This window comes from Equus quagga, chromosome 7 (genome assembly GCF_021613505.1).
Source record: "Equus quagga isolate Etosha38 chromosome 7, UCLA_HA_Equagga_1.0, whole genome shotgun sequence".
Lineage (NCBI taxonomy): Eukaryota > Metazoa > Chordata > Mammalia > Perissodactyla > Equidae > Equus > Equus quagga.
In genome coordinates, this window is record NC_060273.1 from 81,944,212 (window position 1) to 82,016,300 (window position 72,089).

At 39.4% G+C, this 72,089-nt stretch overlaps 2 protein-coding genes across 2 annotated transcripts; one reads left to right on the forward strand and one right to left on the reverse strand.

The window, feature by feature from the left end:
• The first annotated feature begins 28,127 nt into the window (after positions 1-28,127).
• Positions 28,128-36,111, forward strand: LECT2 (leukocyte cell derived chemotaxin 2). The gene is made up of 4 exons (XM_046667677.1): positions 28,128-28,376; positions 29,879-29,975; positions 31,425-31,567; positions 35,654-36,111. The coding sequence occupies exons 1-4, from the start codon at positions 28,331-28,333 to the stop codon at positions 35,818-35,820; spliced, it is 453 nt and encodes a 150-aa protein (XP_046523633.1). The 5' UTR covers positions 28,128-28,330; the 3' UTR covers positions 35,821-36,111.
• A 5,090-nt stretch (positions 36,112-41,201) lies between these two features.
• LOC124242930 (putative F-box/LRR-repeat protein 21) lies at positions 41,202-53,436 on the reverse strand. Its single transcript, XM_046668370.1, has 5 exons — positions 53,298-53,436; positions 46,933-47,299; positions 46,354-46,476; positions 42,469-42,640; positions 41,202-41,867 (listed from the first exon to the last, which is right to left on the reverse strand). Exons 2-5 carry the CDS (start codon positions 47,296-47,298, stop codon positions 41,224-41,226), a joined length of 1,305 nt encoding a protein of 434 aa, XP_046524326.1. The 5' UTR covers position 47,299; positions 53,298-53,436; the 3' UTR covers positions 41,202-41,223.
• Positions 53,437-72,089: the final 18,653 nt, after the last annotated feature.

A 72,089-nucleotide genomic window follows, 5' to 3' on the forward strand; every position in this document is an offset into this window, starting at 1 on the left:
TCAACTCATCTCCCTGATTAAAATCCCCAGTGACTCCCTATCGCTTGCAGCAGTGTTTTTCAATATTTTTTGTAGTCATAGACTATTTTCTCTAAAAACTGTTTACCTGACCTATCACACAGATAACAGCAGGGCTGACTCTGTGCGAGCGGCGAGGGAGCGCCAGCACTCGGCCTGCTTTTCTAGATGACATCTCCACTTGAAGTCTTGACATCACATCAGTTTGCTTAAGACTGACCTCTCAGTCTGACCCCTGCCTTTTCCTGAATTTTCTATTTTAATGAACGGTTGGACCATCCACTCAGGAACATGAGAGCCGTCCTTCTTACCTGCATCTCCTTCATCTTCCATAAGCAATACATCAGTGAGTCCATTTGATTTGCCTTTTTCATCTCTTTTGAACTAGCCTCCTGCTCTTTGTTTGCGTCGCCAACAGCCAAGCACCCAAGTCCCAGCTATTACAGTCTCTTACCTGGACAGCGGCACAGCCTCCTCACTCTCACCCTTGCACCCCGACAGCCCATTCCCCACCTGCAGCCAGAGCGAGCCGACACAAAATTCCCAGCCAAAGAAGACAGCCACTGGGACAGGGGAACTTCCTGACATTTGAGTGGCATCATCGCTCCCCTTTGCCCTCAATCAAATATGGCTATATATTTCCTTCTTTTTATTTTATTAAATTTTTTTTTATAACCTTGAGATGAGACTGTCAACCAAAAAGTAAGCTGAGAGTCAAAAGAATGGGGTGCTGGTTACCTCACGTGTTGTGTGACCGCTGAGTTTCCCCAGCCATAGGGCAGAGTGGATAGAATCTGCTCCTTCTTTCTGCCCGCAGTTGTGATGGAAATAACTTAGGAAAAATATTCAGAACTAATTACAAGGAACATATACATCTAAAGCGCTCATGTTTTGCTGACATGAAACAATACATGTGGCTATATCGACATCTGGTTGACAATATGATATTCTAAGATCAAATACAAATTTGATGATGTAACTAAATACCTATCTTCCCGCTTTTATTTGTACTTAGAACAAGATCCCTTTCAGAATCTATCTATATTTGTACATGGAGTTGGCCACATGGTCATATAAATCATGTGAAAATTTGGAGCAGATGTTATCGGGTAGCTGGAATTCTGTTAGGACTACATTTTAATGGAAAAACAACACAGAGCAGACTTCCTACATGCTTCACAGATAGGGTAATATAGCTGCTTGAAAGGAATATTTATATTCCAGATAGGCTGATTTTTAATCAACAAATGTGATTGCTAATTGTCTAGTCTGGGATGAGTCAGACAGTGGCGTGTGCAGGCATCTCCGAGCTGGAGGGGAGTGGGCCCCAGGAGGAGCCTTGACAGTACCCTCTCTGTCAGGGGCGTCTTGTGCTCTCTCCTCTTACCGGGTGATAGAGATCTCTCCCAGGGCCTGCTCACAGCAGCCTCCGTGGGCTTGCAGCCTCAGAAATTTTCCTTCGAGAGGGAAGTGGTGAATGTGAGCTAAACCTCAAACCCCACCAATTATAGAAAACGGCTCTGTGGTACGTACATGTCAAAGATTTTTGAAATCCTCTGTTTTGCTGTGTTTACTCGTTTGAGTCTGTTTCATCTGAAGTCTTTGTTTTGAACCTTGTTTGGAATAATTTTGCAGGCGTGACTTTCTAGGGAGGCAGAATGTCCTTCTGGAGACAAACGCCTGTGCTTCCTCACAGATAAAGTAGGTGATGTTCTGCTTTGCGCGGCCTCTGATCCCCTGCTTTTATTCCTCCCTTTCATATTATTGAGTGGAGCATCACAGATTTGAAGTCTAGATTTTCTTCTCCCTCCTTTTTTGTAACTTGGAAAATGACGAGGTAAAGCTACAATGTTCAACGTGGGAGGTCTGGCGGATAACTGGATTGGAAAACGACTTAACCCAAACAATGAGTCAATTAGATTTTCCGACACAGAATAAGGTTGTTGAACTCTGCTCATTTCCAATTAGGTTAGGGGTCCTGAATAACTGAAAACACCATCTGCAGTTGGGCATCTACCTGTGATTTCAGGGGAGAGCTGGAGTGGCTGAGCACAGGACTTTACCAAGCGCCCCGAGCTCATGCTGGGGTTTGAGGATGGGGCATGCTGAGCATGTGTCTTCCCCGGCACTAAGCACCCCAGACGCAGAAGGCCCCACCATTAGCGTGTTTCTACAGGAAATCCCTGGGATTAGAAAGGCAGCCACACACCCAGCACCTGGCCTGCACCACCTCAGAGTAGCCCGGGTTCAGTCTGGCGGTGTAAACGATAGACAAAGGAGAATGACAAGAATGCCATAAATCTGAAAATGACTTTTGTGGTTGAGGTAATTACAAAGATCAGCAAAAACAGAGTAGATGTAAGAATCTGTTTCGAGAGACTGGTGCCTGCCTATTAAGATCCAGTGCCAAAGCTATACACACTGCCCTTGTCATTTTATTGTTTCAAATATTTGTTGAGTGCTGACTATGTTCTAAGCACTATGTACTTGCTGTGTACCAAGCTCAGTGGTTGCACAACAACCCCACTAAGCAGAGTTCGTGTTGTTTTCATCAGCACAGTGTATTATTCATAAGATATCGCTAGATAAAAAAAGGAGTTTGAACCATAAAAAGACACACAGACTATAAGAACAAACAACAAACTATTAGCCATGGCTCTCTGGGGAACTGGATAATGGGCAATTTTATGTTTATACAGCATTTTAAAAATATATATACCACTACCCAGCATATGTCTAACTCAGGCCACCAGGAAAAAGTCCTCCCAAGAATGAATCATCTACAATTAGCAAGGGCAGCATGTTATTTGTTACCGTAACTACACAAAGCTTTACCGACTGGTCACTTACCACATTTGCCATTGGCAGCTGGCAGATCTAAATTTCTACTTAGGAAGCCCCCATACTTAGATCCTCCTAGATTTCTTCATAGCTTTTTAGTACATAGTTCCTAGGTGGACAAGTTTGGTTCAAGTCCCAGAGAACCCAGATGTCAACACCTAATTTGTTTTGACATGTTTTATGTGTAAGAAAATGGAATTTACGTCAATTTCAAAGCTAACACGAAAACCAGGCCTTCTATTTTCCACCAGAAAACAGCATCACACTATTTAATCTTTTTTTCCTAGGTCAAGTGTAGACAGGAGACATAAACACTAGGTAATTCTGGATGCACCGAGGGGAGCAGAGAGACCAGCTGCTAGAACACTGAGGACTCGGATGAGTAGCGCTGGGGATGTACCACCAGTGAGTAACGGCCAAGGAATTAACTCCTTATAAATACTGATTGCATTGAGTGAGCATTTTTGGATTTCATGTAAATGTTTCTATCTTAACATGTTTGCAGAATTTTCAAGAAAAATAACAACGATGAAATATCTGGCGAATTAAGGATGACTGAAGGTCATCGTACTGCAGGGAAAAAGTGTATAGACTTGATCTAAATGAAATTTGATGTCAGTGTGAGTCATGAGTACACCCCAACGTCACATGACACTTTGATAATTATCCGTGATCTGAGAGAGCCTGCCTCACTATTGCTATAAAGTTCAAGGCACGAAGTGTATGAATATTATTTTTGCTTTGCAGTCAACCAGTGGAAAATCCCAGTTTTGAATTTGGACCTGCCAAAGTGTACCTCCAGGTTGTGCTTTGATTATCTCAGCACAAATGTTCTTAATATGTTTCCTAAACAGGGTAACATTGCCATGGATACTTTCCACTGCCCTATAACTTCCCTTACACATTCTGGCACTTTCTCTCAAAGCTACCACATATGAGACCAATTGAACACATTAGCATGTCATTTGTTCTCAGCATGGATGGGACATTTGGAGAAAAAGCTGCATAAAAAATTTGATGAAGAGGGAGGAAACATAAAATAGAGGAGAATCAGAGGGGTGGAGACCCACAACTTAACTCAGACAATGTAGTGGGGTGACTTAACCCTCTCCTAGCTCACGCAGCCCCCATGGTTGGCTAACCAAAACCACTCTCTGTGTGAAGGGACAGAATAGGGGAAGCGACACGTTTAACTGAGATAGCTGACCACAGTGGGCAGGGAGGGAGGAGAGCTGTGGCTCACAGAGAAGATGGGAGAGAGCTTTCTCTCCACACGTGGATGTGGGAGCTGAGAGCCAGCGGCCCCTTGTTAGCCCAAGGTGCCACATGCAGAGGGCCTGTGCTCAGCTTTCGGCTTCCTCACACACCTGATCTGTGTCGAATGGAAATATCTTTCCTGCAGGCATGTTGGGGCGCCTGGCTGGGATTACACGTTGGGCTAATCAGAGAGGCCATCAGGACTATTGACATCCATCCAAATACTTTCTGCTGGGCTGTGACAAAGAGATTGCAAATGAGCACAGCACAATAAAGATAAGTGTGACTGTCACTTTGCTGCCTGTGCTCCCTCCTAAATGTCTCTGAAACCTGCCCACTTCTGTCCACCTCCTCTGCCAGCGCAGGCCCAGCCACTAACCCTGCGACGTCCTCCTCGCTGCCCTTCTCGGTCCTTCTTCACCATTCTTCCATCTATTCTCCTCACTGCAGCCAGAGCCGTCTTCTCAAAACACACATATGGTCACAGCTTTACTTGGCTTAAACACCTGCAGTGGTTTCCGGTTGTATCCTAAGACAGCATCCGACGTCTCTCACGTGGTCTGTGAAGTCTACGCACTGGGCTTCTCCACTCCTCACCGCCACTGACCCGTGGCCTCCCCTCACACCACATTTCCCCCTCCCTTCCTCCTTCAGGACACACTGGTCAGTCTTCATGCAGGGCCATGGCACGTGCTCCACCCTGCCCCTGAGTGCCCTCCTCTCTTCTCTCCCTTGGCATCGCCCCAGCACCAGCCACCTCCTGTCCCCGCTCTTCTTTCAGATCTTGGCTCAGGCATTATGTCCTCAGAGGAGCCTGCCCTGACCCTCAGTCTAGGCCAGCCCCTCTGTTATTCACTGTAATAGAATTGTGCTCTTTTCTTTCATGGCATTTCCTAAAGTTTGGAATGAGACATGAAGCAAACAACCACACTGCTGAGGCTCTGGCTCCTCCTCTGGAATATAAGCTCCATAAAGGCAGGAACTGCTTTCGATTCACCACCTCACCCTTGGCTCCCAGGTCAGGGCCTGGCACTCAGCAGGTGCTTGATAAACATTTGTATTATCTCAACTCATGCCCACTAGCCAAGCCATACACCAACTTCCCTCCCCAAAACCAGCAGTGATGAGCAGATGACTTCTACCTTTGCCAGCCTTTTCTTTCTCCTTTCACATTTCACCCCTGAAGAGCTGACTTAGTAAAAAACTAAGATAAATGCTCTCTTTTAGAGATGACTTTCTTTAATGATAAATCACGCTTAGAACATAGAATAGGAAGAAGTAACATGGTTTTCTTTCTTTATCCCTATTTGCCATCCTGAATTGACAATTTATGGCCAGCTCCTAACTGTTCTGTTGGCAGGCTGAGACCCCTTGACAGGACCAGATCATAGGAAATTCAAAATGGGCCCAGGTCAGAAACCAGAACCTAGTCAGCTAAGCTCCTTCTTCCAGTAAAACCACCCAGAGCTGACTGTCCTCACTGCCTGGACAGCCAGAGGTGTTCACACAACTCAAACCAAGTTCAAGCCAACGGGTCCTGAGAGCTGCTCCTCTGGAAGCCACTTCTCAGGAGCTGTGGTGCTGGGACAACACAGATCCTCCTAATAATGGTAAGTGACCTTAAGGCTTAAAGTCATACTTGGCCACGAAGAATATTACTGTAAACGGCCCTAATTGATATTAATGCAGGAGGAGGAATCCCAGAGGATCTTAGCTTAGAACCTGCCTAGCAGGTAAGCACATTAAAAGAACAAGTATTTCTGTGCTAGAATTGGTTACAGTGAATGTTAGTGATTTCATAGATTCATTCACAGAACATCTGGAGAAGTGGGGATGAGTCAGGAACCCATCTTTTGATTAATTAATTTGGAAACTCAGAGACATGCAGTGAATTGTCCAAGTTCTCAGAGCAAGTCAGCGGCAGAATGAAGCCAGAGCACTCACTCTGATCACCGACAACAGCCAGTTCAGGGTCCTTTTGTTCAGTCCACGATTACAAAAGGGTTTTACAAGGGGGATACCTGCATCAAAACCACTCCAGAAAGTTTGTGGGAAACACTCTGACTCAGAAACCCCTGGCGATGGGACCCAGACACAATCGTGTTCAACAGCCTTGCCAAGGATTCTGATGTGCGCTGACATTTGAGAACCACATAGCCAGACTTAAATTTTTGCCTTGAAAGCTCATGTCTTTTCCAATTTTATTCTTCACACTGAATTTGTACCTTTTTAGGATAGGGAGAAAGACAGATGAAGAATAAAGTCCATGGTCTTCTTGAATCTCCCCTTTGAAGTCACTGGTACTTGGGGTAAGTGAGAGGACTTCTACATTAGGACTTGGGATAGAAGGAGGGTATTGCTAAAATTAGAGGAATCATTTTGAATGAGGGAAGGGCATTTCTCTCAGTGGCTTCTGGGGGAACTGATCTAACCCACTGCTTAGAGCTGGAACAGACTTTTTACAGCCTAGGGGATCAAGCAGTGGAACCCAGGGCCTGTCACCTGAAGGAAGAAAGAGGTGATTTCCCTGGCTTTGGATCCGAGACACTGAAGAGCTGCACCCCAGGAGCAGGGAAAATAGAAGTAGACAGGTCTTTGCAAGGACTATAGCTCATCTCAATCTTGGAAGTTCTTCTGAGCTCATTCTGGCTCATTGGGATGCTTAGGGATCTGGCAAAAGTAAACATAATTCCTCTCTGGAATTATAAGCTCATCTTAGTCCTCTAGTTATTTCTACAAAAAATTTTGTAAATACACTGTCCAACACAAGATTAAAAATAACCAGAGCCACTCAAAGATAAGACAATATGAGAGAAAAACAAGAAAAGCAATAGAGAAAAGAAACAGACCCACAAGAGCTTCAGATGTTCGAGTTACCATACAGACTTTAAAATAACTGCTATTTATATGCAAAGAGCTAAAGGATAAGCTTGAGAATTTTTGTCAGAGAACTAAGAGTTATAAAAAAGAATCAAATGAAAGATTTGGAAATTAAAATTACAATAACTGAAATTAAGAACTCAATGGATGGGTTTAATAGTAGATTAGATACAACTGAAGAGAAAAGTGGTAAAATAGGTTAAAATATTGTACTTGAACTGTGATTTGTAGACCAGACGCACTGACATAATCTGGGAGTGTTTTTTTTTTAATAGATTTTTTCTTTTAGAATAGTTTTAGATTTACAGAAAAGTTGCAAAGATAGTACTCATATAACCCATACCCATTTCCATATTATTGACATCTTACATTAATACATTATATTTGTCACAATTAATAAACCAATATTGATACATTATTATTAACTAAGCCCATGCTTTATTCATACTTCCTTAGTTTTACTTAATATCCTTTTTATGTCTGGGAACTTTTTAGAAATGTAGGATCTTTGGCCCTACTACAGACCTAGTGAATCAGAATCTATATTTTAATAAGCCCTTCAGGTGATGTTAAAGATACTAAAATTTGCAAAGTGTTGGAAAATGGAAAAAGGAAATTTTTCAGAATGAAGCATGGGGAGAAAAAAATAAGGAAAAATGTAGAAGAGAAAGGAAGAGGGAGAGGGAAGACAAAGAGATGCTGGTCTTATGTAAGTATAATTGCAGTCTCCAAAGCACGTGACAGAGAATGGTTCAGAAGCAGTATTTTAAGAGAGTGGCTGAGAGCCTTCCAAATGGATAAAAGGGATCAAGCCACAGAGTCCAGAAGCTCTAGGAACCTTAAACAGGAATAAAAGGAAATCCACGCTCAGGCACATCATGGTAAGTCTGTTGAAAACTAAAGACAAAAACAAACAAACAAAACCAGGTTTCCTTGAAAGTAGAACTATTGGACTTAGAGCTGACTTCTCCCCAGAAAGAGTGGAGCCAAAAGACACTGCAGTAGATCTCCAGAGTGCTGACAAAGGCAGCTGTCAGCCTGGAATTCTAGATGCACAAAAAATATGCTTTAGAAATGGTGACGTGAGGAATGCAGACAAGTAGAAAATGAGAGAAGTTTTCTCTAATAGGCTGCACCTTTTTTAGATATCAAAAAGTATCTTTCAGGAAGAAGGAAAATGATTCCAGATGGAAGTCTGGAGATGCAGAAAGAAAAAACAATGAAGATGGAAAATATGAGGGTAAATCTAAACTACTTTCAACTACATAAAATAATAACAATGTATTGTGGCTTTAAAAGATAGATAAAAATTAAAATACAAACAATGGCAGAGAGTTAAAATATTAAATAAAATCACTGCATTGTCCAGAAAGAAAGAGAAACACCAATTAATACTGGATGTTGGTAAGTTGAAATGCACGCATGCTATAATCTCTAGAATAAATATGAAAAGAAGGATCAAAGGGCCAGCCCTGGCGGCCTAGTGGTTAAGTTCAGCAAGCTCTGCTTCAGTGGCCCGGGTTCAGTTCCGGGGCACAGATCTTTATTGCTCTGTTAGCAGCCATGCTGTGCTGGTGGCCCACATACTAAAAAATAGCAGAAGATTGGCACAGATGTTATGTCAGGGCAAATCTTCGTAAGGAAAAAAAATTAAAAAATCATAAAACTCTCAAGTTAATAGAGGTATGAATGTAAATATAAATAATTAGTCACAAGCAAGGCAAGAATGGGGAGAAAAGGGAATATAGAACAAGCAAGAAAAATAGAAAGCACTGAGTAAGATGGTGGATTTAAATGAAATCAGTTTTTACATTAAAGGAATAGGTCTAGCTGATAAAGAGTCTGATTCCATTTTGAGATGTTTGACTGCTAATGGTCCTTAAGTCTTGCCCCTCCTTCTTGCCTTCTGCCCCACATCTGGGACAGCTGGTAAGAAACCCTGGGTTCTCCCTCCTTTGGCACCAGTGGGAAAGTCAAACCACACAAGCCCCTTCCTGTGTGAGGAAATCCTCACCCCAACCCAGTCCCCTAACCACAGTCTCCTGTTCTTGCTCTCTCACGCCGTTTCGGGCCTGCTTGAGAAGTCTGGCCTGTTTTCTCAGACGGCCTCAGTTATGTAAGCAACAAACCTTTTCATATCCTCTTGGTGTGCATGTACGGTGTCATCAGCCTCAACATCCAACCAAATTTTAGATGGCGGTCTATCCTGCTTCTTCAGGGTGGCTACAACAGTCTACACCTTCTGTTTTAAGAAACAAGGTTATGAGAGCTGATTTAAAAATATAAAACCCAACTACATACTATACTATTCACAAGAGATGTATCTCCAACATAGGGATACAAAAAAGTGGAAAGTAAAGGATTGAAGATAACGTGGAAATCACTAAATATATTTGGTTTTGCTCTATTAACATCCCAAGATAAAATAGACTTTAAGGTAAGGTGCATTACCAGAGACAAGCACTTTTTAAAAAGAAATAGTTCAATTCAGAGGATGATAGAACTATTCTAAAACTGTATGCGTCTAATAAAAGAGTCTCAAAATATTAATTCACAAATCAAGTTTCAAACGCTAGAGAAATAGAAATGTGCAATCACGACGGGAGGCTGTTGCACACCTATTTCCATAACCGAAAGAACAGACAAAAAGCAAGCAGAAATAGAGAAAAGGTCAACACCACGATTAGCAAACTGACAGAATGGACACATTTTCTACACTTCAAACTGCAAAAGATACATTTTCCCTCAAGTGTACACAGAACATTTACAAAAATTGACCAAGTAGTAGTTACATGAGCCTTCCTTTTTTGATAAGTCATTGAACTGTTCATTTTTATTTTATTCACATTACTGTTTTTCCATACTAACCTGGAGGTTCCCTGTCCAGGATTATCAAGACCCTCCATGGTGTCATACTGAGGCTCTTTCTACCTCCGTGTTTCACCATACATCTCTTCCATTTTGAAGGCCGCCCTGGTACCAGAGGCTGCTGAAACTCCAGTCATTGGAGCCACATTCCAAACACAAGAAGGAGAAGATAAGAAGAGGAATTTTACAACCTCTCTGTAAAAACATTTTCTAGAATTTGCAAGTACTATTTCTGCTTAAATCCCATTCGCCAGAATTTAGTTACTTTCCACAGAAGGCTGAGAATGGAGTCTTTATTTTGGTTGGCCATGTACCCAGCAAAAAAACTGAGGGTTTCATTGCCATACAGGGAAAACTAAAATGAAATCCAGATACTGAAACAAAAAGAGAGGAAGAAAAACATTCATATTTTGATCTTATCTTATTTAATGGACATTTTCTCCACCCCCAGCCTATCACCACCACCAACAACAACAAAAAAGACAAACTTTGCTCCCTAGGGTCCTCTTTGCCTATATTCCTTTAGTGTGGAATGAGGTGGAAATGGATGGGCCAGGGAGGAACAGGCAATTTTTGCAAGCAAGCAATTACTAAGTCAAGTGAGCTTTGCATCCATACCCTAAACATAGTAGGTTTAACGAGTAGGCTGTAGAGGTCTCATTTTTCAATTTAAAACGAGTGAATTGCATGGAAACTGAAGTCATTAATAAACACAGCCTCTTTTTCATGTAGGATGTCCAAGTCTAAATCAAATGCAACTGTGGAAAGGCCAGATGTTATTCCCATTGCTACACTGCAGTGTTTTCCTGGAAGTGATCTCACCCCGACGATAATGCCGTTGTCCAGCTGTGCATACTATTTATATCTAGAACCCCTGCTTTCGGGTTTAAAATGCACCAAACTGCAAACAGCTACTGCTTTGAGTACTGAGCGTGTCACAGAGAATTCAAGCAGAAATCCTTGCGCTGCGACCTGTTAACTTTGATGGCTGTCAAAAACGCAAGAACTTATGTAACTTGTAACTTACGCAACTTGTAAACGTTGGATATGGTTATGGGGCTCTACAGCAGACAACACCTCCACCTTAACCAGCCTGGGGAACTAGTCTTTGCGGTCCTCTTCTGGGAAGAAAAAAGTTAACCACAATTAATTATCTCCTACAGATTAAAAAGTGCATAATCCCAAAGCCAAAGCCATAAACAGAATGCCAATCATTTAAAGAAAAAAAAGAGAGAGAGACTATCAAGAAGTGTGATGATGCCTTTTATCTGAAGTATTTCTTTGTTTTTGTTTTGATCTTTTTAAATGTGAGGCTGAAGAGAGGCATCATGAGAAAATAAGCTGTTTTTGAAGAATGGCATAGATTTCTTTTTAGAATAATTATACCATTTGGGTTTTATGCATTCATTTCACAAAAACATTATTTGTCCAGTGGCACAAAAACAATATAGGTATTAACACATCGATAGCTATATATACTTTTAATATTTGATTCTCATTATAAATGTGAAATAAAACAGTCAGATGGTTCTCACGTTGAATCTCAATATGAAGAAAGCTAACCTTAAAACATACAAACAACAGCTAACATTTCTGGGGTGTTTCCTACGGGCCAGGTCCTGTGCTAAGTAGCTTGTATGCTTTATCTCATGGAATAGAAGGAGGTTGTATTATTATCCGGAGATTTGGCAGAGGAAAGTGAGGTACAGAGAGGCTACGCCACTGGCTCCAGCCCGGGGGCCTCTTGAGAAGTGGAGCTGGGACTTGAGCCCAGGGCGCTGGCTCCAGAGCCTTCCTCTAAGCCTGGATCGCACAGCCTGGGGTTAAATGAGACATAATGTGCTATGGGAGTTTAGCCCAGTGCTTAGCGCATAATGAGCTGCCAAAGAGGCAAATGAAGGATGTTTGCACAAAAACAGACTAATGCAAGCTGCAAGTGGCGTACCTTCCACTTCCCCGGCGTGTTGTGTGGGAGAGGACAGTTAGGTAACCAAAGGTAATGGGAACCACGTGGTTGTGGGTCCCTTTCTGGTTCTACGTGCGCCTCACAATTATCCCTGGGTTCCAGGCCAGGCTCACTCCCGGAGGGGCTCGGACCAGTGGCTTTGGACCAGTCACTTCTCCTCTCTGGACCTGACTTTCTTCTGGAAACAAGAGGATTTGGCTAGAGTCATTCCTAAGCTTTCCCTCTGCTCTGAACTTCTACAACTTAAATCATCTCTAAGATTTTGTCTGTGAAAATTTGCCCAGGAGCCCAGGGAGGTGGATACCTGCCTTCAGCATATAGAAAGAGATCAACTGCCCTATTAAGAAAGACAGCAGTGCACTGTAAGGATCAGCATTTTCCACAAAGGACGAACACCGTTTCGATGGCAACAGGCTGTGGTGGCAAAACTGCAAGCTTCCAGCGCGGGCATGACTCAAAACCAGAGGGCCAGGGAAGACCTCTGGAAGAGCTGATGGAATCGAATTCTGCCAACGACTTTCATAACCCTGCGCCATTTCAGACCCAAATGCGTCAGTCAGGACGGGAAATGCACGCAGGCTGCTCCAGGGGGCAGAGGCTGAGGCTCTGACGTCTGCTCAATGGCGCCCACTAGTGGAAGGCCACCGTGCGGCCTTGCAGACTTGCTGGTCGCAGGGGTTCCAACAGCTCTACACTGCTTAAGTTAACCAAAAGTCCCCTCATGCAGCTCGTGGACGGGGAAACTGGTGAAGAAAGAGCAAGTGCCTCGTCCAAGGCCACCAGCTCGTTAGAGGAGAGTTGCCCTGTTGGCAGCCATTTTGGTCCATACAGAGAAGTTATCTTCTTCTGTACAATACACTAATTTTTCTCCTTCATAGTAACTTATAATTTATTATTTATCTGTTGTTAGGTGCAGGTCATTATATTAATAGGAAGTACAAACTTGCTCTATATTTAAGCCAAGAAAATATAAAGTGTCTGGAGAGAGTCTTAGTTCTTTCCATTCTATCATAATTTAATAACTCTGCAAATAAATGCTTGGGATCCCTTCTCCCATAAAGATTTTATTGGAATCAAATGGTTCATAGAGATAAATAACATTAGAGATAATAATTATTTGACATATATTTTGATCTTCTCATGAGTGACTAGGACAACATATTGCAAATTCTCAAATATCATAAATCTGACAAAAATCCACCAAATAGTCTCAAAATAAGAGTATGGGAGTAATGCCATTTATTGGATAATCAACCAACACTTTTGGCTTTTTTTTATTTTTAAAGATTGGCACCTGAGCTAACTGTTGCCCATCTTATTTTTTTTTTCTGCTTTTTCTCCCCCCAACCCCCCCAGTACATAGTTGTATATGTTTTCTTTTTACTTGTGGGTCCTTCTAGTTGTGGCATGTGGGACGCTGCCTCAATGTGGCCTGATGAGCGATGCCATGTCTGCACCCAGGATCTGAACCAGTGAAACCCCGGCCCCCGAAGTAGAGTGCGCCAACTTAACCACTTGGCCACGGGGTCAGCTCCATCCAACTGTTTTTTTAATTGAGTATATTTGTGTTCAAATGGTGTTTAACCACATTAGGGAAATAAAAGCAGCACATGACTCAGTTCTTATCCCTGGAGAGGTTGCACATCTTCACAAGACAATGAGATATATACAATGGATACAATATATGACTCTAATGCTGAAATAATTTGTGTCCCAGAAAAAAGTTCTGGGGGAGTTTCTAGAAGAGGTGCTGACAAATCTAGAAACAGCTAGGAGAACTTCATGGAGTAAGTAGGACTTGACCTGAACCTGAAGGATGGGAAGGGCATTTGAGTGGAGGGAAATGAAAAGAAATATTCAGAGAAGGCAGACTCAGAAGGATGCATGGTGGAGGCTGACGCAGGAAGAGCTCCATGGAGAGAAAGAGAGTATTCAGAGTGGTCCTGCCACGGCACAGCTCATGATGACTTTAGCTTCTCAAACCTCTCCCACCTACCCATCTGGCTCCTTTCTTGCCTCTCTGTCTAGCCTAGAACTCAAGGTCATCTCTTCCAATCAAGCCTGTCAACCCTGGGCTTTAGCTACCTTGTGACCTCCCTCTGCTTGTCATGTCATCTGCTCCCACTCCTGGGCACTGCATTATGACTGCTGGAGAGTCTCAGAGCCTGGCTTTCCGGGCCCCAGCTGCTTGGCAATCCTTTTCTTCATTTCCCATGTCTCAGCTATAGTAGCCAGTCCAAACTGTGCTTAATCTCAAGCTCTTGGTCATTTCCTCACCACCATCATATTTTCTACTTATCCCATCTCAGAAGGCTGAGACCCTTTTACATGAGCCCTCCAACACACCTTGTCTCCACTTTAAAATGTTTCTTTATTGTCACTTATTCTCCATGCATGTTCTAGACCCCTCACCTTCACACATCACGTCCTCAGGTAAGACTTATGTTTTCAGTCTCTCGCAGAAGAGAGCACTATCTTTGCTTTTGGGCATTCTGTGCTTTAAGCGAATATGAGGCATACAAAGGAAAATCTCTACCAAACATTCAAAGAAGACTTAATACCCCTCCTTGTCAAACTCTTCCAAAAAATTGAAGAGGAGGGGAGGCTTCCTAACTCCTTCTACGAGGCAAACATTATCCTGATACCAAAACCAGACAAGGGCAACACAAAAAAAGAAAATTACAGGCCAATATCACAGATGAACATCGATGCAAAAATCCTCAACAAAATACTAGCAAATCGAATACAACAATACATTAAAAAGATCATACATCATGATCAAGTGGGTTTCATTATGGGGATGCAGGGATGGTTCAACATCCGCAAATCTATCAACGTGATACACCACATTAACAAAATGAAGAATAAAAATCACATGATCATCTCAATAGATGCAGAGAAAGCATTTGACAAGATACAAAATCCATTTATGATAAAGACTCTGAATAAATTGGGTATAGAAGGAAAATACCTCAACATAATAAAGGCCATATATGACAAACCCACAGCAAATATCATTCTCAATGGAGAAAAACTGAAAGCTATCCCTCTAAGAACAGGAACCAGACAAGGATGCCCACTGTCACCACTCTTATTTAACATAGTATTGAAAGTCCTAGCAAGAGCAATCAGGCAAGAAAAAGAAATAAAAGGGATCCACATTGGAAAAGAAGAAGTGAAACTGTCACTCCTTGCAGACAACATGATTTTATATCTAGAAAACCCTAAAGAGTCCACTAAAATCTTTTAGAAATAATAAAGGAATACAGTCAAGTTGCGGGATACAAAATCAATGTACAAAAATCGGTTGCGTTTCTATACACTAACAATGAAGTAGCAGAAAGAGAAATTAAGAATACAATCCCATTTACAATTGCAACAAAAAGAATAAAATACCTAGGAATAAACTTAACGAAAGAGGTGAAAGATCTGTACACCAAAAACTATAAAACATTGTTGAAAGAAATCGAAGAAGACACAAAGAAAGGGAAAGATATTCCGTGCTCTTGGATTGGAAGAATTAACATTGTTAAAATGTCCATACTTCCTAAAGCAATCTATAGATTCAACGCAATCCCTATCAAAGTTCCAACAACATTTTTTACAGAAATAGAGCAAAGAATCCTAAAATTTATATGGAACAACAAAAGACCCCGAATAGCCAAAGGATTCCTGAGAAAAAAGAACAAAGTTGGAGGTATCACACTCCCCGATTTCAAATTATACTACAAAGCCATAGTAACCAAAACAGCATGGTACTGGCACAAAAACAGACACACAGATCAACGGAACAAAATTGAGAGCCCAGAAGTAAACCCACACATTTATGGACAGCTAATATTCAACAAGGGAGCCAAGAGCATACGATGGAGACAGGAGAGTCTCTTCAATAAATGGTGTTGGGAAAACTGGACAGCCACATGCAAAAGAATGAAAGTAGACCATTCCCTTACACCATGCACAAAAATCAACTCAAAATGCATTAAAGACTTGAATGTAAGACCCGAAACCATGAGACTTCTAGAAGAAAACATAGGCAGTACGCTCTATGACATTGGTCTGAGCAGCATATTTTCAAGTCCCATGTCTGACCGGGCAAGGGAAACAAAAGAAAAAATGAACAAATGGGACTACATCAAACTAAAAAGTTTCTGCACAGCAAAGGAAACCATCAACAAAACGAAAACACAACCTAACAATTGGGAGAAGATATTTGCAAACCACATATCAGATAAGGGGTTAATATCCAAAATATACAAAGAACTCATACAGCTCAACAACAAAAAAACCAACAATCCAATTAGAAAATGGGCAAAAGATCTGAACAGAGATTTCTCCAAAGAAGAAATACAGATGGCCAACAGGCATATGAAAAGATGCTCAACATCATTAGCTATCAGGGAAATGCAAATCAAAACTACAATGAGGTCTCACCTCACTCCCGTCAGAATGGCTATAATTAACAAGACAGGAAACAACAAATGTTGGAGAGGGTGTGGAGAGAAGGGAACCCTTGTTCACTGCTGGTGGCAGTGCAAACTGGTGCAGCCACTGTGGAAGGCAGTTTGGAGTATCCTCAGAAAATTAAGGATAGATCTACCATACGATCCAGCTATTCCACTGCTGGGTATTTATCCAAAGAACTTGAAAACACAAAGGCATAAAGATACTTGCACCCCTATGTTCACTGCGGCATTATACACAATAGCCAAGACTTGGAAGCAACCTAGGTGCCCATCAAGGGATGAATGGATAAAGAAGATGTGGTATTTATACACGATGGACTACTACTCAGCCATAAGAAATGACGAAATCCAGCCATTTGTGACAACATGGATGGACCTTGAGGGTATTACGCTGAGTGAAATAAGTCAGAGGGAGAAAGTCAAATACGATATGATCTCACTCATAAGTAGAAGATAAAAACGACAAAAAAAAAAAAACACATAGCATTGGAGATTGGACTGGTGGTTACCATTGGGGAAGGAGGGAGGGGGGAGGGCAAAAGGGGTGATTAGGGTCACATGTGAAAGGATGCACTATAATTAGTGTTCGGGTGGTGAACAGGATGTAATGTATCCAGAATTTCAAATATGATGTACATCCGAAAAAAATAAAAATTAAAAAAATAAATAAAAAAATTTTTAAAAATAAAATAAAATAAAAACCAAAGGAAAATCTCTATCCTCCATATTCAGACCTGGAGCTCCTGTGGTTCTGAAGGCCAGGAGTTAGTAGTTATCTCAGAGAGACCATCCTTGGAGACAGGACAACAGAGGTAGAAGAGAGCTTCCCAGGAGTCACAACCAGACAGTCATCACTTAAACTGTGTGAGCTTCAGTTTGGGTACAAACGAAGAGCAGAAACAAATGAGGTAGCAAACGCAAAACGAAAAAGGTGATTTGTTCTCTTTAAAAGAAACACATCAAGGAACGAAGTCCCCTGAACTGTTAAATGGAGGATTCACGTGTAACCCTTCTAATTTTGGCAAAGCAACATTTTCAATTTTTTCACAAGGTTTTGGGAAGAAAAGGATAAACTGTAACTTTTGATAATGAAAATATGTTTCAAAATATTTAATAATGATCAATAAAAACACTAAGCCACAAAGTAGGTGATTTTTGTTTCAAAAACCATGGGCCAGAAATCCCTCTTCCAACTAACATTGCTTTTAAATGATAAGACGAACAGCCTGTGCCATTTGCTATTGAAAATGTGGGGGCCTTGGGCTAACCTGAACTCATATTCCCTCATGGGGTTCTGTCTGCTCTAGCACACCACCCGCTCCTCGCTCTGCTCTGCTCGCCTTTCTGGTCTATATAGTTTGGCACAGGTAAAATGCAAAGAGATGTGCAGAGTGCTCACAAAGATGCAAAACATGCTAATGAAACGTGAGAATTAAGGATGCCTGCCTGGCTCAATCACTTTCATTATGTCCTACTTGCCGTCTAACTCCTCATCAAAAGTTTTAAATTGGACAGATCATAAGGCAAGTTTTCAGCGAGATGTAATTAGGTATATAAAGCTTCCATAAATTAAACCAACAAAATGAAATTTCCTGAAGTGCAGCGAAGGCTCCCATAACACGCCAAGCTTTGCTTCTGTTCTAGTTCAGCTCTTGAAGTCAAAGCACGCAGTTACATTCTTAGTCCTGGAGCAAAGGTGCTAGGATGGTGTGATGGTTGATTTTGTGTATCAACTTGGCTAGGCCTCGGTACCCAGATAATTTGGTCAAACACTAGTTTAAATGTCTCTGTGAAGGTATTTTTTAGATTAACATTTAAATCAGTAGACTTTGAGTAAAGCAAATTACTCTCCGTAGTGTGAGTGGGCCTCATTCAATCAGCTGAAGGTCTTAAGGGAAAAAAGATGGGGGCCCCTCAAGGAAGAGGGAATTCTTCCTCCGGACTGCCTTTGGACTCCAACATCAACTCTTTTCTGGGTCTTCATCCTGCCCGCATGCCCTGGAGATTTTAGACTTCCCAGCTTCCACAATCTCATGAGCCAATTCCTCAAAATAACTCTCTCTCTTTATTGTATAATATAGAGAGGGTTATTTTGTGCATATATATATTCTGTATATAGAAAAAATACATTGCTATTTTATATACACACACAGCCTTTTGGTTCTGTTTCTCTGGAGAACCCTGACTAATACAGATGGGTATCCTTTTGTTAAATGCAGAGAGAAAACATCTCCAGCAGAAAGAAATTATCAGAATTTGGAAGTACAAAAGATATTTCCAGGCTATGACTGTTGCATTTCCCCTGAAAACCTCTGTTTACCCTGCTGTCGGACTAAGGTTCAGTTTTGCTAGAGTGATCGACTCTGAAGGTCACAGTCTGTCTTTCATGTCCAACAAATCCAACCAAGGTCCTTTTCTTGATAGTTCCTATTTAGCAATAACAGAAAAAATTGTTTTATATCTCTGATATACGTTCTCATAAAACAATTTTTAAGTAAATTTTGAAAACAGATAAAAACACAAATGTATCTAGTCCTTGCACACACGTACTTAAATATCCAATAATTACTTCCCTATCCCCTCTCATAGCATCCAACACAAATATTCCTGGAGCAGTTCCAGATCTCCCTAGAGTCAAATGAAATTCAAAAATTCCATCTTTATTGCTGGAAACAAGCAAACTGGGGGATTAGGCTTGATTTACAAGGCCCTCTGAAGTGCTTCATGGGCTCAGGCAGCTACAGGACAAGCAACACTCCGTCAACCTGTTTCACTCCTCCTGGCCCACACTCACCCTCATTCCCCTGTCCAAGGTTGTCAGTGTTTCCTGGCCTGCTTGCCTCCCTACTCATCTTCATGTTCTCACAGCAATTCAGTGCCTTGCACACACTGCTCACTGAGTGTGTGATGGCTTGAGTTGTTGAACAGCAAAGTAGTACTGTAACTTTAAAAGTCATTTATGTCGACAGTTTCTTTTTTAGGAAGTATCAATAGCTGGAAAGACTTTTTTTTTTTTTTTTGAGGAAGATTGGCCCTGAGCTAACATCTGTGCCCATCTTCCTCTACTTTATATGTGGGATGCCTGCTGCAGCATGGCTTGATAAGCGGTGCGTAGGTCCATATCCAGGATCCAAACCAGTGAACCTCAGGCTGCTGAAGCGGAACGTGTGAACTTAACCACTGCACTACCAGGCCAGCCCCTAGAGAGACATTTTAATCCCTGAATAGGAAAGCATCATTTCTTCCATTGTGATAATTCATTTACCACTCAGTTTAATATGGTCAGCTGGTCTGAGTCAATCAGAACAATGGTGCCAAGAATGTGTGTGTTGTAACCTCTGGCAATGCTCTGACCATGTCTGTGTGTGGTGCAATTTCAGGGTTCAAAGCTCAGTGGGCTAATCACATCTGTTTACCATGGTTTGGGGTGATCTAAGTCTGTGTTTCCCTAGGTGGCCCTGGGCTGTTTGCTTTCTGTTGGTCAAAGTACTAGCAGATGGTGAAACTGGGTGAGGAAATATGCCCACTGTGGACCTGTAAGCATTTGATAGAGTGAGAGTTGTCTATTGACTGAGGCTTAGTACATTCTGAAATCTTATAATCAAATGGTCAGTCCTTAGTCAAAATTCTCAGGCAGGATTTTAAAACTAAAAGACCCTCATTTGAAAAGAATGGATTTAAATAATGAGAAGGTATAGAGTCTTCCTTGGTTGCATATTTGTACCCAATGGGATAAAGAAAACCTTCACTGGGGAAAGTTCATGTCTAATTTAAATCTCACAATCTAGAGTGATCTTATTTTATTTTGTGTAGACAACCACCAATGTCTTTTAGCTACAAAGGTATGCCAGAGACAGAGAGTCAATCAGTTCACAAGAGTTCTTGAAAGCAACCTTAGGTAAAATATTAGTGCTTGTCAGCTGTGAAGGCAGATACTGTAATTTAATGAGATGCAGGGAGGAGCCTCCTCATTTCTGATCCTCTGCCGTTAGCAACAGTGGGTAGAAAAAGGGAGAATATTTATGTTCTGCATAAGTACAAGCACTCTCCATGGGGTCATGGCTCTGGTAGCCAGATACAGCCAGACAACTTCATGTAAGGACTGAGCACAGAGAAGAGCCAACAGATGCTGTCATTAGGAAAACCAGATGTTGAACACACTAGACAAAGACTATAAATCAGCCACTTTAAATATCTTCAGAGAACTAAAGGAAATCAAGTATAAAGAACTAAAGGAAAGTATGAGAACACTATCTCACCAAACAGAGAATTTCAATAAAGAGATAGAAATTATATATAGACACATATTTATATATTTTAAAAAGTAAGAATTCCAGAGTTGGAAAACACAATAACTGACATAAAAAATTCTCTAGAGGGGCTCAACATCAGATTTGAGCAGGCAGAGAAAAGAATCAGCAACCTTGAAGATACGTCAATTGAGATTATCCAGTTTCAGGAACAAAAAGAAAGAAGAAAAACGAACAGAAACAGAGACCTGTGAGGTATCCTCAAGAACACCAATATATGTATGATAGGAGTCTCAGAAGGACAGGAGAGAGAGAGAAAGGGGCAGAAAGAATATTTAAAGAAATAATGACTAAAACCTTCTCAAATTTGATGAAAAAGATTAATCTATACAATCAAGAAGCTCAGCAAAATCCAGGTAAGACACACTAAAACTCACAGACTAGACACATCAGCATCAAATTATCAAAAGACAAGGACAAAAACAGAATCTTGAAAGCAATGAGAGGGAGGGACTTCTTCACATACAAGGAACTCTCATGAGGTTAACAGTTGATTGGCCGCCAGAAATCATGGAGCCCAGAAGGCAGCGGGATGACATAGTACCTAAAGAAAAGTACTGAAAGAAAACAACCTGCTAACTAAGAATTCTGGATATGGCAAAATTATCCTTCAAAAATGAAGGAGAAGTTAAGACAATCCCAGATAATCAAAAACTCAGAGAATTTTTGCTAACAGATCTGCTCTACAGGAAATGCTAACCGAGTCCTTCAGGCTGAAATGAAAGGACGCTACACTTGGAACTTGAATCCATGTGAAAAAATAAGAACACTGGTAAAGTAACTACATAAGTAAATAAAGCAAGAATTAGAAATCTGCATGTCGATGGGCGCACAATGTATAAAGGTGTAGTTTGTATGACAAAGCACAAAAGAGGAGGGAAAGAATGGAGCTATTTAGGGGCAAAGTTTTTGTGTTCTACTGAAATTAAGGTGGTATTAATCTGAACCAGATGGTTATAAGTTAAGTTATAATCAACAAGGTAACCACTAAGGAAATAACTAAAAATATATAGTAAAAGAAATGACAAGGAAATTAAAGGGTACACTAGAAAATATCTATTGACTACAAAAGAAAGCAGTGATAGAGAAATAAAAAAGTGTATTTGCAGACGACACGACCTTGTTATATAAAAAATTCTAAGGAATCCATCAAAAAATAAAAAGCATTGGAGCTAATAAACATTCAGCAAGATTGCAGGATACAAGATATATATATATATATATATATATATATACAAAAAGCAGTTGTGTTTCTTTACACTAGGAATGAACAATCTGAAAATGAAATTAAGAATTAATTAAGAAATTAAGAAAACAATTCCATTTACAATAGCATCAAAAATGATAAAATACTTAGTAAGACATTTAACAAATTGACCTGCAGATTTAACTCAGTCTCTATCAAAACTTCAGCTGCCTTTCAGTTTTTTCCAGAAACTGACATTCTAAAAATCATACGGAAATGCAAGGGAACCAGAATAACCAAAACAATTTTGAAAAAGAAGAAAAAGTTGGAAGAGACTCGAACTTCCTGATTTCACAATTTACTATAAAGCTACAGTAATCAAGTCTGTGTGGTACTGGCATAGGATAGACGTATAGATCAATGAAATAGAATTGAGTCCAAAGTGGACAATTGAATTCCAACAAGGGGGTCAAAAGAACTAAATAGGGGAAATAATAAGTCTTTTTAACAAATGGTACTGGGAGAACTGGATATCTACATACAAAAAAACGCATTTGGACCCTCTACTTCACACCATATGCTAAATTACTCAAAATGGATCAAAGGTCTAAATGCAAGAGAGGAAGTTATAACATTCTTAGAATAAAACATAGGCATAAATCGTCATGACCTTGGATTAGGTGATGTTTTTTTAGATATGACATCTAAAGCACAAGCAGCCAATGGAAAATAGATACTTAAATTTCATTAAAATTAAAAACTTCTGTACTTCAGAGGACACTATCAAGAGAGTGAAAAGACAACTTATATAATGAGACAAAATATCTGCAAACCATATATCTAACAAAGATCTAATATCCAGAATATATTTTAAAAACTCTTACAATTCAACAATAAAAAGATAAACAATCCAATTAAAAACTGGGCAGGGGCCAGCCCAGTGGCACAGCAGTTAAGTGTGCACGTACCACTTCTCGGCGGCCCGGGGTTCGCAGGTTCGGATCCCAGGTGCGGACATGGCACCGCTTGGCACACCATGCTGTGGTAGGCGTCCCACATATAAAGTAGAGGAAGATGGGCACCGATGTTAGCTCAGAGCCAATCTTCCTCAGCAAAAAGAGAAGGATTGGCAGTAGTTAGCTAAGGGGTGATCTTCCTCAAAAAAAAAAAAAAAAAACTGGGCAAAGGACTTAAATAGACTTTTGTCCAAAGAAGATATACAAATGGGCAATAAGCACATGAAAAGATGTTCAACCTCATTGGTTATGAGAGAAATTCAAATCAAAAGTAAAATGAGATATTACTTCACACCCACCAATTATAGGAGAGCTATAATTAAAAAGACAGATAACAGCAAGTGTTGGTGAGGATGAGGATGTAGAGAAACTGGAACTTTCGTACGTTACTGGTGGGAATGTAAATTGATGCACTCAGTTTGGAAATTAGTTAACTAGTTCCTCAAAAAGTTAAACGCAGAGTTACCACATGACCCAACAATTCCACTGCGAGGTGTATACCTAAGAGAACTGAAAACACAGGTCCACACAAAAACTTGTACATGAATGTTCATAGCAGCTTATTCATAACAGCCCCAAGGAGACAATCCAAATGTCCATCGACTAACGAATGGATAAACGAAATATAGCATATTCATTTGATGGACTTTGATCTAGTCAGACAAAGGAATAAAGTACTGATACATGTTATAACTTGGATGAACCTTGAAAACATTATACTTAGTGAAAGAAGCGAGACAGAAAAGGCCACATATTGTATGATTTCATTCATATGAAATGTCCAGAATAGGCAAATCCACAGAGAGAAAAAGTGTATTAATAGCTGCCAGGAGCTGGAGATAGTAGGGAATGGGGAGTGATTGCTAATATGTGTGGTTTTCCATTTTGGGGTGATGAAAGTTTTCTGGAATTAGATAGTAGTAAAGACTGCACGATTCTGTGGACATACTAAAATACACTGAATAGACTACTTTAAAAGGGTGAATTTTATGGTATTTGAATTCAGTCTCAATTAAAAAAAGATTTAATATACTAGCAGATATAAAAAAACACACACATTTACTATATATAGTGATTATTCTTTTTCCTCTTGCCCCATTCCTAATCCTAAAGAAAAACTGACACTCTGTCACCATGTTTATCCTCTGGCTTCTTCTGTTACCTGACCCACCTCTGGGTACTCCCACTTGAAAAACATGGGCCTAGGGAGCCAGAAAGGGATTAAGATGCCAGAAGTTCATGGGCCCATTTGGTGTCACCCAAGGGAGAAATATTTTCTAGTCCATTTATCAGGGGAAAGGAAAGAGATTTCAGATTGGACCACACAGTTGCTTGGAAAAGCCCTTAAAATTCTTCATCTCTTTTAGCTTCCATTCCACATTCATCAAACCACTTTCCCAAGGATTCTAACAGCAAGAAGGGAGCACATCCCACCAGTAGAGAGGAATCATCTCCTTTGATAATCACCTCCATTTATCTATCTATCATCTACCTGTCTCTGTGTTCATTTATTTGGCTTCCGGTAACTTAATGAACTTGAATCACTTTCCCTGAGTCTGAGTCTGAGACACTGAAAAAACTAAGGGCCACACTCTAGATTAAGGTAAATTCACCTCAATCAAGAATGACAAGTAGAGTTTAGTCCATATGTTAACTTCAACACACTAATAGTTGGGAAAGATTTTGTGATAAGCAAGATCATGAGGACATGTCTGAGTGTAGTTTGACAGACTATCATGCTTGATTAGTAATGTCTGCCTTGGTCATAGCCAGGAAAGTAATGGTACAGTAGTCCCCCTTATCCATGGGGGATACATTCTAAGACGCCCCGTGGATGCCTGAAACTGTGGATAGTACCGAACACTGTATACACTGTTTTTTCCTATATATACCTATGATAAAGTTTAATTTATAAATTAGGCACAGTAAGAGATGAATGACAATAACTAATAATAAAATAGAACAATTATAACAATGTAATAAGAGCTACATGAATGTGGTCTCTCTCTCGAAATATCTTACTGTACTGTACTCACTGTACTGTACTCTCCTCCTTGATGTGACGATGTGACATGATACAACGCCTATGTGATGAGATGAAGTAAGGTCAGTGACGTAGGCATTGTAATGTAGCATTAGGCTACTATTGACCTAGTGACGATACCTTAGAAGGTGGATCATTAAGCCATGACAATGTCTATGTTTGGATGTCAGGAACAGATGACGTCGACGGTTGGGGATCCAACAAAGGGATGATTCATGTCCCAGATGGGACGGAGCAGGACAGCAAGAGATTTCATCACACTACTCAGAATAGCATGAAATTTAAAACGTATGAATTATTTCTGGAATTTTCCATTTAATATTTTGGGACAATAGTTGACCACGGGTAACCAAAACCATAGAAAGTGAAACCGCTGCTAAGGGAGAACTACGTATATATACTGCCACTGTGTCTTAGATAATGCTCCCTCAGGGGCCTCTAGCCAGAAAACCTCCTGGCCACATCCCTCTAATCCTGAAGTATTGCATTAGACATGACACAAAGTTGTATTGTGTGTTCACGTTTCATAAAGGGAGCTTTTCACCTTCAATAATTTACAACTTAATTTAAAGCAAATCAAACCTAATACTCCATTGTAAGAATCACAATCTGTCCCCTCCATTATTCCATCAATGAAAAAGGAAATGGCTTATTAGAAAATGCTTCTTTGGGTTCCTGTCTTTTAGGATAAGTCAACCAACCCATAGAATAGAAAACTTAGAAACAATTCTTCACATTAAAATTATTTTTGTAACTAAATCCGGTTCCCTTGCTTATTTCACCTCCCAAAGCCGTGGTGACTAATGTCTCATACTTGTAATTATTTCCCTTCTCTCTATCAGCACAGAGGATTTGTGGGAGGAGGGTCGGGGCGGGTGGAATGAATGATTTAAACGTTTACTTAGCATTTTCAAGTCAGCGATGGAAGAAACCAAGTGGGGGCTCATTATGCTAAGGCTTCCACAAGCCAAATTGTATGTATTTAGTGCCTTCTTCACTCCAGTCACAACTAAGTGGACTTTAGTAGAACGGTTCTGGACATATTTCAGGTTTCTGAATGCATTTGGTTAATAAATCAGTACCTTAACACAGCGTGCTGTTTCTAAGTGGGCTCATTCCAGTGAAGCACGGAGGAGGAGAGAGGGCGGGAGCCAGTGTGTTTAGTCAGGTCACCCAGGCCAACGACCCTTTGCAAAGCACAATGGCCTCATCCCTTTCACAAAGGCCTCCAAACTGTAGATCAAATTGAAGATGAAAGACACTGAAGAAATGATTTCCACACCCTCTCACCCATTATTCCCACAGCTAAGGAAAACCAAAAAGATTTCACATAAATTTTGCCCAGATGGAAGCACTCAGACATATCCAACACTTTAACTCTTCTGTTATTTAGTGTTCTATTACAATCTTTAGTCTTTTCTTGCATTTCACTTTTAGTGCTAGGCTCAGGTGAAGATGGTACCTATTGAATAAAACAAGATTTTCCTGATGAGAGATTAGATAAAAGTAAAAAGAGAAACACTTACACCCAAAACGTTATTGGGGAATATTTTGTACTTTTTTGGAATTGGGGGGTAATTTTTGCAGTAAGAATGTATTACTTATATAATCAGAACAATAAATACGGCTACTTCTTAAAAATCAATAAATAAATTATCCACAAAAGGACACAATTAGCCTTAAGAGAAGAAAACCAATTATTTTCTCTGGCTCAGCAGAGAGAAGTGTACGATTCAGTGGTTTTTATCAGGATCGATTTGTTCATAAACTCCTGGAATATGGCCAGTCCCCTCACTTCGCTATTTCAACATGAGCTCACTACCTACTTCATAGGAAGCGGAAGACGTAGTTACAGAGAAGCAGGGACGAGACAGGATCAACTGAGACTTGCATTGGGTGAACTCTCACACTATTTCATCTCAAGCTTTTCTAGAGATGAGAACACTGTGCTGAAAGAGGCAGGTACTCTTAGTTAGTCTCAATACAGGAAAAATGGTTTTTATCACCACTGCCTTCAAACTTGAATTACAGCCAGTTTGAATTTCTCCTCCTCCTCCTCCTCCTGGCCCTCTCTATCTTTGGCAAAAGTGCTAAGAAAAATAAAATGGTCAAGGCATGAGGCATGGGGAAGAAATGAGAGGTCAACTTATAATGCTGACAGTTGACTACATCTGGCAAAAGTTAAGTGCCCTTCCGTAATTGTAGCCCAACAAGTAACCAGACTTCCACATATATTTCTTTATGAGGACGTACAGCTCAGAGAGGATAAAGATCTCATTCAAAGCTGTCTATTAGCAGATCATTGTTTCTAATCAAAAGATCTCTAACATGTAGCAAACATCTGAACGTTGCTTACAACCACTTCCCTTAAAATTTTCTTAAAAACACTGGAGTGTAATTATCGTGTTCAATAATTCTGAGAGCTGGTGATTTTCTAATGTGAATTAAGGAGTATGCTAGGGCAGCTTCAGCTGGGATGGCTTGGCTAGGGTGACTCTGCTCCATGTGACTGTCATTCTCTTCCTGGGGCCAGTAGGTTAGCCTGGGAATGCCGTCCTCGAGGCAATGGCAGAACACAAGAAAGTGAATGGAAATACACAGGGAACCCATAGGGTTCAGGCTCCTCTGATGCATTGTCACCTCTGTCTCATTTTATTGGTCAGAGCAAGTCATACAGCTGAACCACAAATGAATGGTTGGGGAAGCCCCTCTGCCCCCGATGAGACATGGCAAGGGTGCGGATGCAGGGAGGGGGGAGGAATTGGGCCAAAATCTCAGTCTCCCACAGCCAGTGACAAATTACTTAAATGGAGACGTTTCCATAGAAAATTCATCTCACATGAAGGGCTCATCTACCATTAAGCATAAAAAGAAGGAAGTGCTGGTACATGTTTGAAATATATGGAAAAGTACAGAGAATCATAAAACAAATGCTCATGTATCTACCTCCAATAATTAACAAATGAATATTTTTACATATTTGCTTCTGGAATTTTTCTTTTTTATACACAAAGTATTTTAGAGTTTAAGCATACTGTGTACCCCTCCACAATTCTATTTCCTTCCCTCCTCAGAGGTAATTGTTATCCTATAGTCTGTGCAAATCTTTGTATTTTTACTCTAAATGCAGCTATTCATGAAGCCACGGCCTCAAGGACAGTCACTCTTCACCTAGCCTTATCACTTCCTGTTAATATTTAGTCAGCATTTCCAATAAAATTAGCTGCTTCTTCAGATCAAAAGCTTTTACATAAGTCCTACAGGTGAACCAAATAGCTACCCATGGAATATTAGACTTTGACTTGCTCCAGTCTCAGATTTTTTTCTCTCTCACACCAAATTAAAGAAATGAGAGCTGCAGAGTTGTAAGGCTAAATAGTTAGAAAATACTAATTCAAACTTGAATATTCTTCAAAGAGAGTGTGGGGGCAATTATAAGTACCAGAGGAAGAAACGTCATAAGTGAAATAAAAGCCAAATGTTTTCCACAGGAGTCATCTTTTTGGCTGTTTTGATTTCGACTGGTAAGTCAAAAATACAATTTTAGAATCTTGGCTAATCTTTAAAAACTGATGTAAAGGATAGATTTAAAGTTATTAATAGCATAGTCACAACAGAAACTTATAGATTTGGTTATTAAAAATGGAATAGAGAGCATACATGGGGGGGGGTTCTCAATGATTTCCAGCTGAATATTCTAGGTCTTTAGGGAGGGAACCAAAAACTTTGGAATGGAAGGACTTTAAGATAAGTTTTTCTATCTTGGCCTAAGACTTAATTGGAACAAAATTAGACAAAAAAGTTTGTGTAAGAATTTGATTTAGAAAATTCCTGATACAGAGATTGGTGTGGATTAAGACAAGGGGAACACTCCCTTAATAGTCACAGCAGGAGAGAAAAATGAACAAATTAATAAATCGTGTAGTACATGCCTCAATTGCCAAGGACAAATATTTGTTGCCAAAGTGATGGTATTATATCTTGATCAAGGTGTTGACTTGAAGCTTGGCTCCAAGGTATAAGAATTTTGAAATCCATCTCTTAAAAGTATTTAAAGAATATGCTTAACGGCCATATTCTGTAGCTTGTCTTCATAGCACATATATTAACGAATAGTAAAATATTGTTAAAGAAAATCAACAAATTATCAGTTCCTCGTTTTTGCTTCTATTTTTGTTAGTTTTGCAGTGAAAGGATGAGTTTGCTAATTGTGTCTCTCTGTGAATGTTAACAATGGAAATCTAGGAAATTTAATTCAATTGAATATTTATCAAGTGCTTACTATATTAAAGAGAAGTTGCACTTAAAGCAAAGTTCACACAAAATACACTGAGAGCGCCAGCCCCTCCTGCGTGTTTTACTGCTTCATAACTTTTCATATCACTTCTTTTCATATCGTTTCTCCTCCCTTCCCCCTCCCCTGACTCCATTCTAGGCTAAATTAGTTGGACATGTTCTTGTTTCTAAGACTCTCCCTCTTCCATGTTTGCAAATATGAAAGAGATTTATTTAGTGTTAAATAAACCCTGATAGTTCAGAGTTTGTTTCTCCTTTAATTTAAACATTTTCTTGGTTTTGAGTAACAGGACTAACAATAAAGGAACATTTCAAAGTTACTTTAGAGTTTCTAAAATTATTTCTTTGAGCCACGATATTTAATTATTTTGTTTAACCTATACATGGTGGTCCCCATGCCAAGCTATGAGTAAGGAAAATTTGAAAAGCACAATTTACACCATTTATTAGTGCATAATTGGAAACAAACTATAATGATGGCGTTTACTGCTTCTAAGTAAACACGTTTATGAATACTCTATATGTCATAAAACAGAATTCTGTGGCCAGGGAAAAAGCCACTTTTATATCTGAATCAGGAGTTAGAGGAAGACCTCCCCATAAACTACAGAAAGTTAGGAAAAAACTATAGCGGAAACATAATTTTTGAGCCCACTGGGAGACATAAGGCAAATGGAGATTAGAAATATGTGAGGTCAGGAATTCTGCCTCTCATGTTTTTCCATTTTAGCACTGGCTGGACCATGGGCTAATATATGTGCTGGCAAGTCTTCCAATGAGATCAGGACGTGTGACAGCCATGGCTGTGGCCGGTACACTGCTCAAAGGTATGGGGTTTCACAAATAACCATACACTCCTCTGGCTCTTAACCTCTTTGCTTAGTGTCCTTGCCCTACATGTCCCCAGGTGCTCACAATCATCTCCCTCTGACAGTGGCAAAACTCAGAGATGAAACAAGTTACATTACTGTCTTTGGAGCAACTTCCAAGAACTCTGCTTCAAGTCTGGGCTCTGAGTTGGGAACAGAGCACTGAATAAAGAGAGGGGAGCAAACACAGTGTTTTCCCTCAATGTTTTCACACGTTGACTGATCTCACCTGGTTTTTCCGAGGAGAAAATCAAGCATTACCATCCCATTTTACAGATGAGCAACTTGAACCGAGGTACCAAGGGGTTAAGGGATGTGCTAACCACAGCTGGAGGTAGTGAAGGCTGGCCGAGGCTTCAGGCTTTTGGATGCTCTTCTCCTCAAACCGTGGCGTTACTGACCCAGCTCTGGGAGCTGAGCACCAGAGGCTGGCCCTAAGCAGGCAATTTCTTCTAGACAGTCAGGGGCACACGTCAATTTTCACAACACACAGTACCACCGTGGGAGTGCCACTTTCTGATGAAATAGCCGTGTGTCCAACTGCATCATTATTTCCATCTTAATTATAGTGGAACTCTCACTTACACAGATACTACTTACAAAGCAAACTCAAATACCCAGAACAGGGCTAAGAGATGGGAAATTTGAAAAATGGCCTCCGAATTGCCAAAATTAAGACTAAAGTAGTGCATGCCCTAAAGTTTACGCACTTGACTTATACAGTCACTTACTGGCTCTTCCCCTGCAACCTGCCCAGTGTTGCTTTACACTAATTCTAACAATCCTGGTGAATCTGACTTTTCAGGGAGTAGCCTATTAGAAGGGAGAAGAGGCTGGTAAGAGTGGGCACAGTGACAACAGCCTCAAGAAATCTCATAATCTGGGGTCATTCTGTGTTTGTGCTCCACATACTTTAATAGAGTCAGGATGTATCACTCACTGTATTAAAATACTGTATACAGGAAATGATGTTTATCATGACTTCTGGATCACCGAGAGAAAAATAAGACTAAGGTAACCTATGATTCTTTACGGTAGGTTCCCATAAAGAGACAACTCTTTCTAAGTGGTCTTGAAGGTGTCAAGATTCAGATATCTATAACATTTACTTACATGGATTGCCTCATTTCCCCAAAATGCCATATAATAATAATAGCTATTATTTTTTAAAGGCTTCCTGTGTATCAAATACAATCTTAAATGCTTTAATCTTTACAACATGGTTATTACTACCTGCAGGGAGGGAGGGTTAAACAGAGTGAGGAAACCCAGGATGTCTCAACATGTCCTAGCAGCTTCAATTTTTGATGCCCTAGTCTGGGAACAGTGGGCTGACACCATGTTCTTGGGCAATGGAGTTCCCAGGGCAGTTCCTCAGTCTGTTCATTCTTATTTACACCCTAAAAGTCACAGGCCTCACCAGGGCGTGGATGTCTTGTGCTCTGATGGATCTACCGTGTATGCACCTTTCGCCGGAATGATTGTGGCCCAGGAGAAACCGTATAAAGACAAAAATGCCATCAATAATGGTGTTCGGCTATCTGGAAGAGGTAAGAGGTGGTGTATATACCTGGGGCACAGACTGGACGTGTTTGGTGCTTATTTATTTAATGAATATTCCATACATAGAAGTTTCAGACTTCCTCGAAAATTATAAAACCTAGAACATAAAGGGCCTAGGGTACCAAACTAAGACAGCTAATGCATTTTCAAAGATGTTCCACCCCTTTCCCTGAAATCGTCTTCTTTATGAACACACTCCACCTAACTCTATAGCTGACTGAAGGGCTTTCCTTCTGGGGCCAATGTGGCTTTGCTTCACAATCTATAAATAAAATCACTTTCAGCACTATCAACTATAATGACTAAATACTTTCATTTACCAAAATCCTGCAATTCAAAAGTGTTGGCATTTCTGTGAGAGTTGACTGTGAAATATTTCCAAAGGCCTCCATGTTCTAGGTTGAGCTGAGTCTCCTGGTACTCCTACTGGGCTTGCTGTTTGTTTGCTTTAATTCTACTGAGGTATAACATACACACAGACAAGTGCACAAAGCATAAGTGTACAGCTCCATGAATTTTCACAAAGTGAACATACCTGTGTAACCAGCACCCAGATCAAGAAAAAGAACATGGGCAGCACCCTAGAAACCCCTTGTGCTACCTTTTAGTCATTACTCCCACCAAGGGTAATCACTAACCCACCACATCTTAGTTTTGCCCATTTTTGAAAATGAAATACATAAAATTAAGCAGCATGCAGTATCTTGTGGGGCTTCCTTCACTCCACCTCATGTTTGTGAGATTCATCCATGTTTTTGCATGTACTTTTAGTTCCTTCATTCTTATTGATGCATAGTACTCCATTATATGCATATATCTTCATCTTTTTAATCATTCTTCTCTAGATGGACATTTGGGTAGCATCCAGTTTCAGGTGATTATGAAAATGCGGCTCTGAACTTTCTTGAACATTTCTTTTAACGAACAGAAATATGCATTCCTTTTGGGAGTGGGTCCGGAGGACACTCCCTCACTAAGGCTGTGAGAAACTTTGTGAGAAAGCCCAAACCCTTGAGGAGCTATATGGTAGCTATCCTCTGTAGATCTGAACTGATAAGAGAAACTGCTGCCATTGCATGGGGTCCACTTAGTAGCCAATGCCAGGGTTGGCATGGTTACCTCACAGGCGGGAGAGCTGAAGCAGTAATCAGAGTCATCTGAAGCACAGAGGTCTGTAGCATTGTCTAGTTAATCATGGTGACTCCAGAACTGAATAGACGGGCAGCTTACTAAAGCCTTATTTAATCTGTATAAATGGAAATGCTCTAAGTCTGATGAACAAAATTCTGACTTCAATTATCACAATAATGGGTCACAAAATTTTCCCCCTCTTGCCAACCTACTCTCAGACTTGAGTCAGTTTACAGTCCCACAGCTCCTGAGTGAAAGGGAGGCTGAGTCCTTTTGAGGAAGAGCTCTGTCACACAGCCAAGAATTTATACTGTAAACCTTACTTCTAGCCACCCCCAAAGGGATGACACTAATTCCTTGAGCCCCAAAGGTCGATGTGGTCCACCAGCCAGACTAGGGACTTCCAGGGTCAGGTGATCAACGCAGTTTTTCACTAGGGTCCATCTTACAGTGAGCCCAGCATGTCCACAAATCCACCCTGTAGTAATTTCCCCAGTTCCAGAATGCATAACTGGAATCAACATATTCAGCAATTGGCAGAAAGCTACAGGAGAGGAATTGCTGGGTTAACTGGTCTATGTGTATCTTCAGTTTTAGTAGATACTGCCACACAGTTTCCCAAAGTAGGTGTACTAATTTACACTCCTACCAAGAGTGGATGAAAGTTCCACTTGCTCCATACACAATACTTGGTGTTATCTATCTAGACATTTTCATTTCAGTCATTCTAATGAATAGGTAGTGGTCTCTCATTTGGCTTTAATTTGCATTTCTCTGATGGCTAACGAAATTGAGCACCTTTTCATACTTATCGATAACATGGATATTGTCTTTTGCAAAGTGCCTATTCACGTATTCTGCCCTTTTTCTCCTGTCTTTTTCTTACTGGTATGTAGGTGCTTTTTGTATATTTTGCCTAAGAGCCCTTTGTCAGATACACGTATTGTAAATATCTTCTCCCACTTTATGGGTTGCCTTTTCGCATTCTTAATGTTGTCTTTTAATAAGCAAAAATTCTTTATTTTTAATGGAATCCAATTTAGTAATATTTTCATTTACTGTTAACACTTTTTTTTTTTACCTGTTTAAGACACCTTTGCCTACCCTGAAGTCATAAAGACATTCTCCCTATGTTTTCATCCACAAGCATTATTGCTTCACCTTTCATCTTTAGATTTAGAATCCATCTGGAATTGTTTTTTGTGCAAGGAATGAAATAGAGATTTTTTTCCCTATATTGATATCTAATTGACTCAGTACCACTCACTTGACAAGACCATTTTTTCTCCTACTGCATCACAGTATTGTGTGTCATAAATCAGTCTGAATATATGTAGGTCTGTTTCCAGTCTTTCTACTGTGTTCCATCAGTCAGCTTGTCAATCTTCTACGAGTAATACAGTTTTAATTACTATAAATTTAAAATACATCTTGATATTTGAGAGAGTAAGTCTTGCAACTTTGTTCTTCTTTTAGATTGCCTTGGCAATTCTTGGTCACTTGCATTTCCAAATAAATTACAAAATCAGTTTGTTAATTTCCACCAAAAATCCTGCTGCAACTTTGATCAGGTTTGCATTGATTATACAGATCAAACTGAGAACTGATATCTTAAAAGTAATGAGTCCTCCAATAAATAACCATGTTATATTTTCTATTTATTTAGGTCTTCTTGCTTTCTTATATGTAGTTGTTGTATTAATTTTCAGGATAGAGGTCTTGCACATATTCTGTTTAACATATGTACATAAGACACACCTTATTGATTTTGTTTAGATCTTCTCCAGCAGTGCTGCCCAACAGACATATAATAAAAGCCACATATGTAATTTTAAAGTGTCCAGTAATCACATTAAGGAAGTAAAACGAAACTGGTAAAATTAATCTTAATATTTTAATTAACTCTATCTCAAAATATTTCAAAATGCAATTAATATAAAAATCATTATTTTACCTTTTTTTGGTATTGTCTTCAAAATCCAGTGTGTATCTTATACTTAAAGCGCATCTAATTCAGGTTAGCTACATTTCAAGTGCTGCCTAGCCACACATGGCAGGTGGCTACCACACCGGCCAACACCCTTCTACACCCTTACTTATGTTTCCTGTCCTTTGACCTGCTTTCATTGACATAAATGTGTTAAAGTCTTTAGTACTAGTAGGTTCCTATCTATTTCTCCTTGTATCTCCTGTAGTCTCTGCTTTGTATAGATGCTTTGTATATATGTCTCTGTGTTACTTGTCTTGTTTCAATGCTTTTTGGCCTGAATTCCACCCTCCGGTAACGGGATCATAACTCTTGCTTTCCTTTTTGCTTCCATTTGTTTGGCAAACCTTTGTCCATGCCTTAATTTTTAGCCTTTCAATTACTGTGTTTTATCGTACACAGCATAGAATTGGGTTTTGTTTTTCAAGCCAATATGAAAACCTTTTTAATACATGAGTTAACATATATAAATATAACTCAAATATTTGGTCCCAACATGGTCATGTTGTTTTATGTTATAATTATGGTATTCTGTTAACTCTCTATTTCTCTATTTGGTGGGTCTCTGTTTTTAAAAAGTTTTTCTTTTAGTATTTAGGTAGACTTGTATTCTTCTGCCAGTTATTTCAATTTTTTTTTTCTTTAAAGTCTAACAGTTTCATTAGAATATGTCTTGGAGTTGACATTGTTCTGGGTCAATTTTATCAGCTACTAGTGTTTTTCTGCTATTCTTCAATGGTGTTACTAAATTTTAATTTGAATCCATTCTTCCTCAGGCACCTTGTAATTTTAGTCTTCGTTTCTGATGATTTTTCAGTGTACTTCCATTCGCTCATTGAGTTCAATCAACTCTCCTTTCTTTTTGTCTTTTTTCCCATTTCTGTTCTTATGTTTTTGAATTTCTGATTCAAGGTTACTAAAATCCAGATAATGAATAATTTTACTTTTCTTTTAGGTTTCTGTATTAAAATGTTACACGTTAAGCCAATTAAACATAAAGGTTCCATCAAGAAGGGAGAAAAACTGGGAACTGTACTGCCCTTGCAGAAAGTTTATCCTGGCATACAATCCCATGTGCATATTGAAAACTGTGACTCGAGTGATCCTACAGCGTACCTATAAGTGGAAGACAGGGGACCAGATCTTCTGACTAGAAAGCAGTGTTCTTAAAACCTGGATGCATATCTTGCTTTTCAAGAAATTTGTGTTCAAACAGAAACATGATGAATGCAAGAAAGGAAATAGCATTTTGATTTCAACTCACTGCCGCTTTGATGTTTTTGAGTGTAACTAATTTCTCAGGGCTCCCTAGTCTTTCTGTAACCTATGGGATCTGGTTTTGGGTTTTTTTTTTTTTTAAATATTTCTCAGTCCTGAATACATGGAATAAATAAACATATGAGTTCAAGCTGGTCCACACTGCATTGTTGATAATTTTAAGACTAACTTTCTGCTTGAAAATAAGGAAAAGCCTGAAGCTGCTTTTATGGGACAAGAATAGAGTGTTGTACAATGCTAGACACACACTCACACTTAATAAATATTAACTGAAAAAAAACCCCAGAGGCTTCTTTTGAGTTAAGGTAGTGAAGAACTTCAACAATATCCTTAGGTTTGTCAAACTGGTTGGAGGGCGAGCTGCCTGCATGAATATAACAGGATGTGCTGGTCTTTACATCCACACATTCCCACACTCTATACAAGTGGTAGATCCTTTGGGCAATGAATGACGGTGATCCAAGAAAACATGTAATAGTCTAGATTTCAGTAAGACTGCATGACAGGAGCACTAGAAAGAGAAAGAGGTCCATCCTAACCTGAAGTATCTCATGGAACCCAGTCAGTCAGCCTCACCTAGCCATATGCATGTCACAGCTCCTTGCTTCTGCACATCATTGTGTGTCTCTGCTATTCTTTCCTGGTTATGTTGGCAATAGGGGCTAACGGGAAACAAGGCCATGCAAAGTTCAAAGGACCAGAAACAGTTACGGTTCCCCAGATTTGAGTCACTCATTAAGAAATGAGTAAGTTGAATTCCTCATTCTGCAAACTTTCTTTATGAATTTTTGCTTAAATCCTGTGGAATGTAGAAAACTTCAGCAGAATGATTGCATTCTTAGTGTAGCTATGTTAGAGGAAGATGTAATTAACTTAACTTTATTACTGGAGAGGAGTGGCTGCATTTTTATACTAGGATTTATGTATAAGAATGTTTACGATATCACTCTGTCATAGCAAAACCTGACCAACTGAAATGCCCATCACAGTGACACAAACAAATAAACTGTGGCTTAGTTATAGAATGGAATATTATACAGCAATCGCAATAAATGAACCTCAGCTAAACACAACAAAATGGATGAATCATAGCAATACAATTTTGAGTAAAACAGAAAGAGTCCAAAAGATTGCATATAGCATGATACTCTTTTTATAAACTCAAAACAATTAAAACCAAAACACAATTTTTAGGAACACATATATATGTGATAAAATATATAAAAAGGAAATCAAGCAAATAATGAACACAAGTTACTTCAGGACTGGATAGGGAAGGACCACATGGAAAAATTTAAGTTATTATCACTGCTGAAGGTGATTTCATGAGTACTTATTATTATGAATAATACCTTACAGAGGTAACAGGACCTAAAGGTTGGTGGCTAGGAAGACAAAAGAGTTAATGACAACTCTTACATATTAGAAGACTATACAACACAATTGGTAATTTCTCATATCCAGTTAGATACTACTCTCTACTGTGTCATAACATCTTATACAATGCTAGCGAATTAAGAATTTAACTTTTTGTTAAAAAAAAAGAAAACTGGGGCTGGCCCCATGGCCCAGCAGATAAGTTTGCAGATTCTGCTTCGGCGGCCCAGGGTTCACCAGTTTGGATCCCAGATGCAGATTTGGCACCGCTTGGCCTGCCATGCTGTGGTAGGCATCCCACATATAAAGTAGAGAGAGATGGGTACAGATATCAGCTCAGGGCCAGTCTTCCTCCACAAAAAGAGGAGGATTGGCAGCAGATGTTAGCTCAGGGCTAATCTTCCACAAACAAAAAAAAAAAAAAAAGAAAAGAAAGAAAACTATAACCAGCACAGTCTGGTTTAGCCATCTACCTTATTTATCTCCCTAGTGCCAAATAACTTTAGGTTGTTTCCAGAAATTACATTTGTTTTCAAAGGACAAAGCCTGTGCTCCCATTGAGAACACAAAAAAGGAAATAGCACACAGACCTTAAAGGCAATTTTTAAAGAAGCTCTAAAATGTGTGAACAATGAAATATAGGCTTAGCCATCTAAGTAATCAACTTTCTGAAGTGATTGTTTTAAAAACCAGATTCACTACCTGGATTGGAGAGCTTCCCCACAGTAGAGCCAGAACACTGCCTTCCACCTAGCATTGGCCAAGCACTCTCATCTGTTGAAGGGAAACGCAACCCTTACACTAAAGGACTTCTTTCTTGGAACACAGCGCCCTCTGGTGCCTCATAGCAGAGGGTTTTTTGTTTTGGGTTTGTTTTTTAATTTCCTTTTCTTTTAGGTTTGACTGTCAAAATGTGGAGCTTAGATTAAAGTACTGTAAAGGTTCAAATGACAGAGAAGCAATAGCACTGAGTAACTTATTTTTCCTCAGTGAAAGTGAGTATAATATGTACTGAAAGAACTCTGGCGTCAGCTACTAGGTTCAATGACCAAATATGAACGAATAGGAACAAAAGCAATTTTTATTTAGAAAATATTTTGAGTTTCCTGGAGGAAAGCAATTTAATGGGAGAACAAGATAAGTGGCCAATTTAAGAAGCCAGACCTAGAGAGGGAAGAATTCTTACATCCTCATGACAACATTTATCATATTAACGGCAATACATGCAACTTTAAAATCTACCCATCTCCTCAGTATTTAGTATAATACAAATGAGGTCTGCAAGGCTTAAAAGGGAGGAAAAACAAAAATATGAGAATCTTATTTTTGCATCTCTTCAATACCACCTACAAGAGAACCTTTTCTCCCATTCTTTTTACATTTTGCCCACAAAATTGTCTCAACTTTTCCAGAACTCTCTAACACATACACAGAAATATTTTTAACATGAACAAGTTTTCTTACAGAACTAAAATATTTTTCAAAGCCTAATGCTTGAAATTCATGTAATATCAAACTCATTCATCTAGAATCCTTTAATCTTACAACTTTTCATAGATTTCCAAAGTAAATAGAGACATTTTCATTAGACGAAGCATCAAAAATTCTATTTCCTTGTCTTGGTTTTGGTTGTCCTAAAAATGTTTGCTCTTCAATTTACCAACCCAATAAGCCAGAACAACCAGGGTCATTTAATCGAGCTCAACAATTTTACTCTGAGTTTTGCTCTAAGAGTCATTACAGTACTTAATTCACTACCTTTGACTACCGGGCCCCTAGAGACCACCATTTAGAGCAGCAGCTTCTCATTGGATGTAAAAGAGGCCATTGGTACTCACTTTTTCTCTATGCTAGTGGGCTAAGAGGAGAAACTCCCCCTTGACCTCCCTTCTCTAGGCCCCCTGGGTTTTGCTTCGTTATCCTTCTAGGGCAAACAACACTGGCCTTCGATCACCTTACCATTAAGGTATATATACTTAAAGTAACACCAGGTGAGACGGGAGGTTTATGGCTTCAGTATTTCCACCATCACTCTAATCTCCAACTAGCCCGAGCCCTCCATCTCAGTTATCCCTTTCCTTTCTGTTTGTTTGTCCTGTTACTCTCATCAGACTTTAAGTTCCCTATTACAGGCTGCTTCTGCACTCTCCTGAAATCTTAAGCTATAGCTGATATGATCTGCAATAGTAATAACTGTCTTTAAGAAACTGGTTTTACTTTTTAACCAGCAACATCAGCTCCACTAGCATTTAATGTGCTACAGACTGTTCTGAGAGTTTCAAACATGAAGGTAAATGAGGTGAGATGCCTGCTCTTACAGAGCTCACAGCGACAAAGAATTTGGTAGAGTGGTGACAATGTGTGCACAAGTACAGTCTCTACATGAAGCGATATAAAATGAGCTATTTTTTTAAATCACCACTTACAAATCACAGTGTATTCTAACTTCTTAATAGGTGAGAATATTTAAAAACTTTTTCCTAATTAAAAAATATTTGAAACTGAAAAATAACGAACATATTTCTAATTATTTTTAGTTTAGCTGATTTTGTAGAAAAATTTAAGATGGGAGGAGGACTTAGGGGAGCAAGTTTGAAAAAGAAAGTGCTTAAAATTTACTGAGCGCCTGCTGCACGCTAAATATCATGCCAGACACAATACTGAGTAAAACCTAACAGTGCTCTTCCACTGATGGAGTTCATAGTGCAATGGAATAAGCAGGTAATAATTACACAAGTATTGGCAAATTACAATAGTGATAAGCGCCACAAAGGGAGGTCACAGAGTGCTGAGAGTCCCGGAGGATCCCCTCAGGAAATGACATCTAACGGAAAGATCTGAGGGAGCAAATAGGGTAATCAAAGTAGAAAGAAGAATACGCACAAATGCCCTCTGACTAGAGCATGCATGGCAGTCCTAAGGAACTGAAGGAGAACGGGGGCAGAAGGGCAAGGGGCAGCTGTAGGAAGAAAATGAGGGCAAAGAGGCAGGGAGGAGCCAGACCTTGTAGGGTCTGGTGCATCATTTTAAGGATATACCTTCATTCTAAAGGCAATACACAGCCATTAAAGAGTTTTAGCCGTGTTACTGACTAAATAATAAGATCACTTCTGCAAAGGATCTGGCATAGTTCCAGATACACAGAAGCAGATGAGTAAATACTGATTCCCCCCCAAACACACTCTGCAAGAGTTACTTTTTTACCTCAGTAGTGTATTTCATCAATTCAGAATCACAGTACCTTTATAAAATGAACTAGCGTTATTTAATTTTAATCTAATGCGCATTTTCTCCCAAGTTAATATAATAAAATAGAATTCAAAGTGCATTGGAAATTAGAAGTTGTCTATTGAATCACAATATCATCTTATATAGTCCTAAAAATGAAGTACAATTAAGCCAATCTCTATATCTATATTTTGATTTTACTCTTGTTTTTAATACTAAATATTTTGTAAAATATATTAATACCAAGATGAAACAAAAACAAGTAAAGTAATATAAAGCTGTAAATGCATAATTTAAAGGATCCAAAGCTCAATATTATAAATTTATTTAGCAAGGTAAAATTTATATAGCAAGGTAAAATATGACTTCAAGGAAGGCTGAGGAGCTTACCTAGAAACCATCTGTAGTCTTTAGCCTATGAACTAATCCACAATATAGCGTCTGTACTCTATTTACGGAAATTTCTGGCTTTTCAAATTTCTCCTATTTTTTCAAATGTTTCTGCTGCAATCCATTAAGACAATTTGCAAATAAAATATTTTATCTAAAATATTTCAGCAATACATCTTAAAATTTAAGTCTGCATAGACAGAAAGAAGCTAATCTTACTGACAAAAAAAGTGAAGAATCTCTGGTAGCCAGCTACCAGACAGGCATGACGTCCGGGAACCACGTTCTTCCCAGGTGTTTGGAGACCTCAGTGTGAATTTTATCCAGGCCGTAATCCCCATCGGGGGTCAGAATCTCCTCCATCACAGAAAGCTGCGCGAGCCTCCTCCCACACAGCCTCACAAACTCAACCAAGGCACTGCAGCGAACTTCACATGCACTGAGGCCCAAGGCTGTTAAGTTTTTACAGTGTTGAGCAATACAGATCAGCTCATTATCAAGAGTCTGAAGACCGTTTGCACACACCACTAACTCAAGTAGGCGTGGGCAGTTAGGACCTATCCGTCCTAGGACCACTTTGCTTACTGACCGACCGAAATAAAGGTGAGTGACAGGGGATTCTTCCGTGAAGAATGTCTCAAATTCCTCTTCGTATAAAAAGAAGTACATAACAACATTAACTCCAGGGGAGTGTTTAATAAGTGCATCCCAACTTTGTTTTTTAATGGAATGAAATTTAATTTGTCCAGGATTTTCACTCACAACATCAATTCGAAGATGTTCAAGGTTAACATGAGTCTCACTTGAAAGGGCCAGGAGAAGTTCATCACTTAGAATGGAATAATTCAAGGCCAGTTCTCTAAGGCCTTGACAGTGATCAGCTACACAAAGGATTCCTGCGGGAAATGGGGAAAAATTCTTAAGAACAAAGAATCATACTGACACTAATATAACATTTTGTAAATTTAAATTTGATATTAGTTATTCATCATTTGCTAAAATAGCCATCTAACGATTTCTGAGATGTCAAGATACATAATTATACATATAATAAAATATATATATACTAAGATACTCCTAAGAGAAGCAATTTAAACTATATCTAGCTTGCAGATTAAGACTCTTCTGAAAAAAGATTAATGAATTATGTTTCATAAGCATGTAGTTTTCAATAAGAAATTGCATTGTTACTATTACTATAATAAAAAACATCATGCAGGGCTGGCCCCGTGGCCGAGTGGTTAAGTTCGCGCGCTCCGCTGCGGGCAGCCCAGTGTTTCGTTGGTTCGAACCCTGCGCGCGGACATGGCACTGCTCATCAGACCACGCTGAGGCAGCGTCCCACATGCCACAACTAGAAGAACCCACAACGAAGAATATACAACTATGTACCGGGGGGCTTTGGGGAGAAGAAGGAAATAATAAAATCTTTAAAGAAAAAAAAAAGTTTTAAAAAAAAAAAAAAACATCATGCAAGCTTAAAAAAATACAACCTACCATCAGATGAAACGTAAGGACAGCTGCTCATTTTTAGGAGTGTTAGAGTGTCACTATTATTGGCCACCAAAATCTTCAGTGAAGGGTCATCCACTGGTGTGTCTTCAATTTTGATTGACGATAATGATTTTGAGTTGACAAACACAAGTGTAAGTGCTGACACAAAATGAGACTTGGACGGCAATAAGAAAAAAATTATGAAAACATTATTCACAAACCTACAGCTTCAATCAAATATCTTATTAAAACCAGATCAACATATGCTTACAACAACATAGTAAAAGCAATCAACATATTACTGTTTTTCCAAGTATCATTAGCCAGTAGAAGACATTTTTATAACACAATATAGTTTCATACTTTCACACTTGATAAACGGAATGGTGAGAAAAGAAGAAGTTTCAAAGATTTTGTAAATGTCTTCTAATTATTTTCAATGTTAAGGATTTGGTTTTCAATATTAAAAGGATATAATTACATTTATTTCCTAGAATAGGGGTGGGGCAAATTATGGTCTGCCAGCCAAATCCAGTCCACACTCTGTTATTGTATGGTTCATGAGTTAAAATGTGTTTTACTTTGTTTTTTCTGGTGAGGAAGATTGGCCCTGAGCTAACATCTGTTGCTAATCTTCCTCTTTTTGCTTAAGGAAGACTGTCACTGAGCTAACATCTGTGCCAATCTTTCTCTATCTTGCATGTGGGATGCTGCCACAGCATGGCTTGATGAGTGGTGTGTAGGCCCCTGCCTGGGATCTGAACCCGCGAACCCTGAGCCACCGAAGCAGAGTGCATGAACTTAACCACTACATCAACAGGCCAGTCCCAGTTTTCACATTTTTAAATGGTTGAAAAAAATTTTTAAAGAATAACATTTTGTGCCATGTGAAAATTATATGCAACTCTTTCAGTGTCCATAATTAAAGTCTGTTTGTAACATAGCCATGCTGCTCCATTTATGTATTGTCTATGTCTGCTTTCTCACTACACTGCTAGGGCTGAGTGGCACTGCAACAAAAGAACTGCAGCAGAACTGTATGTCCCACAAAGCCTAAAATATGTACTATCTGGACCTTTTCAACCCCTGCCCTAGAAGGAATAGAATTTTTATCTATTTTATTCACTCATATAATCCAGCATCTACAATAGTATCTGGCACACAGTAGAAGGTCAATAAATATTTGTTGATGAATAAATGAATAAATGATGTCATATTCTTCAGTGACATGCTTTTTGCTAGTAAATTATCTAAACAAAGATATGTTTTGAAAATTTTCTGTTTTGAAGATTGACGGACTAAAGCTTATTTGTAGTTTGACTTAAAAATGAGTAGAATTTCACAAGTTTTCAGATCCAGTTTTTTTGTTTTTGTTTTCTTTTGATGAGGAAGATTGGCCCTGAGCTAACATTTGTTGCCAATCTGCCTCTTTTTGCTTGAGGAAGATTGGCCCCGAGCTAACATCTGTGCCAATCTTCTTCCATTTTATATGTGGGATGCCACCACAGCATGCCTTGGTGAGTGGTATGTAGGTCTAAACCAATGAACCCCAGGCTGCCAAAGTGGAGCACACGAACTTAACCACGACGCCAGCAGGCCAGCCACAAGATCCAGTACTTTTTAATAAAGATACAAAGTCTAGAAACCAATACCATGCATGACCATTTGTCCTCTTTCAAAATCAATTTGGAGTCTCCCAAAGGTTCTATTGTCCCTATTAGAATGACCAAATTGATTATAAATCTTAATTTATTTATAAAACTTATTGGTTTACACTAATTGTAAACTGATTTGCACAAACTTTTAAATGGTAGATGGCTAGAACACTTTACTAAATTTCATAGTACCAAAAATTTTTAGAGAAACATAAATATATCACTCTTTTTCCTTAAGAAATATAAGGTTTATTTTCCTTTTAATCAACTCTCAATGGGCTCTTTTAGTCCTGAAGGACACATTTCAGCATTAGAGTACAAATTTCCTTATAGTAACAATATGTTTGTTTAGCACTTTTCACACCTAGCAAAATGCTGTACTTTTATCTTATTTTTCTTCAGTTTACAAATGAAAAAACTGAGGCTCAGAGGGACCCGCAACTTTGCCAGAAGCCACAGAGCTCCTCTTACTGTGGAGGCAGAGCTTGGAAGGAAGCCTGCTGATTGCTGGAGCCTCACTCCGGTGACTGCATCTGCTAACCTAGAAGTTGGCCCTGGCAGCTGAAGTGCAGCGTTAGAGACAGCCTAGAATCTAAGAATTTCAGGCTCATCTGATTCCACAGTTCATAAACAAGGAGATAACTCTTTAGAGGGAGTAAGTTTTCATCTGATTACTTATATTACTCTAATCCCTAAATGACCTATTTTTTTCAGCATATCTCTTAAAAAGATAAACAGCCTGGCAGAAATGCTTGGCGAAAGACAGCCATGACCCAGTTTATGAGAAAGAAGATGCTACTATTACTCTATCCTCTTCTTTGTTTTTTAGATTTTTTTTTTTTCTGGCTAGGAAAGATTTGCCCTGAGCTAACATGTGTTGTCAATATTCCCTTTTTTTTCCCCTCCCCAATGCCCCAGTGCATAGTTGTATATTCTAGTTGTAGGTCCTTCTAGTCCTTCTACGTGAGCCACTGCCACAGCATGGCTGCTGACAGATGAGTGGTGTGGTTTCCACGCCTGGGGAACCGAACCAGGGCCACTGAAGTGGAGCATGCCAAACTTTAACTACTAGGCCATGAGGGCTGGCTCCCCATCCTCTTCTATAGGAAGATTTCCATTAGCCAATTTTACTGACAACCGTAATTTACTGCTTATTGTATATTGGCCACTATTCTAATTCTGTGTTTAAAATGGTAAATGAACAAGGAGTTTATGTTTTGGTCTGGGGAGAAGAGAATAAACATGCTAAATCAATAAGGTAATTTCAAGTATTGATGAATGAGAGAAAGAAAATAAAATATTGTAATAGTAGAGAGGGAAGTGGAGGAGTGGGTGTGTTTTAGCAAAGGTGGTCACGGAAGCCCTCCCTGAGGAGACGGCATTCAAGTTGAAGCCTGAATGAAGAGAAGACTTATTAGTTTCTGTGGCACAGACTGCTAGTTGCTTCCTAACAACCATTCATCTTTTTTCCTTTGGTAATCTAGTCCCAATTTTTAGCTTGGCACATTGCCACGCAGCTAAAAGACTCTCCTAGCCTCTCAGAAACCTGCTGTGGCTACTGAGCTAAGTTTTGGCCAATGAGACATAAACAGAAACATTATGTGGTACTTAGGGCTAGTCTCCTTGAAATGAGGGCCTGCCCTTCTTCCCCCATTTCTTCCACCCAGCTGTCTAGAACAAGGGACTTGATGGCTGGAGCTCAGAAAGCCATCTTGGACAATAAAAATGAAAAAACACCTTGGTGAGAATGGAGTGGCTGGAGGGGTCTGGGCTCCTAATAATTTCATATCAGTTATAAACTGTCTCACCTATGGATTTGTTTAATGTAAGAGAAATAAACTTTAGTCATGTTTTTTAAGCCATTGTTGTTTTGGAATTTCTAGTATATCGACTCAAATACGATCGTAACTAATAGTTCATTTAATTAAATATTACGTCCCACCTCCAATTGAGAGACTACAGAATTACAGGAAAGACATCCACTATGGGCCCTACACTCTCTATATTCAAAGAAACTAAGTAAACTTGGAAACCGTAAGTATAACATCCAGATTTTATATTAATGACATCTATTGTGGAAATAATTACTAAAATCAGAAAATATATCTAAAGAATGAAACCTTGCATTAGCTATTTTAGCAAATATAAGCACTAGTCAACAGAATCTTTTTTGCCTAGTTTGACAATATTTAAGAATTTTAGTATATCTTACAAAAAAGCCTGGCATCTTTACCTTTGACACATTCATAAAACTTGGGTTGGCCATTGAAATCAAGTCCAAGGTCTGGAGAGAACAATTTACCAGCTGAGAAAGTATATCACAGGCAGCCTCTACTGATTCAGTACTGCTATCAACCTATAAAGACAATTTTAAATCTTAATTTCCTGAAGGTAACTTATCAGAAAGTTACTGGGAACATAACTGTTTAACAGAATTCAGTTGCAAAATTGTATTGATCCCTTTAAGTTAGAAAATAAATTAGTATTTTTTCTTTATTAAAAATGTCTCAGATAAAAAGTGAGGAATAGAGATGATGACAAATCAACTTTCTAAGCACTTCATACTTTCAAATCTTCTACAACCACCTGAACTCTAATGATAACATCCAGATGAAGGAAACTGAAGCTTAGGTTATTCACTGATAATTCAAGGTCTACCTCTTAATCCATGCAAATAACTAAGGGAAAACAGGAAATCGTTTGGGATAAAAATTCTCCAAAATTCATTGTTTCAATATAAGGATCTAGATATACCAAAATGTTGTTAACAAAATGTAAGTTACTGTTTCTATTTAAAGCTTATTTTTCTTACCTTAAAGCTGATATGCCGGAGATGGGCAGCATGCCTTTTAACAATCTGCTGAATGAGATCAGGATGAGAGGATTTAAAAGACGAAGTTGCTGACTGGTTCAGTTCAAATTCAAACTTTCTCCAAAGGTCAGGGATATGAAAAACTTCATTCCATCTCCTACATACAGAAGATGCCTGGGCCCGATCTATTAAAGGAAGATACTGAAAAATGCGTAACACTACATGGTGAGGCAAACTCCTCCAGTCTAGAAGAACAGTGTACGTGTGACTTTGGTTGAGAGAAGAGTAGAACCCAAGTTTTGGCTGTTTCATTGCTGGTGAAGATTGGACAACTTTATTCACAACAGATAAACTCTTCCTCTTCATTCTGTAAACATTAAAAAATGTTAAGTGATAATTTTTTCCAGATTCCCACCATATATTTGTGGTCTAACTATAGAATGACAACATCAGAAAATGAAAAACAGTCTAAGACAATTTTTTTTGGGGTGAGGAAGATTGGCCCTGAGCCAACATCTGTTGCCAATCTTCCTCTTTTTTTTCCTCCCCGAAACCCCAGTACATAGTTATATATCCTGTTGTACATCCTTCTAGTTCTTCTACGTGGGAGGCTGCCTCAGCACAGCTGGATGAGCAGCGTGTAGGTCGACACCTAGGATCCAAACTGGTGAACCCTGAGCCACTGAAACAGAGCACGTGAACTTAACCAGTACGCCACCAGGCCAGCCCCAGCTCAAGACAATTTTAATAGTAATCTTTCCCTTTCGTGCATTGACAAGTACTGCTATGTGCTGCAGATATAGAGATAAATAAGAGGAAATCTGTTCTCAAAGATCCATTGTCAAATGGTGAAGCACCACGATAAATGCCGTCACTGAAATTGGGACAACTGCAATGGAAGAATAAGGCAATGGCACATATTTGAGTTTGTATGTAGGAGAGGATGGTGAAGAGGCTTCCAAGAGGAAACGTCGAAGGAAGCAGCGTACGTCCCAGGTTTGTTTTTGGCTAATTACTGTCTTCTTACTTTCTCCTACAGAGAAGGAAGCATCACAAAGCAATCGTGCTAAGAAGTCGGGGGTCTGAGAGATAGCACATTATAATAAAAAGCACAGGGCTGGATAAGTCCCAGCTCTGCCGTTTACTAACCATGTGATCTTGTCTGAGCAAATTAATCTAGGCCTCAGTTTCCTCATCTGAAAAGCAGGGAGAACAGCTGTTCCTGTCTCATAAGGTTGCTGTGAGGATTAAAGTACCTTAAGTGCCAACACATAGTAAGGGCTCAATAAACGAGGCAGTTGTTGTTAACTTGTCCAATGCATTTTTCTGAACAAATTTCATTACTTAAGTCGAAGCACAATTCTAACAAAAAGTCAAACAATCTGTGACAATTGTCGGGTGACACTCAAGATGCAGGAGCTCTAGAGAAGGTGGATATGGAGGGACGGAGTCTGTGCAGGCCGCACGCTTGACCCTCACCAGCCAATGAAAAATAGCAAAGGAATGAGCATTCTTCCCCAACAAAGGAAACACGAATCTCCAGGTATTAGTCAGCCTGAGACACAAGTAAGTTCCCACAAATTTCAGGTCCGGATAAACCCAGGTATATAGGCTTATCTTATGTATTTTATAAGAATCCAAAGTGTACAATTATTTCAGAGGTAAAATAATGGTAAGAGCAGTTCTGAACTTTATTTAACTTTGGTTGAGTATTTAACCCCCTTTTCACCCTTGAATGTTGGGAATGTATATACGGAAGATTCAGTGCCACAACTGAAAGATACCTTCAAATCTAATAAAATACTTATTTAATATGAAAATCTCTCTGTCTTGTGAGTCACTCTGTCTGATGGGAAACACTTCTTAACCACAGAAGAGAGTGGATCCCAGAACGAAGACTGACATAAAATCACAGAACAAAATGAAAGGTCGCCTTTGGGTTTGGAAACTGAAATGGAAAGCAAAAATAGTTGCAAAGCATCAGGCAAAAGAGCTACTACACACATTTTAATCTGCCTAAACCAGTGACTTGCGTAGCTGAGAACTGGCCCAGCAATGCAACGCAGAATATACGAAACTGCTGACATCAGGAATTCAAAGCAGATGTTATCTTGAAAGAGCTGATCTCCTCTTTAATCCCAATAATGGCCCAGGGAAGGTAAAGGAATGGACACTCGATTCTAAACTCTGATGTGGAGCACACTTACTGACATTTTGTTTGTAACTGTTTTATTGGGTAGCCTACAGGATGGACAGTTAAAATTTCAGTAAGGTATCACAAAAAAAGTTATCCCTAATAATCCTTCACCAGAAAAGTAGTGAAGCCAAAAAATGAAACAAAGACTTCATCCAAATACCAGGTTAGAAAATTGCCTTGCAGTTCTAAACAAAGCGATGGTGCTCTCTTAAATCTGACTGTATGTAACATGGATTGACTGTTAAAACTGTGTATTTAGTAAAATCGTTAAATTGCCAATTCACTGATACAATCGCCATAAATAAAGGATGTTATGTACCAATAATTCTATTAAAACAACATTTTAATTTCCTTTTTCCTTGTGTGCATTAATTTTCAAAGCATAAAACTCATCCACAAATCATAAATTTTGTATAAAATAATTCTACAGCAATGAGCACCAGTAAACTATATTTTAGAACGCAAGACAAATTGATCTTCAGTAGCTTGGAAACCTTAACATAAAAATTTCAGCCCAAACATATGAAGATCATTTTTAAACACTGATCATTTCTTTTTCAAACTACCAACTTTCTCCCCTAAAGAAAGCTTCCAAGCTTCAGTTCACTCTGAAGGAATGAAATGAAGTAACTGCTGCCACGAGGTACTCACCAACATCCATCTGATTTCACTTTCTAGTTTGGCAGAATACCACAAAAACACCACATTCATCAGAATGTATAAGTAAAAATCCAATAATTTTTATGCTTAGGATATTTATCATTGTACATGTTGAGAGTTTTTGTTAGGAAATTATTGATTCCCAAACTGTTTTTCTACCCAGAAGGAATCCTGTCCATAAAGAAGAACTAGCCCGGTTATTGGAAATACTGCAACACTTGCCAGGAATTGCACTTAAAATAGAAGACTCTGTATCAAGGAGTCAAAGGGCTCTGAAAATTCTCATTTTAATGAACACATGGGAAGATTTTACAAAAAATTTAAGATAGTCCATGATTACATTTATGTGTTTATAGGTTGTGTAAATCTTTCATTTCCAGTTTGTGGCAGCATACAATACCACTACACTTATAATAATTAAATAAGCAGACATATAGCTTTTATTATTTATCATTTCCATATGAATATAGCTTGATTAGTCTGCTGTTTACAGAATATATGCTTCTGCGGTTTTAAAATTTTTCACTTATATTGATAGATAAATTGATTCATTCCCATTCAATTGATTCATTCACATTTTCTTTGAGGTGACCAATTTTAGCACAGTGACTTGCCAGTTAGAAGCAGTCTACCGGTGCAAAAGGCAATAATAACAGGTCCACACCAGGATAACACTCGTTGTTTTGGCATCATAAAGAAATTTCATAAAGTAAAAATAAAGAAATAAATACATTCTATTACTTTATAAGCCAAACTCAACTACACACAGGAAGTGGAGGCGGCAACCTATTAATCCACTAAAAGCTTCTCTTAAACCTCTAGTGCCTGCCACCTGCCAGCTCTCACTTTCTCTCTGAATCCTACTCCTAAAATAGAGCTTTGGAGGACAAACAAGAAGACAGTATTACAGCAAACATCTACAATTTGATTCCCCCACTGCCACCTGTTCTACTATTCAAACCACCATTTTCCAGAAAACGGCAAGGCTGGCGCTCTCTCCGTCACATTCCACTCCAGAAGTAGGTAGCAAAGAGCTATCAGGCACACTTTCGGAGGAACACCACAAATAAAAGACAGATAAGTCAAGGGGCTATTGTATTCCCCTAATCAGAATTTTTTACTGCACAGTTTTTTACTGCAGAAACTTTTCTACTGAGTTATCAACATGGCTAATTCTGTGTTTGCAGGCCATTCTTTATGCTAGAGAACACTGAAGTAATCTGGTAAGGGTCTATAAATAGGGGATCACTACCTAAGACCCATAAGAAGACGGTGGGCAAGTACCCATCGCAGATCAGGTCACAGGAGTCTTCAGGATCAGATGAATTACTTCCCTGGTTGCTGAAGGAACTCGACTACTGTTTCAGAGTCACTCTCTGGAACGGTGCGGGCTGGCAGAAGACAACACCAGAATACACGGCCCCATCAAGTGATAAGCCATACTTCCATAAAGGGAGAATTAAGCAAGCTTGGCACTGATTTTCAGCACAATGCTAGAGTACAAAACAGGTGTATTAGCATTTAAGAAAGAATGTAATGATGACTCAAAGTCCACTTAGTGGCTTTACTAACCAGCCTAACCCAATTTCCTCTTTTGATATGTTTATTAATTTATCAGGTGCACCAGGTGACCGTATGAATCGGACCGTCTAAAACTATTCTAAGAAATCTCCCACAGTATTCTTGAGGGAAAGATCAAGCAAGTCGGATTAGACAAAAGACTGAACATCCCAAGCCAACCTTGCGGCAGCAATGGAAGCAACTATCTTCCGCACCATCACTAGCTTCTTCCAGATTGGTTAAATGAACACACAGAAAGTACTTTTAAAAGTTTCAAGTTTGCAATCGTCACAACACCAGAAATATTGTGTAAACACTCCAGATAACAGAACAAAGATTCAAAACTAAACGGCTAGACAAATTTGCTGGCAGCAGCAAGATGAAAACGAACAGAAATAATTAGCAAATGTCCTTTATTTAAGCAACTTTCTAAGGTGGCACTGAGAAATCAGATTGTTGCCACCACAGGCCGATGGCCTCTGATAAGGCGTCTGAAGTTCCAGTCATCCATCTGTGCAATGACAAGGGAGGTGTGGCCTGGACAGGACAGCTGAAGATTTGTTCCAAAATACAGCTTTAAAGCACATAACTTTCTAATAAAAGAGTGAATTGTGCTAAGGGGCCATACCTCCTCCACTAAATATAACTCAAGCAGAGGACACAATATAATTTTTTAGGCACGTTGTCAAAAATATTTATGCTCATTGTAGCCCACATGACCTCTAAATTCCCTTCTAAATCTAAAATCTATAATTTTTTTAAAAGCATGAAAATCCAATTACAGTATCATCAAGGTTTCAACAGGACAATAGATAAGAAGTAGTTATGTCAAATGCATCTTTCCTAAAGCAGTGATTGCCAGCTTTTTGGTGTTCTCACATTTTATCATTGATTTAGCAATTTTCCACACTCTCGAAAGTCTCGCTGCAGTATTAAGATACATTTTTTTTCCCAAAAAGTTTCTAATTTCAGAATAGGTATGTTTGTTTTTAAATGACTCATATGAAAACGGAAGTTTTCAAAATACATGTGGATGCAAAACACCTTTTGAGATGCAAGGAGAGGGTTACACAGAACTAGAATTGAGCAATCTTTCTTGGTCCCTAAATGGGGGGCACTTCAGGCATCTGCTTCCTGTCCTCGCCCCCCCGCTCTCCTCCCCGACTTTGGGAGAGGAAAGCCAGGCCTCCCCAGGGAAGCCTTGCGAAATGGGGAGAGTCCCGCCTGCGTGTTAGACACACTAAGGGAGCTGTCAGTTAATACAAAGGATTCGAGACGGCATTCTGCAACATTTTTCTAGGAGAAAATCATCATAATTTATTCAACTTCATGTTTTGGGAGAAGTTTCTGGGCACACGTGCTAAAGACAAAACCAGTCCACTTAAAGAGGACAGAGGCTTCCCACTCCCAGGAGAGGCCGGAGGCCACGTTCGCGGACATTTCTTCGTGCCAAGCATACCCTCTCTGGCACTACCCTCCTGTAAACGACGACCCTTCCAGTGGCCGTGCAAAAGCGCGCCCGCGTACCAGCCATCACTGAGCATTTCCAGCAGCTCCACGTGCTGGGAACGCCACCGGGCGCCCGCGGCAGGGAGGGCTGGGAGGGGTCTGACCCTGCCGAAACTCACCCCCTGCGGAAACCAAGCGCGGTGACTCGACCGACGCAAGCTGGACACCAGCCAGGCGGCCGACCGGGGCAGAGCCTGGGCGGGGCGGCGCGGCGGGGGGTCTCGGCCGGGGGTAGGCTCTTTGCTTAGGGTCCCCCACCCCGCCCCAGGCGGCCGGCTGAGGATGCCAGTCACGCCTCTCCTTGCCTGGGAGAGCGCGAGGACCTCGGGTGCCTCCCTGTCCCCGAGTCACCACGCGCCTGAGGCGGGACCGGGCTGCGGCCCGCCGCCCCCTCGAAGGCGCTGAGCGACCACTGCGCCCCCCCAGAAGGACCGGCTACCTTTAAACATGCAACTGCGCGTGTCCCTGCGCGGACCCCGGCGTTCGCGGGCCGGGCTGCGGCGGCGGGACCTGGGCGGCCACGAAGGCGCACGGGGCACAGTCCTGGAGGCGACTGAGCTCGGCCGGCCGGGGGCGAAGACCCCTCATCCCCAGGGCGTCCCACAGGTTCGCCTCGCCTGGGCCGGCCCCGCCCCCAGGCCGCCGCGCATGCGCTCAGCACCGCCTCCCGCAGGAGGTCCGCGTGCGCCCGCTCACGCCCGCTGCGGGGTCCAGGGCACGCCCCCTTAGGTGGTGAGCGGGAGGTTTTCTGCCTGAGGGTCTTCGACGGAATGGCTGTGACCGCCTGGGCCTTAAAACTGACAGCGAACCTCACCAAATGGCGGTGAGTTAACAGTCCCGGTTTGTAGAACTTAACCTCCCAGAAAGTGCACCCCTTTATTAATATGCAAATACTTGAAACTTTTGAAATATCAAAAATGATAACAGCTCCATGTTAAATGTGTATAAATCACCTGCCTGTCCTGTGCCACATCTCATTCCCTGGGGATAGCCACTGCAATAGTTCGTCGTGTAAAGTACCAGAACTTCAATACGTATGCCAAAAAGTGTACAGTGAGAGAAAAGGATTTTATTACTTTTTTGTTAGTTTTTTAAAATCTCAGATCAAACTATACTAATGTTCTGGAACTTCCTCTTTTACTTACTACATCGTGGACATAGTTCCATATCGACACGCATAGATCCCCCTCATGCTTTTTTTTTTTTTACAAAGAGCTTCGTTGGAGGATAATTGACAAAATAAAATGCACATGCTTAAAATGTACAATTTGATAAGTTTCGACACCCTTGAAGCCAGCACTGCAATCAAGATGGTGAACATATACATATCTCCCAAAAGTTTCTGTATGCCCCTCTGTTTTCCCTCCTTTACTCTTCCCCTATCTGCTTTCTGACGCTAGATTAGTTTGCATTTTCTTGAATTTTATATGAATTGAATCATACTCTTCTTTGTATGTCCTCTTCTTTGGCTGTTGGCACTCAGCATAGTTGTTTTGAGATTCGTCTGTGTTGTTGCATGTATCATAGTTCATTTCTTTTTATTACTAAAGAGTATTCATTGTATGGATAGCGATACACCACAGCTTTTTTATACATCCACCTGATGATGGACATTTGGGTTATTTCTAGTTTTTGACCATTATAAATAAAGCTGCTGTGAACATTACTGTCTACATCTTTATATGGACATATGCTTTCATTTCTTTTGGGTAACTACCTAGGAATGGAATAACTGCATTCTATAATAGGTGTATGTTTAATTTCTGAAAAAAGACTGCCAATGTGTTCCAAAGAAGCTATTCTACATCACCACCAGCAGTGTGTTAGAGCTCCATTTCCTCCTCACCCAAACTTTTTAATCTAATAGGTGTCTAGGGGTATCATATTTCCGTTTTTTTTTTTAAGATTTTATTTTTTTCCTTTTTCTCCGCAAAGCCCCCTGGTACATAGTTGTATATTCTTTGTTGTGGGTCCTTCTAGCTGTGGCATGTGGGACGCTGCCTCAGCATGGCTTGATGAGCAGTGCCATGTCCGCACCCAGGATTCGAACCAATGAAACACTGGGCCACCTGCAGCGGAGCGCGCGAACTTAACCACTCGGCCACGGAGCCAGCCCCTCATATTTCAGTTTTAATAGACATTTCTCTAATGAATAATGATGTTGAGCGTTTTTTCATGTGCTTATTTACCATCTGTACATCTTTTTTGGTGAAATGTCTATTAAAATCTTTTGACATTTTAATTGGGTGGTTTGTTTTCTCATTATTGAGTTTGGAGAATTCTTTATATTTTCTGGATACAAATCCTTGATTAGATATATGACATAACTTTTTTTTTTTTTATCAGTGTATGGCTTGACCTTATACCCTCCTTTTGAAGAGCAGAAATTTTTGTTTTGATGAAGTTCAGTTTATCAATTTGTTCTTTTATGGGTTGTTATGTCAAATATAAGGGATCTTTGCCTAAGCCAAGTTCATAAAGGTTTTCTTCTATAAGTTTTATAATTTTAGATTTTACATTTAGGTGTGTGATTCATTTGAGTTAACTTTCGTATATGGTGTAAGATATGAATCAAATTTCACTTTTTTGTATATGTATATTCAATTATTCTATTACTGGCTGAAGGGACTATTATTCTTCTCCACTGAATTGCCTTTTAACTTTTGTGGAAAATCAGTTGTCCATGTATGTGTGTGTCTATTTTCAGACTCTATTCTGTTCGATTAATACATTTGGCCATCTTTTTGCCAATATCACACTGTCTTGATTTCTGTAACTTTATAATAATTATTGAAATCAGTTTTAGCCCTCCAAACTTGCTATTTTTCAAAGTTGTTCTGGCTATTCTATATTCTTTGCATTTCCATATTAATTTTATAATCTTCTTATCAATATCTACCAAAAATACTCTTTCTGGGATTTTGCTAGAGATTGCCTTGAATCTAGAGATCAATTTGGGGAGAACTGATATCTTAAAAATATTTGAGTCTTCAAACCCATGAACACAATATATCTCTCCATTTATTTGGGTCTTTAATATCTCTCAGCCATGTTTGTAATTTTCATATAGGTCTTGCATACATTTTGTCAGAGATATTCCCTACATATTTCATAGTTTTTTAATGCTATTATAAATAATATCACTTTTAAATTTTAATTTCTAATTGTTTGTTGCCAGTATATAGAAATACAATTGATTTTTGTATATTAATCTTGTATCTTGCAACCTTGCTAAAATCACTTTTTAATTTTATGAGCCTCCATCGGAATCTAGTACATTCCATTGGATTTTCTACATAGATAATCATGTTGTCTGTGAATAAAGACAGTTTTACTTCTTCCTTTCCAGTATAAATGCTTTTTATTTCTTTTCCTTGCCTGATTGCACTGTACCTGCAGTACAATGTTGAATAATACTGATGAGAGCAAACATCCTAGGCTTGTTCCTGATCTTAGGGAGAAAGCATTCAATCTTTAATGAGTAGGTATGTTGTCACCTACAGGCTTTTCAGAGATGTCCTTCATCAGGTTGTAGAAGCTCCTTTCTATTCTGACTTTGCTGAGGCTTTTTTTTTTTTAATGAGTAGAGGACTTTAGATTTTGTCAAATGCTTTTTCTGTATCCTATTGAGATGGTCTTATGGTTTTCTTTTTTAGTTTGTTAAATGGTAAAGTACACTGCTTTTCAAATGTTAAACCAACTTTGCATTCCTAGGATAAACCTGACTTTGTCATAATTTATCGTTTTTTTTGAAGGTTGCATATTCTCTTTTTGAAATTAATTGTTTTTTTATTGATATCATAATAGTTTATAACATTGTGAAATTTCAGTTGTACATTATAATTTGTCAGTCACCATATATATGTGCTCCTTTATCCCTTATGCCCACCCCCAGCCCCCTTCCCCTCTGGTAACCACTAATCTGTTCTCTTTGTCCATGTATTTTGTTTATCTTACACATATGAGTGAAATCATATGGCGTTTGTCTTTCTCTGTCTGGCTTATCTCACTTAACATAATACCCTCAAGTTCCAACCACATTGTTTCAAATAGGACAATTTTGTCTTTTTTATGGCTGAGTAGTATTCCATTGTGTGTGTATATATATGTATATACCACATCTTCTTTATCCAATCATCAGTCGATGGGCACTTGGATTGCTTCTATGTCTTGGCTATTGCGAATAATGCTGTATTGAACATAGGGGTGCATAAGTCTCTTTGAATTGTTGGTCTCAAATTCTTTCGATAAATACCCAGTAGTGGAATAGCTGGATTGTATGGTATTTCAATTTTTAATTTTTTGAGAAATCTCCATACTGTTTTCCACAGTGGCTGCACCAGTTTGCATTCCCACCAGCAGTATATGAGGGTTCCCTTTACTCCACATCCTCTCCAACATTTGTTATTTTTTGTCTTGGTAATTATAGTCATTCCAACAGGTGTAAGATGCTATCTCATTGTAGTTTTGATTTGAATTTCCCTGATGATTAGTGATGTTGAACATCTTTTCATGTGCCTGTTGGCCATCCATATATCTTCTTTGGAAAAATGTCTGTTCATATCCTCTGCCCATTTTTTGATCGGGTTGTTTGTTTTTTCATTGTTGAGTTGTATGAGTTCTTTATAAATTTTGGAGATTAACCCCTTGTCAGATATGTGATTTGCAAATATTGTCTCCCAGTTGGTGGGTTGTCTTTTCATTTTGTTCATGGTTTCCTTTGCCTTGAAGAACTCTTTAGTCTGATGAAGTCCCATTTGTTTATTTTTTCTTTTGTTTCCCTTGCCCTAGTAGACATGGTATTTAAGAAAGATGCTTCTAAGACCAATATCAAAGAGAGCACCGCCTATATTTTCTTCTAGTTTTATGGTTTCACATCTTACCTTCAAGTCTTTAACCCACTTTGAGTTAATTTTTGTGTATGGTGAAAGATAATGGTCTACCTTCATTCTTTTATATGTGGCTGTCCAGTTTTCCCAACACCATTTATTGAACAGGCTTTCCTTTCTCCGTTGTATGTTCTTGACTCCTTTGTCGCAGATTAGCTGTCCATAGATATGTGGTTTTATTTCTGGGCTTTCAGTTCTGTTCCGTTGATCTGTCTGTCTGTTTTTGTACCAGTACCATGCTGTTTTGATTACTATAACTTTGTAGTATATTTTGAAGTCAGGGGTTGTGATGCCTCCAACTTTGTTCTTTTTTCATCAACATTGCATTAGCTATTTGGGCTCCTTTGTTGCCACATAAAAATTTTAGGATTCTTTGTTCTATTTCTGTGAAGAATGTCATTGGGATTCTGATTGGGATTGCAAGGAATCTGTAGATGCTTTAGGTAGTATGGACATTTTAACTATATTTATTCTTCCAATCCATGTGCATGGAATATTTTTCCATTTCTTTATGTCATCATAGATTTATTTCAATAATGTCTTACAATTTTCATTGTATAGGTCTTTGACCTCCTTGGTTAAATTTGTTCCTGGAGATTTTATTCTTTTTGTTGCAATTGTAAATGGGATTGTATTCTTGAGTTCTCTTTCTGTTAGTTTGTTATTAGAATATGGAAATGCAGCTAATTTTTTAAGTTGATTTTGTATCCTGCAACTTTGCTGAAGTTGTTGATTGTTTTCCAATGGATTCTTTAGGGTTTTCTATATATAAAATCATATCATCTGCAAACAGAGAGAGTTTCACTTCCTCTTTGCCAATTTGGATACCTTTTATGTCCTTTTCTTGCCTAATTGCTCTGCCCAAAACCTCCAGTACTGTGTTGAATAAGAGTTGTGAGAGTGGGCACACTTTTCTTGTTCCTGTTGTCAGAGGGATGGCTTTCAGTTTTTCCTCACTGAGTATGATGTTGGCTGTGGGTTTGTTATATATGGCCTTTAATATGTTGAGGTACTTTCCTTCTATACCCATTTTATTGAGAGTTTTAATCATAAATGGACATTGGATCTTGTGAAATGCTTTCTCAGCATTTATTGAGATGGTCATGTGGTTTTTCTTCCTCATTTTGTTAATATGGTATATCACATTGTCTGATTTGTGGATGTTGAACCATCCGTGTGTCCCTGGTATAAATCCCACGTGATCATGTTTTATGATCCATTTGATGTATTTCTGTATTTGGTTTGACAATATTTTTTTGAGGATTTTTTGCATCTGTGTTCATCAGTGATATTGGCCTGTGGTTCTCCTTCTTTGTATTGTCCTTGTCTGGCTTTGAGATCAGGGTGATGTTGGCCTCATAAACCGTGTTAGGAAGTGTTCCATCTTCTTCAATTTTTTGGAATAGTTTGAGAAAGATAGGTACTAAATCTTCTTTGAATGTTTGGTAGAATTCTCCAGAGAAGCCATCTGGTCCTGGACTTTTATTTTTTGGGGGTTTTTTGATTATTTCAATCTCTTTACTTGTAATTAGTCTATACAGATTCTCTGTTTCTTCTTGGTCCAATTTTGGGAGGTTGTACGAGTCTAAGAATTTATCCATTTCTTCTAGATTGTCCAATTTGTTGGTATATCATCTTTCATAGTATTATCTTATAATCTTTTGTATTTCTGTGGTATCTATTGTAATTTCTCCCCTTTCATCTCTAATTTTATTTATTTGAGCCTTCTCTCTTTTTTCTTAGTGAGTCTGGCTAAGGGTTTGTCAATTTTTGTTCATCTTCTCAAAGAACCGGCTCTTAGTTTCATTGATCCTTTCTACTATTGTTTTTGTTTGTTTGTTTCAATTTCATTTATGTCTGGAAATAATTTTTATTATTTCCTCCTTCTGCTGACTTTGGGCTTTGTTTTTTCTTCTCTTTCTAGTTCTATTAGTTGTAGTTTAAGAGTGCTTATTTGAGATTTTTTCTTGTTTGTTAAAGTGGGCCTGTATTGCTATGAATTTCCCTCTTTGGACCACTTTTACTGCATCCCATATGAGTTGGTATGGTGTATTTTCATTTTCATTTGTCTCCACATATTCTTTGATTTCTCCTTTAATTTTTTTAAATGATCCAGTAGCATGATCCAGTTGTTCAGTAGCATGTTGTTTAGTCTCCACGTGTTTGTCACTTTCTCAGCTTTTTTTCTTGTAGTTGATTTCTAGTTTCATAGCATTATGGTCAGAAAAGATGCTTGATGTGATTTCAATCTTCTTAAATTTATTGAGGCTTGCCTTGTTTCCCAACATAGAGTCTACCTTTGAGAATGTTCCATTTGCACTTGAGAAGAATGTATATTCTGCTGATTTGGGATGGAGTGTTCTATATATATATCTATGAAGTCCATCTGGTCTAGTTTTTTGCTTAGTTCCACTATTTCCTTGTTGACTTTCTGTCTGGTTGATCTATCCATTGATGACAGTGTGGTCTCCTACTATTATTGTGCTGCTGTCAATGTCTCCTTTTAGGTCAATTAATAGTTGCTTTATGTAATTTGGTGCTCCTGTATTAGATGCATATATATTTATAAGAGTTGTGTCCTCTTGATGGAGTATTCCTTTTGTCATTATATACTGCCCCTCTTTGTTTCTCATTGTCTTTTTTATCTTGAAGTCTACTTTGTCTCATATAAGTATGGCAACACCTGTTTTCTTTTGTTTGCCATTAGCTTGGCGTATAATCTTCCATCCCTTCACTCTAAGCCTGTGTTTGTCTTTAGAGCTGAGATGTGTTTCCTGGAGGCAGCAAATTGTTAGGTCTTGTTTCTTAATCCATCCAGCCACTCTGTGTCCTTTTTTTTTGGTGAGGAAGATTGGTCCTGAGCTAACATCTGTGCCAATCTTCCTCTTTTTGCTTGAGGAAGATGGTCGCTGAGCTAACATCTGTGCCAATCTTCCTCTATTTTGTATGTGGGACACTGCCACAGCATGGCTTGATGAGTGGTGTCTAGGTCCATGCCCGGTATCCAAAACTGTGGAACCCAGGCCACCAAAGTGGAATGTGCGAACTTAACCACTACACCACCAGGCCAGCCCCACTCTGTGTCTTTTGATTCGGGCATTCAATCCATTTACATTTAGAGTGATTTTTGACATATCAGGGCTTAATGCTACCATTTTATTGCTTGTTTTCCAGTTGTTTTGTATTTCCCTTTTTTCTTGTATTTTGTACTGCCAATTCAGTTTGGTGGTTCTCTATGATGGTTTTCTCAGTTTTCTCTTTATTTATCATGTGTGTCCCTGTTCTGATTTTTTGTTTAGTTGCTACTGTGAGGTTTGTATAAAAGATCTCATAGATGAGATAGTTCATTCTCTGATAGCCTCTTATCCCCTTACTCTAAGCAGTTTTCATCTCTTTCCTCTTCCCCTTCTAAGTTGTTGGTGTCACAACTTATTCCAGTATGTGTTGTAAATTTGTGATTAAAATGAAGTAATTATATTTATTTTTGATGTTTTCCTTCCCTTTATCTTTAGAGTTATAATTAAGTGTTTGCTAATCTGTTCTGATAGACAGTTGCAATTTTCTGGTTTTGTCTGCCTATTTATCTCCTTCCTCAAGGCTTTGTAAACCCTTTCTTCTTTTTTTTTTTCAGGTATGAGGGCCTTCTTGATCAAATCTTTTGGGGAGGTGGTTTGTAGCGATGAACTCCCTCAGCTTTTGTTTATCTGGGAAAGCTTTTATTTCTCTATCATATCTGAAGGATATTTTCACTGGATATAGCATTCATGGCTGAAAGATTTTATCTTTCAGAATTTTGAATATGTCATTCCACTCTTTCCTAGCCTGTAACTTTTCTGCTGAGAAATCTGCTGAAAGCCTGATAGAGGTTCCTTTGGTTATTTTCTTCTGCCTTGCTGCCCTTAATATTTTTTCTTTGTCATTGACTTTCATCAGCTTTACTAATATATGCCTTGGAGAAGGTCTTTTTGCATTGATGTAATTAGGAGTTCTACTGGCTTCATTTACGTGTAATTCCAGCTCCTTCTCCAGGTTTGGGAAGTTCTCAGCTATTATTTCTTTGAACAGCTCTCTGCTCCTTTGTTCCCCTCTTCTCCCTCTTGAATACCTATAATCCTTATGTTGCATTTTCTAATTGAATCAGCTATTTCTCAGAGAATTTCTTCATTTCTTTTTAGTCTTATTTCTCTCTCCTCCATCTGAAGCATTTCTGTATTCCTATCCTCCAGATTGCTAATTCTATCCTCCATAATATCACCTCTGTTATTTAAGGACTCCAGACTTTTCTTATCTCATCCATTGTGGTTTTCATCTCCAACATTTCTCATTGGGTTTTATTTACAGTTTCGATCTCTTTTGTGAAGAATTTCCTCTGTTTGTTAATTTGGTTCCTGATTTCATTGAACTATCTTTCTGAACTCTCTTGTAACTCATTGAGTTTTTTTTATGATGGCTGTTTTGAATTCTCTGTCATTTAGATTGTAGATTTCTGCTCCTTCAGGATTGATTTCTGGTTGTTTGTCTTTTTCCTTCTAGTCTGGAGTATTAATATATTTCTTCATACCATTTGATGGACCAGATTTGTGCTGTCATATAGTGATAGTATCTGCTCTCAGGTTCCACCTGCTGCCACTGGGGGGGTAGGGACTGTGTAATCTGAGCCCATCACAATCTCTGTCAGCTATGGCTGTCTAAGCCTGGGCAACTCCTTGGAATTGCAGTGGCCCTGTGGGGTCTCCCACCAAATGGGAAAGCAATCATGCGGGAGTTCAGGGCTGCTGCCACCTGCTCCCATAGTCCCACCGAGACATGCTCCCCACTTTGGGGCTGCAGCAGTACTGTGGGCACTCACAGCAGTCAGAAGATTATTCACCTAGACTCGCAGCTCTGCCGCCATCTGCTCCTGGCTCACACTAGCTGTTATGCTTGTTTGGGCAGGGCCTCCCCACTGGGTCTGTTCCAGAGCCACTCACTGGGACCACGGTGGGACTGTGGACTCTCCCACTGGACAAGAGAGTGATCACATGTGGGCTTAGAGCTGCTGCCTGCTCCCACAGTCTTGCTGGGTCACACTCCCCCCTTTGGGGCTGTAGCAGGACTACGGACATTTGTGGCAGCCAGGGGCTCATTCACCTGGGCCACAGATACACCACTGTCTGCTCCTAGGTTGCACCAGCTGTAGTGCTTGATGCGCGGGGCCTCCCCATTGGATCTGAGGGTGGGCTGTGCCACCCTTGGACTCTCCCATCAGACAGGAAAGAGATCACGTGGGGTCTCAGGGATGCCATCACTTGTTTTCACAGTCACACCGAGGCACACTCTCACCCTCGGGGCTGCAGCGGTGCTACAAGCACTCCAGCCAGGAGAGCAGTCGCACGTATGTACTGGGCTGCCTGAGGGCTGGAGAGTGCTCACCTATCTCCACCACCTCCCTAGAGGGTCGCCCATCCACCTTCAGATGTATAGCTGCGCAGGTCTCTCAGGTGTCCTGATGTGCTGTGTGGGTATCCTCCGTTGATCAATGAATATCCACTTAGTTGTGGTTCAAAGCAGGAGAGACAAAGGGAACAGCTCACTCCACCATGTTGCTGATGTCACCCACCTTATTATCTTTTTCCCTATTATTAAATCCAATTTGCTAAAATTTAGAATTTTAGAATTTCTGCATCTATGTTCATGGGAGATATTGGTTTGCAATTTTCTTTTCTTATAATATGTTTGTTGAATTTTGATGTCAAGTAATGCTGGCCTCATAGAACAAGTTAAGACATACTTCTTCCTCTTCCATATTCTGGGAGAGTTTGTGTAACAATGGATTATTTATTCATTAAATATTTGGTAGAGTTCACCAATGAAACCGTCTGGGCCTGAAGTTTATTTTGTGGGAAGGTTTTTATCTACAAATTCAATTACTTTAGTAGATATAGGGCTACTCAGACTATTTTGTCTTAAATGAGCTTTGGAAGTTTGTGTCTTTCACAAGAAATTTGTCCATTTCATCTAAGTTGTTAAATTGATTGGCATAATATTATTCATAATATTTTCTTATTTTCCTTTTAAAGTCTGTAGTATCTGTTATGATGTCACCTCTCTCATTCCTGATATTGATAATTTGTGTCTATGCATTTTTATACTAGTTCCATCTGGTTAAAAGATTATCGACTTAATTGACCTTGTCCAAGAACCAGCTTTTGGTTTAATTGAGTTTCTGAATTGTTCTTCTGTTTTATATTTCATTGATTTGTGCTCTGATCTTTGTTTCCTTTCTTTTGTCTACTTTGTATTTAATTCAATATTCTTTTTCTTGTTTCTTTAGGTGGAAGTGGAGTTCATTGATTTGAGACCTTTCTTACATTCTAATACAGGCATTTAGTCCTATAAATAGCCCCCTTAGTACTGCTTTAGTGGCCTGTCACCAGTCCCTAAATTTAGAGAGGCCACTAAACTCAGCCTGAGTTCCCCCTTCCTGTATAGCAGTCTAGAAACTCTCTCAAGGCAATAAAACAGGGCACTCTTAGGGCTTCTGATGTTTCATATCTTGAAAGCTGTTGTTGCTTATATTTTGCCACCTTTTTTCTTTGTTTGTTTCCACAAAAGGTAAATCCAGTCCCTGTTTCTCTGCCTTGGTTGGAATGAGATATCTCCTCTTCATACTTTGCAATGGCTGAATGAGAAGTTCCCCTTATGTGGAAACACCACAAGTCCTTTAGCTAGTCTCTTATTGCTGGACATTTAGTTTTTACTGCTATGAAGTATGCTGTGAAGATTATATTTCTTGGTGCACCTCTGTGAATTTTACTGAACATTATTCCTAGAAATGGAATTACTGATTCAGATAGTTTAGGTTTTGGTAGATATGGCCATATTTAAAATAATGTTGGTCAGATAATTTGGATATACTTCATTTCAAACTAAGGAGCATAGAATTATGCCAATAATAATTTTTGTTTTCATTTATTTATTTATTTAGTGAGGAAGATTGTTGCTGAGCTAACATCTGTGCCAATCTTCCTCTATTTTATGTGAGATGCCACCACGGCACGGCTTGACGAGCGGTGCTAGGTCTACTCCCAGCATCCGAACCTGCAAACCCCAGGCCATGGAAGCAGAGCACATGAACTTAACCACTACACCACCAGGCCAGCCTCCAACAATAATTTTTAAAAAGAGTATCTCTGTATAGCCCTTTTGCAGGAAGTGTCATTGTCATGCTTTGAGCAAATAGTGATTCTATTTGCTTGAATCAGCATAGTCTAGGTTATGCTGCAGTAACAAACAACTGAAAATCACAGTGATTTAGCACAACAAAGGTTTACTTCTTAGTCATGCTACATTTCTCTCACAATTCAGCTGAGAGCTCTGGTCCCTGTTGTCTTCATTCTGGGACTAAGGATGACGGAACAGCTACTATCTAGAAAGTTGTCAGTCTGTGATAGAGGGAAAGAGACAGCATGGTGCATATATTGTATCTTATGCTTCTCACCACATGTCAACTCCATTCTCATTTCATTGCCCAATGCTAGTCAATGGGCACACCCAAATTTAAGTGAGTGAGAAAATGCAATCCTATCACATGCTTGGAAAGAAAATCCTGGAATTTTTGGGAACAGCCATTATGACTGTCACATTGGTAAAACTGTGCAACCAAAATTTCACCAAAAATATTTTCAAGCATGATGTCTCACTTTTTGGGATTATAAAGTTTGGGGAGAGGTAGTTCCCAAGACCGGGATCACTTCTGACACCAACAACAGATATCAAGAATCCCCAAGACTACCCCGCTTCTGACACCAATTGTAAGTTTGGGGGTTCTCAAGGCCATCCTCAGATTGATAATTCACTATAAGGACTCACAGAGCTCACTGAAAGCTGTTATACTCACAGTTATGATTTATTTCAGTGAAATGATACAGAGTAAAGTCAGCCAAGGGAAGAGATGTGTGGGGCAGAGTCCAAGAGAGTTCACATGGGCTACCAGTTGTCATCTCCCAGTGGAGTCATAGACAGCACTAAATTCTCCTAGGAACAATGCATAACAGTATGCATGGAGTATTGCCAACCAGGGAAACTCACCCGAGCTTTGATGTCCAGATTTTTTATTAGGGCCTGTTCACATAGATGTAGTTGACTGCCTGTGTGGCTGATCTTTAGTCTCCAGCCCTTCCAGAGGCTGAGATAATACTGCATGGCCCAAAGCCCTCACCATAAATCACATTGGTGGCTGTTTGGTGTGGCCCAAAGCCCCAGATAAAGAAAGACACTCTTATCAGGTGGAACATTTCAAGAACTTAGAAACTGTATCAAAGGATCTGAGGGCAAAGACCAGACCTCTCTCTGGGTAAGGATAATTCTTCACTATACAGGGGTTAAATCATATTTGATTCAACATCATTTCAGAACTCTACAATGAAATTGTCTATGTATCCTATTGGAAAGAAAATTATATTTGAATTGTGTCAGTAATATTTGCTACCTAATAAGTCTTTATTTTTGGCAGTATGATAGGAAAAAAACAATATCATATTTGCCTCAATATATAAACTGTCCACTTCCCAAAGAAAAATTCAGGTACATTTCCCACTTTTTTCCACTTGCACATTGCCAAGCACATTACATACAAAAAAAGACACTCTAAGATTTGCTTTTGTTATAGTTTGTCCCAACTGAAACCTACAATGAATTTAATTACACTCTGAAGATCTACCCTGCCTTCCTTTTAACAATTTGGTTTTTAATATTTAAAAAGATATATAATCTATTTTCTAAATAGGTTAAAATGTTTTCCTAAGCTTCAGCTTTCATTTCATATTCATTTAGATTAAACTTTCCCCAAAAGAGATTAGTAAAGGAACTATTTAACTTTACTAAAAAATTAAGGCTATTCATCTTAAAATCAGACATGCCAGCTAGTGTGCCTCTAAATGTGGAAGAACTTGTTGCTGTTTGCACTGTATTCAAACACAGTATGAAGCCCCCGTAAACAAGGGGAATTATGAAATAGGCATTTCTAAATGGGTCAGGATTAGTCATCACTGACAACATTGGTTCACAGCCATTACCCTGTTTTGAAGAGTGAGTAAAATCAAGAGGATTGCATGGAGCTCAAGATTTCATTCATGCCGTGTTCCAGCTGATGTAACGTGGCCTTGTCTTGTACCATCTCATGGATCTGAACTTATCATTTCCTAAAACAGAGAACAAAAATGGTTTTTAACCTGTTGCTTTTCACAAATGCTTTTCGAAGTCAAGCCTTTACAATGCAAAGCCTTTAGAATAAAATCTAACATTCAATTATATTTTCCTGCTTTGTAGATTACCCGGTTTGAAAAGCTGTAACTCAAGTAAAAAATTCTGCAAATGCACTTTGTTTTAAAGAGAAACAAGTGAATTTATTGCCATGTTGAGCTAAACATTTCATAGAAATATATTGTTAATCTGGGTATAATTTTCTGCAATCATTGTATTTACAAAAGGGAAAACTTGTATTATTATTTTGATTGTCAGCACAAATCTAGGATTATTGAGAGAAACAGGGTCAGTCATTCCAAATCATCTAATAAAAGTAGGTTAGTAGGTCATGTTTTACAGATATTCTGGTGATCTGCCATTTTTAAGGGCATTTCAAAGTACAGTCATTAACAAAAATGAAAATTTCTTCTTTTTTTTGAACAAAAGGAAAATTTTAACACTGACATAGTTTCCTTATAAAGAAAAGTAAACTCTTTCAAGGTACTAAATTTAATCCTTGCTTATGGGATTAAATTTAGGATTGCCTTGTTTATGGCAAGTTTTCCTATGTTAATTCAAAATCTTTGAAAAATGACATATGTTAAGATTGAAAATTAAGTACACCGTAGTTTAATTTGACTTACTGGTTTTATAAAGACAATGCTCCAATGTGGATGTTTTTTGTTTTTTGTTTTTTTTGGTGAGGAAGATTGTCCCTGAGCTAGCGTCTGTGCCAGTCTTCCTCTATTTTATATGTGGGTCACCACCACAGCATGGCTTGACAAGTGGTATGTAGGTCTGTGCCCAGGATCTAAACCCATGAACCCCAGGCCACCAAAGCACAGCATGCGAACTTAACCACTATGCCACTGGGCTGGCCTCTAAAGTGAGGGTTTTTTTAATGATTATTACTCATTAACATAAGGAATGTACTATATTGCCAGTTGATTACATTGAGATCATAAAGCAGAACAATTGTCAGAGGAAACAGAAAAAAATGCTATGATACTTCATGGAAGTCATGTTTAAAATGCCACAGCATAGCAGTCAACTGCCAGCAAACACACCAACTAAGTACCCAAACAGAAATAGGGCAGCTCTGTTACCAAGTTATTAAGGAAACACTGAAAAAGCCAGCTCACAAACATGCACAAGGTTTGCCAATCAATGATGATGGTATACAGTCCAGAACAGAGAACAGTGCAGAAGAACAAACTTGAGCCACACTGTCATCTGTGCAGCACAGTGAGGTACTCACAACAGTAATGGTCACTACTACTCACGTTGACGCTGAATGCACACACACCTGCTGTGAGGTCCTAGATGGTGGTGTTAATTAAAGTTATTACAGCAGTAGAAATTAAAACAGAGCACAGCATGTCTGATTTTTACATTTCCCTGTATGGACTCCCTGTGTCAAGTAAAATTATAAAGCTCAACATTTATAGGGAGAGTTACGCCTCCAAATCTTTCACGTAAGTATTCTTATTTAAGCCTTACAAAAATGGGTTATGGTATGAAAACACGTAGAAATAAAAATCTAAGTGAAACCACTTTCCTGACATGCACAACCAGCACTCGGCATGGTGTGGGCTCTGAGATGGGCCTTGAGGAAAAGTCCAGTCTTTTGAGAATGCGCAATGCTCTGGGTTTAGGGGGAGTGATTTTCCTCCAGGCGGAGGGAGCAGATCTCATGTGTGCGAGTTGGAGCTGTTTTCTTCCCACAGTGATGGTTCCCAACATGTGTATTCTGTTTGGGTTGAATCATAGTAGAACAGCGTATTTTAGATCCCCAAATCCTTGTGCAGCATTTTTGATCTTATGATTAGAGGTTTTCCCTTCAGAGAAAATTTTGTTACTCATTTTGCTTTATCAACATTGATCACACCTTCTCACCTTTAGGGAACTTTTCAAATCTTTGAAAGGAAATCATGATACCATCTACTATTGAATGAAGTGTGTTTCATTAAGAGCAAATTACTGTTGAGTCATATCCTGAAATTGAGTCGTTACTTTTAGCAGGATAATTATAAGGGCGCTTCGGAAGAGAACCCAGTCAAACTCTTATTAGATTGATGTATTTCCCTTTGGAACAGAGTTTCCATTTTCACTCCTGAAAAATTCACTAATATTAAACTTGTAGAATGACACATATAGGTTGCCTTTAACGAGTGGTGGTGATTACGTGCAACTGCTTCATTGACTCCTGAGTCTAATTTAATTGCATCTCCTTGAATTAACCCCCTAGAAAATTGTGCTAAGAATTTTCATTAATAAATCACAGCATTTCTTATACAACATTCATAGCATCCCTAGCATTTTTCCTAATTGTTCTCAGTATAGAGTTAGAATATTATCCAACCATTAAGGTAATGGATTTGAGCAAAATGTCTTTTTCACAAACTTTAATTTAGATTTTTTTTGCTATTATTCCATAGAAATATGTTGATAATGTAATGACTATAATACTGAATTATGCAGAAGAACATCCCCAAATAGTTTTAAAATAAAATGCTTCAAATTTTAAACTTTGGTGTGCAGTCTCTTGTAAAGTAGGAAAAATAACAGGAAGGCATCCCCAATTAGACTTTTTTGACCAGATGACATCGTATTATCCTATTCTTCTAGCTTTGGTTTGTCCAACTCCCAGCCCAAATCACAGACATTTTTCTAACCTAGGACAATAACGTAAAATGATTTTTCGAGTACACTATTTCATTATGTCCTATTCCATGGCAAAGACTATGAATGCAGTCTCTAGTTTTTCCCCAGTTGCTCTGACCACTCCTCTCCTTGGCTGGTTCCCCCTCATCTCCTCAACCTCTCAATACTAGAGTGCCCATGGCTCAGTTCTCGGAGCTTTTCTCCTCTCTATGCTGATTCTCTTTGTGATGTCATCTTTTCTCATGGCGTTATCTCAATCTATACGTTATTGACTCCCAAATATTTATCTCCAGTTCTGACTTCCAGATCTTCTTTTTCAAAATCTGCTTTACTTGCTGTTTTCCTATCTCAGTAAATAGCCATATCATGTTTTCAGTTGCTCAGACCCAAAACTTTGGAATCATCCTTCACTCCTTGATTTTCTTCCTCATTCTACATACCATTTGTCAGCAAATTCTCTCAACTCTACCTTCAAAACATGTCCAGAATCTGAATACTTCTCACCACCCCAATTACCACCATCCTGGTCCAAGCCACCATCATTTCTCACCTGGCGTGTGCAGTGGCCTCCCCGCCTCCACTCCACTTCTTACTTCTACAATGCAGTCTTAATGCACTAGCCAGAGTAGTCCTGCTACAGCGTCAGCTCATGCCAGTCTTCTGCTCCAGTGGTGTCCTGAACTCAGAGTAAAAGCTAATCCTTATAAGGACTTATGAAACCTCCCACCACATTTCCTTGACTTCCTCTTCTACTACCTCCTCCTCCCTCCCTCTGCTCCAGTCACCAGGGCCTCTTCCTCCGGCTCCTCAAACCCTCTGGATACTCTCCTGCCTTGAGGGCTTGGTACTCATTCTTCCCTCTACCTAGGATGCTCTTTCCTAGATATCCACAAGGCTAACTCCCTCTTCTCCTTCAGGGCTTTACTCAAGTGTCACCTGCTTTATTTTATCCTTAGCACTAACCGCTAGATAATATGTTTTGCTTATTTATCACTCCCACTAGAATGTGAGCTCCAGGTAGGCAGGGATTTTTGTCTGTTTTGTTCACTGTTGTATCCTCACTACTTAGAATAGTGCCTGGCACACAGTGGGTACTTGATGCATAATTGTACAGGGGATGAATAAATGAATGTCTTGTTATCTCACAAAATTGTTCCAGTAGACAGAAGGTAGATGGATGGATGGATAGATAGATAGATAGACAGACAGACAGACAGGCAGGGCAAGCCTGTGGATAGGTTGGTATAACCTGTCACTACCACTCCCCGTGCCCCCTCGAGGAAAAGCAGCACAAGTACTAACACAGAATTAGATGAAAATCTCCCATTTTAGGCTAAGGACAGCATATAATCATTACACATTTTATATTTGTCAGAAATTAACTATTATGTAATACCTTTCATTTGAACATCTTAAAATGTGTTACCAAAAAAAGGGTACCATAATTACATGTACTTCTACATCATTATCGTACATCAGGTAGCATCAGAAGGCTTAATGGCTTCAAGATCTCACCAGCTTTTGACATCTTTGTACTGGAACAGAAAACATAAGACGAGCCCAAGTAGGAGTTCGACACTTACAATCTGTCACTTAAGCTTTACAAAGTCTATTATTGTCTGGCTGATTAGCCTAAGAAAAAAGTGAGCTGACTTGTAGACCATCAACAGAGTGCCATGGTGACCTCGGGCCAGTCGGTTACCTCAGGTTACCTCACTGGGTTCTTCCTGTCTACGTCGGCGTATCATGGTTGAACAGCTTAGTCAGGGAAGGCTCAAAGCAGGAAGTGGGGCTCACTCTCGGCGGTTAACCAAAAGTGTTTTCCTGAGGTCAGAGTGTGAGCGACACGTACTGTGTGTTGACCACGCTTACAATGAAAAGACAAGTGTTCTTTGTGAGGCTGAGCCCCTACAAAGTTGTCAGATGTTTGGGGTGTGGCTTTGGTGCCCTGGTCTTCTAGCACCTTCAGATGCCTAGAACCCTCGCTCTTCTTCCTTTCAAAACTAGCACACAGGAAAGCCTCGGATCACAGCTTAAACACGCTGCCTCTGCCCAAGCTGTTATATGTCCTTTTGGAGAGATCAAACCCAGAAGCAAAACGAATGAAGTGCCAACGGTGAAGTTTCCGAATCAAGCCAGGTCCAGCCTCTGTAATTTAGGAGGTAGGACCCTGACTGCCACTGCCCTGGAGATAAAGTTGAGTAGGACAGACATTCATCATAACTCCTGCACCCCAAGCTCATAACTACACTACTTATTAAAATAAACTCTGGGAGCCGGCCCCATGGTGTAGAGGTTAAGTTCGTGTGCTCCTCTTCTGTGGCCTGGGGTTCGCAGATTCAGATCCCAGGCGTGGAGCTACACTGCTAATCAAGCCATGCTGTGGAGGTGTCTCACGTACAAAATAGAGGAAGATTGGCAGAGATGTTAGCTCAGTGATAATCTTCTTCAAG

Coding starts and splice junctions, on each gene's coding strand:
- LECT2 (XM_046667677.1), top strand. CDS start 28,331: ATGTTTTCCACAGGAGTCATCTTTTTGGCTGTTTTGATTTCGACTG. Junction 29,976..31,424: donor GGCCGGTACACTGCTCAAAG/GTATGGGGTTTC, acceptor ACACCCTAAAAG/TCACAGGCCTCACCAGGGCG. Junction 31,568..35,653: donor TGTTCGGCTATCTGGAAGAG/GTAAGAGGTGGT, acceptor CTTTTCTTTTAG/GTTTCTGTATTAAAATGTTA.
- LOC124242930 (XM_046668370.1), bottom strand. CDS start 47,298: ATGAAGAGGAAGAGTTTATCTGTTGTGAATAAAGTTGTCCAATCTTCA. Junction 42,641..46,353: donor GTTTTATGAATGTGTCAAAG/GTAAAGATGCCA, acceptor TTGCCGTCCAAG/TCTCATTTTGTGTCAGCACT. Junction 41,868..42,468: donor TCCTTACGTTTCATCTGATG/GTAGGTTGTATT, acceptor CATTTCCCGCAG/GAATCCTTTGTGTAGCTGAT.